This window comes from Falco rusticolus, chromosome 1 (genome assembly GCF_015220075.1).
Source record: "Falco rusticolus isolate bFalRus1 chromosome 1, bFalRus1.pri, whole genome shotgun sequence".
NCBI lineage: Eukaryota > Metazoa > Chordata > Aves > Falconiformes > Falconidae > Falco > Falco rusticolus.
In genome coordinates this window covers 24188708-24260535 of record NC_051187.1, presented here as the reverse complement: position 1 = coordinate 24260535, position 71828 = coordinate 24188708, and the positions used below count along the sequence as shown (strand labels likewise).

The following is a 71828-nucleotide window of genomic DNA, read 5'->3' as shown; positions in this document are numbered from 1 at the left end:
GACTCAGACACAGCTTTGTTGGTGCTAGTCAGCGCTTGGTTCTCACGCGTGCACATCGCTTCCCCCCACGCCATCAGATTACGATGGATCATATATTTATAGGGGCAGACTCTACCTATGCCGCTGCACCGCAGTAAGCGCTGCCAGGATGGTGCTCCTCAGCCACCCCGTAGTGGGATGAAGGTGCCACCCCAATTCCACAGCTGGCACGGGGTTGTGGTCTTGCATTAGCAAAAGGCTGGCGGCTTGCAGCCTGCACTCTGCCTTGCTCCTTCCCTGGCCCTCGGCACTGTGTCACAGGCACACAGCAGATGGCACAGAGCTGCACGGAAAACTTTGCAGGAAAACCTTCATGCCTTTTACACTGGCAGAGAGTTGTGCAGCGGTGGCTGCCTCCCGCAATGTGGAATTTGCTGTGCTGCCTTCGCACTCTCACAGCCCAGGGCAAGCAAGGGTGTGAAGCAAAGGCATCAGCCTGAGCATGAAGTGTCTCTTGGATATTCCACTTCAGTGAAAAAACCAAACCAGCTTTGTGAAAGCCCAGTGTAATGAGAATTGACTGCCCTCCATGAGAAATATCGATTAATTATTCTGCAGTGGAAAAAAAAGGCAACTGTGATGATACACATTTTCCAACTGCAGCACAAACAATTGGTTTTGAGGCACAGAGAGCCTGTGCTGAGAAACCTAACAAAATGAAGTCATCTCCAGGGTGGAGACCACAGCCAGGTTTACTGGAGTGCAGAAAAACAGCTAGAGAAGTTTTGGGCAAAGAGGTTTCCTTCTAACAGTGTTTGAGGCAAGATCATCTCCCGTGCTTTTGGCTCAAGCTCAGTTTCAGATTTTCTAGAAGAGTTTCTTGGTGGAAACGCATGCTTAAGCAGTTGCCTCGGTTCATGGCTCCTGAAGTACTCTCTGGGGAACACTTGAAAGTTTCTGCCTTGTTGCTGTGCTGGTGGCAGTGCCTGGCCATGCCACCCTGCTGCAGGCCTGCGTCACCTCCCTCATCCACCTACAGACCGCAATGGAGCCCCTGACTGTGACAGTCTGACCCACGCTAGAAGTAGAAAAATCATTGGAAAATGGTATTTCTGGGAAGTAACAAGAAAACTCAATTTTGCAGGGCTGGTCTGATAATGAGAATGGGAATCAAAAAGGCAAATGAAGGAATCAGCTGCACATCTGGTCCAACTGTGGACATGCCATGCCTCTCCTGGTAAGCCCTGGGAAATAGAATATGTTTCCTGGTGACCTGCTGTTCTCCGTGGCTTCAGAGGTAGGGCAGAACTTACAGCGGGCTCTTCTTCAACCGTGAAATCCTTCTCCTGGCATTACATCCAAAGCCTACGTTGTAACACTCAGTCCCTGCCGGGAGAGCCCCAGGCTCAGCTCCTCTCTCTGACACAGGCCCTGGGTGACCTTGGTCATGTCACTTCATCTGCCTCCACAGAAACTCCCCTTTGGGCAACTAGATGTAGTGCTTCTTCTAGGCATGCTGGGAAGAAAAACACATTATGGGTGGTAAAAAGTCAGGTAATTGGATAAAAGCCGTAACAGTGCAGAAGACAGATAGAAGATTCCCCCATGCCTTCAGGCGCCTGCTTCGTTCCCTCCAGGGACGGATTGTGTAGGATTGTGTAGGTGAATTATTGGACTAGCTGATTCTCGGCTGCATCTCGGGTCCCAAGTGCCACAGGTAGTAGCTGCTCTCTGGGAAGCACAAATTGCAAGGAACAAGCTAAATTTAATGTACACCTTTCTGTACTACACACTCACAAGGCAGGGGGGAAGCCTGCATTACTAATAATTTGCAAAAGTTCTAAGTTCATGTTATTATGGTCTACGTTTAAGCAGATTACCAGCCAGGTCTCTGCCTGCCAGCAGTGTGCCCCGGCTGCTGCCACGCTGGCAAGGTGGGGGTGGGGGTCCACGTGGTTCACTTGTGTCCAGACTCACAGTGGGACAGACACGAGGAGTGTCCCTCCGTGCCCCTCCCAGAGTTCCTCTGCTGCCAGATTTGGGGCTGGCTGTAATGGTGCAAGGAGACACCTGGCTCAGCCCTTCTGCAGCACCACGTACTACACTCCTTCAGGACCATGGGTCTTGGTCATCATCCCCTACAAGTAGCTCACAGGGCAGACCACAGCCAGATCACAGCAAAGTGATTTAAGATGTGGATTTTTATGACATTCTTATACCACCAAGAGCCTTATTGTAGACAGAATTATGTGGGAAGTGTTGGCAGAAACACAAGATCGGTGTCAGTGCCCTAACCCCCACCTCCTGCCTTAGTGATGGGACTTCTGAAGCCACCCGTCGGTTCCTCTGGTGCCTCAGGGAGAGTTTATGTGGCACTGCGTGGGTCCATCCTGGCTCCACACACTGGTTTCAGAGACACTCCAGCTTACCCCCACCGAGTGAATAATGCTGAGAAAAGCATCTTTGTACCAGTATCACTAGGTCTGAATCACAGTCACAGTATGTTCACTAGTGTTACGCATTGGGACACATGCGTGTATGTAGAACTACATTGGTAAAAGCATGTCCTTCTTTCCTCCCCCTGCCCGAGATCTGTAGCAGCATACAAAATGCAAAATCAATAAACTGTGGAGCATCTTCTTTTTATGCTTAGCAAATCTTTGAGCTGCCCACACACAGTCCAGTTATGAAGGTCACAAAAGGTCTGCTTTGTAGGTAGGCAAAACATAAGGCGCAGCCCTTGGACAACTAGCCAGAGAAATATCGTGTCATGAAGACACGTTGTTGAATCCTGGTGGCACCTTGATTAGACCAAGAGGCTAACCACAACCTTTAACTCTGTCTTTCCTCCCCAGATGTGCTCATGATGGCCAACATGGAGTTGGGAGTGAGGAAGGGATGGAGGACATGTGCCATCGCTTCCCCAGCGCTTGCTCCAGGAATGATGACCTCTCTGAGCAGCCAGTGAGTCCTGCCTGCTGGAGATCAAGGAGCTGTGACCCTAGGAAGCAAGTGGGATCTTTCTCCCACTTAGCTTCTGGCACATCAAACAAGTAATTCCAGTCAAAATAAGATCCTAACTGTACTGGCTCAGAAGGGCAGTGGTGGTCCATGAGAGCAAAGGTCCTGAACTAGTTATCCAAGATTTTCCTAGCCCGGGGAAAGAACAACAGGCAGGGCTGGATGAGAGGCTTATTTACAGCACTGTATGCCCAATATTTCCCTTTTTATAGTTTGCTGCAGTAGGGCTTTTTTTTTTTTTTTTTTGAGTGGCACATAGTGATTCTAGGCACAAACCAACCAGCAATTAATTGGATTTGTGGGCCTCACTTCCACGCACCCCTTTGAAACGTTCCCTCAGGAGATCATAAAAGACAGGGACTGAGCAAAGTAGTCAGAGGAAGGTATAATGTGGAGAGGACCCTTTTGTTAATCCTGTTCTGCCTATCTTTCATTAGCACACCTTATTATGACATCCTATAGATTTGCTGCTTCGGCTCTGCTGGTGAGAGGCAAATGATGTCTTAATGAATGATGGTGCCTCGAGCTGATAACGGACTGCCCCTCTCTCCCACTGAAAAGACATTGTGTTCGGCACAGTATGTCCAACTGCACTTAACATAATTGGATGAAACTTGTAATAGTTTGTTCACTCCAGGTGGGTACAAAAGTCACGGCAAAAAATCCCAATGATAAAATATCAATTGCTCTCTCTTGCTTAAGGATGTAATTGTGGTTAGTGGTACTTGCAGCGCAGTGCAGAGCATATAGGATGGCAGATAATGTGAGGAAGGACTCACCCTGGCATGTAAAGCACAATGCAGAGGCATCTTCAGCACAAAGCCACTAAAGCAAGGGGCCAGAGCAGGTGACAGGTGTCCAGACACCAAAACTGCTTTGCAGACTGTCTCAGCTAAGCAGCATTTACTCATCTTGTGCTCAGAGGATACTCAGCAGTCTCGTGCAGCTCGGTCCCAGTATGCACTCCTTCCTGCTGCTCTGGGACACACCTGCTGCAAGAACGATAGCCATGCCAGTGCCCGCTCCAGCCCCGCGTGCCACAGCCTCCATGGTTTATAGCACTCTCCCAAAGACATTACTTTTGCGCCCTGAATGATTACTTCATTTAGCACATACATCAGAACTAAAATACCCAATATTAGCTCATTTAAGTTCATGTTCAGTGATGGATTAATCGTTCCTGTTTTCTGGAGCAAAGCCCAGTCCATTTCGTCTAAGGACTGAGGAGAAATGTTCCCTTGTCTCTTGAAGTCTGAGACATCTGCTGTGCTTTGCATATCTGCTTGCACAAAAAAAACAGTGAACACTTAAATATATATATATTTTAAAAAAATTGCTAAAGCTATAGCTCACACCCATTTTCCCCCTGCTTTCAGAGCAGATGCAAAGAAAACATATCAGCAGTGCAGGCAGCGTAAGCCTGTGTCTCCTTTGAGGTTTCTGATGTCACATCATGTTGCAGTGGATATTGCTTTGTGATGTACTATGCTGCATCACAGGCCATACAGGAAAGTGCAGAGAGCAAAACAAGTCCTACACGGACAAATGCAGTGCTAGGAGACACCTCCATTAGCTCCGACCAGGCTGAAATGAAAGGATCCCCTATGCTAAACACCATGGCCAAAATAAATTAAAAGCAATGGGTGAGTGACCAAACCGAAACGCTCGAGGTTCCCTGTTCCCCAGAATTAACAGAGATGTTGGTGAGTCAGTGCAGTGAGTAAGTGATGGGAGGAAACATCCCTGTCTGCCATCCTTGTGGGCAGCAGACTTGTAGCAGGAACCGAGGCTGCATCTTGCCACGCATGCAGGGGGCCAAAACTGGAAGGCATTGCTGAGCCAAAACCACCTTGGCTCCAGCAGGTTTCTAACCTCGAGGACCTCTCTTCCATGGAAGCTGTGCTTGATGAAGCCCATTTTCTTCTAAAGCATGGGCAGCAGGCTGTTTCTTAAAAGTTTTTTCTTCTTCAGAAGAGCTGTGTGCTCTGGTGGCAATGAGACCTGGATTTCGGCGCCCCAGTGGCTCCTGGGGTTCACTCACGTTATTCATCCCCAGTGCTCAAGGTCTGGTCCTGGCAGCCAGGGCTGTACCCTGCCTCTCTGTGCTGGACGTGGTGCAGGAGCCACACAGCCCCGGTGTCTCCAGGGCTCTCAGGTCCTGCTGCCCTGCGCCCATAGCGAAACACGGCTGTAATTGTGATTAATTGGGTTTGTTCATCTGCCTTTTAGTGATCCGTAAAATATCAGAGGATCGTGAATGGCTGGTGAGGAAAGGGGCACACGGAAGTGGGGCGGGAGCTGAGATGTTCTCAAAGTGTCACTTTGTTATTGAGATCTCTCAGTCTTGATTGCCTCTTGGCATGAGCAGCAAACCTCTCCTCTTGTTTGGTCACAGACCAAGAATGCCGCTGTCTTTTTTGCATTGTGAAAAAAATACGGAACAAGAAAATAGTGCTGAAACATTTCAGACAATCTCCTTTATCCTGCGCTCAGCAATTACTCTTATTGTCAGCAGGAGTAAAGAAGCATGTACCATTTGAAAGTATTTAGAACCAACTGTGTGTTTTCAAAACACAGGATCTTTCAAAGGACTACTCTCTTCTCATTTGGTGACACAGGCAATTAAGTTTTTAAGAGGTTCTCTGTAGCATTAGCAGACTATATGATATTCTTGAAGGCACCTTTATAGCATCCTAAAGACAAATTGCTTGCATCTTCCTTGGAAAATAAAAGGCTAGATTCCAGTACTGGAAGCTGACCAAGTTCCACTTTGTGTGCAATCCAAGCCGGCCAGCTATGCATTGCTGCTGTTCCCCGCTCTGCCGTGCAGCCGTGGCTCTAATTCACCATGGGGAGCTGCTCCCCAAAACCAATGCCCTTACCGGGGAGGGAAGGCACAGTCCTGCCCCTCTGGCTTTGTCCTGTGTCCAGCTGCAGGGAGAGGGAGTCAGGGAACACCGGGGTCTGGATATGTCCCCTCGTTCAGCTCTAGCTAAGAGCAAGGTAGAAACCAGAGTAAAAAGAAGCAAAAGCCTATACCTGGGACTGGCCCTCAGCTGCTCTAGAAGTATATTTCTATTAGACACTGCCATCCTTCCGGGCTGTAATGTATTTCCTCATTACGGTAAACATTCACATGGCATTTGTGATCATTTCTGGAATGACATTGCACCAAGTTGGGTAATAAAATTGCCTCTGATCTCACAAAGCGCAAGGCTCAAGACAAATAAAGTCTGTAAACAGTTCTGCACTTCAGGATGTTTTATGAGCTGGACTGCCGTTTACTTAGGGCTAAACCTGAAGAAGTTCATTTCATCTCCTGGGAAAGGCACCGTGCCTGCAGGAGCCTTCGCTCCTTGGGGTGCATTGGCATGGTTACTACAAGCAAACTCCCCACTACCTTTTTCCCTTTGCTGCTTGCAAGTCCATGTCATTCATTCCACATTTCCCTCTCCCAGCAATACTTCCGTGATATTTAGAAATGTATATAAATGTCAGCAAGCCAGCAAAAGCCCACAGGACTCTGCAAGCAGCAAGTAGGTATGGAGTTCATCGGGACTGCATTACACTGAAACCCCAGTACTGCGGAAGGGGCTGACGTTCCCCTCCCAGCAGAGGCAAAACCCCAAAACTTTGCAGGTTGCCGGAGGGAAGTCCTAAGGGAAGCTGACACTGGGCAGCAGCAGATGGATTGTGAGTGATGGGCATCGCATCTCACCATTACCTCCAGCAGGGCCGATCTGATGTGTGCAGGTGATGGGCGAAGCCAAAACTATGCAGGAGATGAAGACAGACCCTTGTCTGAAGCCTCTGCACTGCTGTGGCAACTGGAGTGGGGACATTCATGTGAAGTGATGAGAACAGCATGAAGATGCTTCCTTTGCGTTGGGGCTCTGGGATGTTACTGGCCAGGCTGTGCTCCAGCTGAGGCCAAAAACCCTTTTGCTCACTCCATGAAGGCAAATGGCTTTTTGAATTTTAAAATACATCTGCCAGTTGGGGCACATTCCAGAAACAAAAGGGCAAGGCTAGCATGGCACTGAACTGCCCAGCCTGGCTGTCCCACACCCGTTCCCAGGGGCTGCTGTGCCCCGCACCTGCAGGGTGCTGGCTAATCACCCTCTGCAGGTAAGGGAGACTGAACATCTCACCACATCCGACAGTGAAGTCAAGAGACATCACCAACCTGTTCCCCAGGGTGGAGCTGCCATTGGGAAGCAGGTGGCTTAAAGGGTGGTGACAGAGTTTTCTCTTTTCCTGCTGGCTTTGGGAACGGCTTTTTGGTAGGGCGCCGTACCCAGCACCCCACTCCTGATTCCTGTTTTGAAGCGTTGCACTTGTAACACCAGCGAGAGCAAGGACAGCGCCAGCAAGACGCATCCTGCAATGCTGAATCAGAGCCACAGCATTCAGAAGTGAGTGGCCTGACCTGGCAGATTTAGCTAGGGCAGGACTGGGCTTCTGCTCGAAAGCTTGAACCTAATGCATCACTGCAGACTGAACCAGCAGTGTCATCCCCGGTGTCATACACAAGTCACGCCAGCCACAGTTAAACCCACGACCCCCAGACCAAGCAGCATCAACTTACCGGGTTGCCTTGTCCAGCTGAGTTTTGAACATCTCAAAGCCTGGAGATCCTACAGCCTCTCCGGGCCCCGTATCTGCCATTTGGCCATCTTTAGGGTGGACACTTTTTACACCGTATCTAATCAGAATTTCCCATGCTTCAATTTGTGTCTGTTGCCTCTTGTCTTGTCGCTCTACATGTCTGAGGACAGCCTGGCTCTGTCTTCTGCACACTCTCCTATTAAGAGTTATAGACAGCAATAAGAGGTCCCTTTTGCCTCCTCAGCCTCCCCATTTTTCTCAGCCCAGCCCAGTACATTGATGCCTTTTTGCAAGGGAAACCCCAGACTGGCCACGCTACCTCTGGTGTTGAAGAACACGTAGAAGCAGCCCTGGGATTTGCATCTGCAGCCCTTGAGTAGCTCCAGCTGTGCTGCACTAATTCATCACCCACTGGCGGGTGTCAGTAGCTCCTGGAATAAAGCAGAAGTCGGAGAACTTTCTCGGCTGGTTCCCCTTTGACAGATTTAAAGCATTCACTCTTCTCTCATCTGGCTATTTGTAAGGGGTTCACATGTCTATAGCCGCTCCGTTAGAGCTTGTCTTCACTGCTGGAAAGCTTCATTAGTCCAGGACAGCTAGTGCGTGTCTACTGTTCAGAGGTAAAACCAGCATGTAAGACAAGCCACGTTAGTTCTACCGTGAGGGAAACTCATTAGAGTCAGGCTCAGCTGCAGACTTAGGCTGACTTTACCTTCCCAGTGTCTTTACCTTAGGATAGCAAGCCTTTGTTACACAGGCAAAAAAAAATAAAAAAATAATATTTTTTTGCAAGAGGCTACAGAAACCTCTTACAGATTATTTTGGGACACACCAAAACAGGCAAGGCATCCTGGAGGGAGAGGGAAGATGCCCCTAGGCAGCACCAACAGGGTGAAATGCCATTAACCCACCAGCTCCCCTGTCATACCACAAACCTTTTCCTTGGGAAACCCCAGAAGGGGCCAAATCCAGCATGTGAGAGGAAAAAATCCTGTTTCTAATAAAGCTGGGACAGATCTTTGTCCGGTTTACAATCGGTTCTTGCAGCTTGTACATACCTGGGATTACGCACGTGACACGGTTGCAGCAGATGCCATCTGGGATTCTCCTACACCTTTAGTGACTTTCTTCACTTGTTTGAGCACCAAACCAGAGATGGTGGAAAGACAGGAGGTATTACTGCAAATGGCAACCATCTCTCTGGAAAGGGAAAAGAAATGGCCTTTTGCAGGCCTGAGTGAAAAATGGAAAGTTCCCAAGTCAGTCATCCTTCTGGAAACCTCTGGCCTCAAAATACACTTTGCCACTGATCTGTCCTAATTCCAGGAACAACACACTGAGCTGAGGCTTAGACCTTGGGCAAATTCGCCTTTTGGCTGAAACAGCAAAGATCTTTAGCTGGAAATGCCTGCTGATGACAGCCTGCGCGATGGCTGCATCCCAAGCACTGCTGGCATGGCCCTGGTGGAAAAAATAAAATAGATTTCATTCCCCAATGGTCATGCTGTAATGGCATGAAATTAGAAACTCTAATCAATAGCGCTTTACACAGCATGACTCTCATGTCAAAAGAGCCCGTGGTTTAAAAAAGAAGAGTCACAAATAAATATGAAAATCAAGGCTGTGAAGCATCAGTAATGAAGTATAATTCTGTCAAGTAATCCCAGCCAGTGATTCTCTTCACAAAACCTTCACTCACCAAATCCTTCCTTCTCCACACCTCTCTGAACTTCCATCTCCAAATCATTTTCCTGTGTTTATTTGCCCTTCGCAGATGAAATGTCACTGATGTGAGTGTGAGTGACGAAACGGGGAAGGGAAGGTCTGCACTGCAGCCCTTGCTCCACCTCTGGGTCTTTTTTAATACTTTCACCTCTCCCTTGCTTCATTACAGGGCTTTGGAAAAGGCACCAACCTGCATCTGTTCACCTTGCTGGCGTACGCCACGAGACCGGCGACACAACTTAAGATGTACCTCTTACATTCCTGCAAAATGTAAATCCGACACAGATTATCATCATTATAATGACATCAGAAGTCATAGTTAGCCTATTTAAATCAAGACTTAAAGGCAGCCATGGTAAGACCCTTATTTTTTGCTTGTAAAGGAGACACACTGCCAGAAGAACCACCAGAGAGGTAAAGTATTCAAAAATAATAAGCAGAGCCCAAAGGGCATGAAGAACTGACAGCTACAGGGCTCTCAGTCTGTCATACAAGTCTTTCAGGAGCTGGCAGCGTTTTGTTCAGGGACAGGGGTTGGGATTTTTCCAGCACTTGTTTCAAAACTCCTCTCGCCGTGCGCCGCTAACATTAGCACAGCTTGGCAGGTGGAGAAGTGCCCTGAAAACAGCAAATTCTTGGAGTGTAGATTTTGTTAATTAGACCTTCTTCCTGCACACAGCCCCGGCTCTCCGTGCAGCTCCTGCGGCGGAGACGCAGTGATCAACCATGTGCTGGATGTTTTCAGCAGGAGAACAGATAACAGCTGCCTGACTTCAAGACATATAAATGAAAGTCCTCCAGAAAGACCTGTCTAATCCCAAGTCAGTAGGAAAAAAAAAACTTGCATGGCCTCAAGTGAAGGTCTAAATCTTTGTGATGGGTGTCCCTGGCAGCTTCTGGGTCCTTTCCCAATTTTGCTGCTGATCCACGTTACTCTGGTCAGTTGAGTTACCTGCAGCCTCATCTTTAGCACAGAAAGGTATGGTTTTTTTCACTTGAGCTCGAGATTTCACACAAAATCTCAGTGAGGACAAAGCAGCTGAGGTTTGCACACCAATTTCCTGGCCTGGCAAGGCTTTACACTGGTCAGGGAACTGAAGAGCAGTGTCTGGTGGGTGGGCAATGCAGGCTTGGCTGCAGGCAACATGGTCCTACACCGGAGCTGCACGCCAAGACCATTTTCCCAATGTAGAGAGACGTCTTGGCGAGCCTTGCTCCCAAGGCAATGTCCTCGGCTCCCCTGACAGGAGGCTGTGTGGGAGGCAGGGCTGGCAGCAGCTCCGCCACAGCTCTGCGCAGACACCAAAGCCTGGGTGGAATCAGCAAAAACACCCCCAAGTAACAGCCCTCTCCTCCAGCCATGCTGAATACCTAAAGAGAGGGAGGTATTTTGGCAAGGCCATGCCTGCTCATGCCTCTTGCTGCTGATGTGAGCCCCCAGATTCCTCCCGAGGAAGATGCTGCTGGCCCCCAGCAGAGGCAGGTACCACGGGTCAGCCCCAGCGGAGCCGTTGCCACTGTGCTGCCGGAGCGAGCAAGCTCCGAAGAACAGTTGCCTTCACTTCAGAGCAGTCACTTACATCATGCCACATCTGAAAAGTGGGATAAAAGCCCCAAAAAAATATGTCTCTCCCTAGTCCTCAATAAAACCAGTGACTTGTGCGATACATGCAAAGCTTTAACTTCGGGAACTTCAAGTCACCAAGCATCTGTTAATCAGCAACGCGCCCGTCCCCGGGGATTGTGGAGATGTTAAAAGGTTATCCTTCTCTCCCACACATTACGCTTCCGAGCTCCATTACACACAACTGGAGGATGATTTTATGTGTGGCAAAGAATTTTTGATTCTCTGGATATTATTTTAGATGTGGAAACCCAGCTGCTGAATGCTGCTTTTCAGGTTAAACAAAACTTGCAGCCAACGCTCATTCTCATACCATTAATGAAGATAATCTTGCCCTGCCATTGACTTTTTTCCAGAAATAGCAGAAGAGGGATTTTCAAATCCTTTCAGGTTTGCAAAATGTTATCTCACTCTATTCCTTTAATCTCCTGATGCTGAAAGATGGATCTTTTTCTCTTACGGCTGGATGTACTTCTATACTTCAGCAGCAAACCATGAAAGGGAATCAGGCTTAAGGACAGGAAAAAAATAAAAAGGAGAATTTGCAGTGTTAACATTTACTCAGGTTTGCCTGAACTTCCTCGGTGTTGAATTCCAACATGACTGACCAGACTGAATGTTACGCAGAAGAGACAAACAGAACAACAGGCTTTGTGTAGAAGGAAGGGAGAGAGGGAGAGGAAGGGGCTGAGCCCTTCCCTAGGGCAGCGTTGGAGAGACGAGAAGGTGGGAGCTCGGGAGCAGCCAGGGAGAGTGGTGGCTTGGCCGGGGGGAAAGATTCTTGCAGTGCTTCAGCACCAGCACTGAGTGCCGGGATACACTTGGGGTCTCAAGTGTCAGAGTTTTAAGAATGTATTAAGGAAATATGACAGGGCTGAAGCCGACTCTTCCCTGGAGGAAGAAGATGGCCTGGTAAACCTCTTGAGGTCCCATTCATTTTCTGGTTTCTAGAAAAGCACAGAGATGAACTGCACAGCTACAGTAAAAGGCAGCACATTCCCTGAGCAATTCCTCCTCCTGAATTGCACTGAAGGCACAATTCATAGACTGCTTTTTCATTTCCATGAATCTTAATTGTTCACATAATAATCGCAGAAGTATTTAATAATACAAAGCATATGGGCCAGATGTTCAACTGGTGTAAATCAATAGCACTCGGGAAGCTTCAGTGGTGCTGTGCTGGCGTAATCATTTGAAGCTCTGGCGCTGCGTTTTTAAGGTGGCTCTCAGGATTTTAGTACCTTCTTACTGCTTCTCCTAAAACCAAGTCACAGACTTTATTGCCCTCATAGAAATAGCCACCCCTCCCAAATGCTCAGAATCTAAGATCAAAAACCCAAAGCTCAAAAGAGATTGATTTAAGGTCACTTAAAAACCACTGTTTTGGCCTCTGCTGGCCATCATCTCCAAGTTTTCTCATGGCCACGTAGTTTTCCAAGTGACCTTACCCTAACTCTAGTAGGGATAGACAGAACTATTTGGTCAGATGTCCATACAATGCCTTGTTTAGTCTCATCAGCTAGTGTGAGAGCTCTCCTTTATTTGCTTCCCACTATTAAAAAAAAAAAAAAAAAAAAAAAAAAAAAAAAAAAAAGCAGCTTTTAATTCACTTCCTCCTGGGAGCTTCTGTGATGCTCATTGATCCACTCCACAAGTACTTTGCAAACACTAATGGACCTAGTGAAACTCTCCACTAATCTCCTTCTGAAACTTGGCACCAAACTGCTCACTTCTGACGGTTTCTCCTTTTACAGTTGTTTTACTTTGCTACCTGTTTCAGAGTCACTCCAGGGCTCATTAATTGTTCATCCTTTGTCCCTTGAAAATTTTCCTTTTAATCTTTCCAGTAACACGTTGGATACTGATGTGATACAGACTTCAATTTGCGGTCTTTCACACCTGCAAAGACACCATTTGAACTGATTGTGGCGTTACCAGTTGCACATGGATACATGTAATTGAACTGAAAAGCTTTGCGGGACATGTATTCATTGGACTTCTGATCTCATTTGTTAGAGAGCCTTAGGGAACGGGCAATTTCAACTCCTCAATTTATGACAACTGGTCATAGTTACTTAAATGGAATAAAATAAATCCTGCGACATGTGTCCCTTCTGGAAACCAGGTTGACAGTTGTGCCCAGAAGAGAATTATATTACTCAGTGACAGTGTGTATTGAGTGAAAAATATATACAGCAGAAAGTCAAGGTAAAGTTTTTTGTGGAGGTTCCCAGGTTAACATTCACTCCGCTAATGTGACTCACTGGTTGAGATTCTTGCAAATTTCAATAAATTGTACAGAGACTATGCAAATACGACGGTCTGCTGTAGTTGGAAATAACCTGCCCTTGTTACCGTTGTGCTAATTATATCTAGGGCTAAGCTTTGACCTACTCCACTTCCATAACTAGGGCTAGGCTTTCACCTGGCATTAACAGCTGGATTTTCAGAAGCCCTGCAGACCAGCACGGCTGGGCTTTTGGCAGCACAGTGCATGGAGGAGGAATTTCACTGGCCACCCGACTCTGACCATCAGCCCTCAAAATGCTGGTTCTAAAGCCCAATCAGTAAATCTCTTTTCTTTTATTCCTCTTAACAAGCAACTTTTTCTTTTTACCTTGGGTAGAAATTGCAATATCTGGAAATCAGAATAACTGTGTGGAGACTCAACCAACCAGCGTTGCAGCTGAGGTCCGTGTTGCCTGTGGCTCCTTGTAGCCCCCAAGCTCAGCCTGGCACCCTGTCGTAACACTTACATGGGAAGGACTGAGGAACTTGGGACTCTGCACCCATGTGGGACACCGCAGCAAGAATGCAAACTGAGAAACCCTCTGGACTTTCTTTGTCCACTCCATGTGCCGGACTGGCCTCCAGTTAGGGTCCTTAGCGGAGCATGGACCCTCTTCCAAGACAGGTTCTGTCATGCTGCAAGAGTACAGCTTCTCACCTGTCCTTGCTACCATCTCTCTTTGAGGATTTTAAGACAGATGCACCCTATGGTCAAGCAGCTGTGCTGGAACATGAGTTTTTTCCAATACCACTATTAAAAAGAAGCAGACTAAGGTCCTCAAGCTGTTCATGAAGGTAGCTGCCAAGCCCTCACTGCCACCCGAGAAGCTCAGCAACAGAGAAGCATTTTTCTCTTAGTGACAATGTCCATCTGGGTGAGACTTGTCCCCCTGGAGTAGACTTGTGCATGAGAGTTGGTGATGGCCTCAAATACTGCTGAGACCCCTGTCCCTCACCCCCGGGGCACAGACACCTTTACTGTGCAGCCCAAACCTCTCAGAAAAGATGGCAGTCTATCTCAGCAGCTCTGAGTTGTAGCTAGAAATGGCCCAAGCTCTAAAGGGTGGGATCTCTTTTGGCCTTTTAAGGAGGTTACCTGCAAAAAAAGGTTGGTTTGCCACTCCTGCCAGTTAGTGCCTGTCCCCTGAAGGCAGCAAAGGGGCAGCTCTGCTCTGAGCCCGCACACCACTGAAGGCACTTAGTCTCCTTCCCCTCCCCTAAATCCACAAGGCTGTTCAACTACACCTGCGGAACCTGGCCTGAAACGTGGCCAGGCCCTTCTGCCTTGTTGTCCTGCCCTCTGTTTCTGCTGGTTTGTTTTTCTTGTGCAAGTGCCCCACTCCCATCTCAAGTGTTCCCTGAGAAATGTGCACAGTGACCTTCTGGAGGGCTGAGAACCCATCCTGGGGGTCAGAGAACAGTTGCCACAGAAATTAATGTGTTCCTGTGTGGCAACACCAGTGTGGATCTATAAGATTATTTTAAATCCAAGCTGCACATTTCTTAATTATCAGTATTCTTTTCCTGTGCGAGAAGAATTTGCATAATTTCCCAGCAGTAGAAAACAGCAAAATCAAAACAATAGATGAAAAGATGCACCAATTCATCACGGAATTGCACATACAGTTGCTGGCATTCTTCATTTTCCTTGCATATCCCATGCAGACCCCAAGGAAAAGCGGATCCTCAACTTCGCTTCCACAGAACCACACTAACCCGTGCTAGCTGAAGAGCTGGCCCTGCATTAGCATGTTTATTCCACAAGTTCTTCACGGAGCCCAGATCATTTTGGCAAAGAATGCCAATTCAGTCAGTGATCCTGCAAATATTTAAGCACTGCACACTGTTGCTGTTACAGGCGGTGTTATTGGCACCAGCGAGACCGCTCCCAGCAGTGCAGGGAGCCAGGGGATACAGCAGGTTTGAAGCTGAGGGCTTACAGAGCAAACACATTCACCGTTTGTTTTTTAATAACGTGGGAACGGGTGGCACAGGCAGCATGTCCCCGGTGCCCAGGCAGGGGAGAGGGGCAGGGGGCAGGTTCCCGAGTCTAACAGTAGAAAAAGTAGGCAGTGGGATTTGCACAGGGACACAACTGCCTTCACCGTGGGTTTCACCCTCCAGCAGACTTGTGCTACAGCACCCTGGGGCACACGCACGCATCCTACTGCGCCAGGGAGCTCCCAGCACAGCCCCAGGCGGGGGTGGGCAGCCTGTGCCCTCCCCAGCCACTCTGTATCCGATGGTGACTTCTGCAAATGGGAATTAGGAACCCAAACCACCAAAGTGCTTTAATTCAGCATCACTTCATTGCTGCCCATTAAACGATAATGACTTTAAATCAATTTTTATCACTTCAGACAGTCCGGCTGCCCACGTGAAAACGAAACATGTGCTTTGACCCTGTCTTGTCTACATTTGTGAGTGGTTCAAACACTTGCCATCCTCACACCACATAACTCAAAACACCCTTGCCCCAGTGAGGTACTTCGAAGGGAGACCAGTCTCATGCTGTACTGTATCACAGGAATGGCAGGTCCTTGTGGTGGACATCAGCAGGAAGACGCCACTCTGCTTTTGTGTTTTAATGGCTCCAAGATATATCGTGGAAAGCGCTGCCTGATTCCAGAAACCTGAAGGCAGTCACAAGGTGTTATCGCCAAAATAAACCAGAAAAACTGGGGTAGATTTTGAATCTGACTATCCCATGACCATAGCAATAGGCAGGGGCGTCATGGAAGCATTTTCTTACGGTAGGTAGGGATGTTTCCTCACCCCTCCATCAGCTCAGCCCAGATGTGTGTTCCTAAAGCTATGCCTTCAGGATTTACCTTTTGCTTGATTTTTACCATATGCTTCAATCCCCTGGACTTTCAGTGGATTTGCACACATTTAATTTGCAGCACAGGTTTTGTTGCCATGCTACTTAGGGATGGTAATCTGGATTTTATAATGCTGAGCTAAGCTCTGTATACTTAGAACAAGAAAAGGAGAATAGGGAAATAATTCAGCAAAGAGCAGCAAATATTTGTGAAGAACGGACACGATTGCCCGCTCACTGATATTTTTATACATCCCACCGGCATCAGAGGAGCTAACGTCAAACAAGAAGCTTGAAGCTGTAGAGGAGGTTCCACCGGTCCTCAACAGCTGGGGCCAACATGCAAGGAGGGAGCTGCAAGAAGTCGTGTGCCTTGTAAGGTCCAAAAGTGCTTGTGAAACAGATGACTACAATGTAAAGTCCTGGGTTTAAACAAGGGAAGAAAAAAAAATTAAATTCTAAGATTTCTAAGATGGCCCAATTATAGGGCAACTCCAAACCCCCAAAGTCAGATTTTCCATTTTAGAGCATCACAACGAGTGGAGTAAGCAGGGCAGGTTTCTATAACCTGCCCAAGTGAAACAAGAGTCTTGGCCAGAGGTGGAATTCCCCGTTTCTAATTCCATCATTTAACTACTGGCTCAGGCTCCATCTCCACAGATTTAAAGCCTGACACAGGCTTCTAGGCTATGCTATATAAAATCTGATTGTTACATTCAACGGGTTGTGATAAATTAAATTAACTATCAATAATAAGCTCACAGGCGACACTATCTTTTTTCAGTAAAGTATACTTCTTTAAAATATACCAGCAGCGTCAAATGTAACTAGATTTAATTTCATGCTGAAGAGTCTGTGAATATTCATTTTAAAATAGTCACCAAGAGCCTAATTTTAATTTGTGTGATGTTTCTGCTAATACCAATGCCTACTTAAAATATCCATTAAAAAGCCTTAAGAATATTAACAGGGAATTCTTACAGAAATGCACTAGAGTTTTATGTTTTGAATTAGCATTATAGGCTTTTTGGTTTAACTCTCGTTAAACAGATTTCATTATTAACAAGAATATGTGCAAATTAAAACAAGCCCATTAAAATCTAAAATTCCACGCTAAAAAAGATTAGGGACATTTGAGTTATTTTTCTTCTGAAGGAATAAATGTAATAAAAAGTGATAAGGAGTACAACCCAATACTTAGAAACACACACAACATCAACAGTGGTGAGAAGTTCTGGACGTACTTCAGAATAACTTGGTTTACACAGAGGCATCTTCCTTGGGGGTTTTGCTCCCCATCGCAAAGACATCACATTTATAAGGGCCTTGCCACAGAGCTTCCCCTGGCTCCGAGGTGCAGGCAGGGATGCAGCGGGTCAGGGAAGCAACGTACGGTCCCCACTGCCACCAGGGTGGGTTAGCTGGGCCAGAGAGCTCAGCCCAGCTAGCCAAAGGGTGGTTTGCAGCCCCCCCGCTGCCCTCTGCTCCCCTGGCTGCTGAGGGTGGCAGGGAAGGTGCCGACTTGAGCCTGAAGCCATGATCCAGCACTGGCCCTCTGAGGGGACATCCAGGGGGCTGGGCTGGGCTTCATCCTGCACGACAGGAACCAGGCGGCTCCACAGCTTCTCAGGAGCAGGCTCCCCTGGTAGGGTCCACTGCTCCAGCACTAAAATACACACACAGATACACTTCCGTGCGGAAGGTCACTCCAGGGTTTAGGGGGCACTTAAAGGACTTCACGCAGAAGTCGGGCGCTCCAAAACGCACTTCTGCTTCAGCTGCTTTTGGAGATTTTGGCTGGCAGCTGCTGTATTGATCCCCTCGGCTTCTAAATAACCCTCAGTTCAATACAGTCATCAATGAAAAGTCTGCTGTTCTAATAAATCACATGAATATTTACACTGACTTGTGTAAAATACATCTTTTGACCTATCAGTCAGGTGCTTTATATCCCTGTTCCCTGTCCAGCTACTTCTGGTCTTCTCTTTACCTGTTGCTGGGGGTCTGGGGGAGCCACTGACCCTCCCCTCAGCTCTGGCCATCCACAGTGAATTATCTGTGTGAAAACTCTCCTCTGTCAAGCTGCCAAATCTTTTGCATTAATCCTGAAAATTACAATTAATGAGTGCTAAGAGGATCTTTCCACCTTTATATATGGCTCTATTCAGTTGTAATGATCCCTGCTGCTCCATCAGCATCTGAAGCCTCTCATGGTCACAGCTTTTGGCTGTGGGGCAGGGCAAGGCACCCAGGAAAACGCGGCATGGCTGGTGGCAGTGGGCTGCTGTTTGGTTCTGCTAGGTATCCTGGGGTCAAGGATCCACTACACCAAAGATGGGAGAGACTGAGTTAGTAAGAGCCCACGGCCACTGAAGATGGGAGAGATCTGAGTCAGTAAAAGCCCATGGCCACCGAAGATGGGAGAGATCTGAGTTAATAAGAGCCCATGGCCACCGGAGCATGGGATGTCACCCCCATGAGAAAGGTCATGTCAACACTTCTGGAGTTCCAAGTAATTATCCAGATTTTCTGTGATCTGCTGTAGGTGAAAGCTGGGGCTGGTAAGGGGGTTGCTGCAGGTCTACAGCCCCACTTTGGCTGGCTGATATGACAACGTGCAACAACCTCACTGAGGCTCTGGAATTCAATTTTCCAAGCATGTTAATGCAGCTACAGAGACTTGGCTGCCTGAGGACTACCAAAAAAATTTAAATATGGTATTTTTAGTTATTAAGAACTAGAATTGGGAATCCCATTGACATGCAAAGTCATTACCCCTAAGTGTGAACTAGAGTTCTCGGTCAGGTGTGGATCAATTAACCCCCTGACGCAACAGGGAAATACTTGTTGTGATCTTTAAGATTCAAAGAGAGATCTGTCCATATTTTTAAGCACAGATATCGCCATTCTTGCATGACATTCCCATCTCCACTTGAGCTGCTGAACAGTCCCAGGAAGCGTTTCTCTTCTTCCTTTTTTTTCTTCGCTGTGACCAGCAAAAAGCTCGATGGGTGCTCAACCTTCACCGTGCAGTGAGTAACTTCCCCAGCCACCAGCAGCCACTGCCTCTCCTTGATTCACTACTCAGAAACTAAAGTATCTCCTACAATTCAATGGGCTGCTAAGTCTTGTGCTTCTACTTTCACAAACCTCTTCATTGACATTTCCTCTTCAGGACTATTTATCTGACACACTCCTTTTTTCCCCTCTGTGTGTTCACTTGACTCCAGGCTGAGTTTATACAAGGCACTTCACCGTGAATGGAGCATTTGTGCATTTCCCGTTTTTCAGTCCCAGAAATAACCCTGCAGAAATCACTAGAATTACACTGGGGAAAAAAGCAACAGATGTCACATGAGAAACAAGGTTTCTTTATTTATTTCCTTAGAGGGGAAATGTTAGATAACTAACTGCTTCCCCGAGTTAATAATTTCCACTGTCTTCAGTGGAATTATTTCCCATTTGAACTAATAATGAATTGAACTTGTAATTCCTGGGTTTAATCTATAAATTCAACTAGCAGCTCTGTGAGGTTAAGGACTTTTCCTCTCACTTTCAACGTTCTTTAAAATCAGAGGATGCAAACACAACCTGAAGATTACATCTGCTACTACAATCTACTACCCTGAGCAGACACCTGCTGGCACTATCTCTGTCAGTATAGGTGGGTACCTATAGATGGACAGGTGTCTGCGTGGGGCAGGGTTACCCGGATTAGCTCAGCACCCGGCAGTACGGAGCTGGTCAGGAGCGCACGTCCTCAGACTATGCATTCACACAATTTCAGGCACTTAATGGACTTCTAATCTCAGCTGGGGACTAGAGCTGCTGCTGTCACATAAAACTGTAACGATTTCAAGGCGAAGGGAGACATTTCACAGTAGTTATTGGTGACACTAGAAACATCAGCCACGTCCATACGCCATATCCAGGGCTGCATGCGGATGCACAACGCAGCTCTGCTACCAGGAGTTACACAGCAGTGCTGGTCCAGCACGACGTAGCTCTGCTACCAGGAGTTACACAGCAGTACTGGTCCAGCAACCTGGCACAGTGTGAGAGCTCTGGTGCCTGCACCGGTTCCTCCCGCATTCGGCTGGCTATGCCCACACGGCCATGTGTTGTGTGACACTCACAGACCTGGCTAGTCCTATTCAATCACAAATCCTGCACAGGTAATGGAGGCTTTAGTAGGAGAATTAAAACAGAGGACATTCAGTTCAACAGTGAACTGTGTTGAAGGTCTGAGCCTTATGAGCAATGCCCTCAGAGCTCCAAGCTTACCTGAAGCAGAGCGTTTTGGTGGCATTTGACACCAGTGTGTTTCCGTTAGTGGAGTCATCTACCGGGGTCACAAATGCATGCTAGGAGAGCTGAATGATTATAGAGAAAAGGCCAAGTGTGGAAATGGCAGTATTCTAAGAGGTTTGATTTGCAGAGACTTAAATACTATGTGGGAAACAGGTGGGATGGTGTGCACCTAAAAGATGTTGGATTTGGGATGGAGCAGGAAAGATGGCAGCAGTTACCTGACAAGTACAAAGACAGCAGAGCTCATCTCAAAGAAACTTTATAAAATGTATATTTTATATAAATTATAAAATGAGTCATTATAAAATGAGTTTTGTGCTACTTACTATGAAACAGTCATTCGGCCTTTCTTGGATGGAGATCACAGATGTGAGAGCAGGAGGTTGAGGAGAACACAGTGCCCACCTGAAACGGCTGGGTCCTGGGGAAGTGAGACAGAATTTGGCCAGTGGCTCCTGAATACAAGTACCACCATGGTGATGGGATCTAGTGTAACCACAAGATGGGCGATGGATTTAACACATCCTTTGATGCAAGAGGCCCTCTCAACACAGAGCATCGCTGTGCCCACTGCTCCAAAAGGAAACAGTGGTGTCTGTAAGATCACCAGCCTTCTTTACCTCCTGGCACTAGTTGTTTGGGTTGCGCGTAATTCCTCCTAGGAGAGGGAAAAATTGACTCCTTCCTGTGAGCACGCTGAAAAAGCATTTGTGGATGGAGGTGATGCTGGGATGGTAAAGCTAATAAAATCAGTGGAGAAACAGCATTTAGCAGCTGGGAGGGGAAGGAGGCATTTTTTTCAGGAACACACAAGCTCCTGCTTTGATGTTGCATTCAAGCCAAAGCAAGGGCATGTTTTAAATTCCCAGTAATTTGAGTTTCTTTTTAAGTTCCCAAGCCTGGCTGAGCTCTTAAAGACAAGAGATCTTGCTCCTGGGGTTGGCTTTCCTAGGCAATCGGAGCTCTGCTCAGAATACTATTTAAATACCAATTATTGTAATTCTCGGCAGAAATATTACAGGCATTCAGATATTTTTTTTTAACAGCCAAAGGGAGACATTTCCAGCATCTATCAAACCTCTTTTATTTTAATCCACATTAAAATCTCTTTCCAGAAGGACTGGGCAATGGAGCATAATTTATCATTATGGTTTAAAGAGTTGTCATGGCTGCCCCGTGCCAAGCCAACCTGTCTAGAGTAACCTTCTGGGGGCAGAAGGATTGGCTGGAGAGACAGAAGGGTATTGAGGTTAACAAGTAATGGCGAGTAGGTAGGCGGGAAGCAGTAGAAGCGATACTCCATGCTTTCCCGCAAGGAGCAAATTCCCCATCTCCCACATTGTGGGGAACACACCCAAATCTTCCTCTGATTTTTTCATGGAAATGAGCAAGCAGGGCCCACTTGGGACTTGGCTGGCACCCAGTGGGCAGCCACACCAGTGAAGAACTGCCGTGACGCTGGAGTATCTCCCACCTACAGTCACCCCTCCACGAGGCCCCGGCAGTCCTCCTGCTCGCCCTGACGGGCAGGAAACCCAGAGCTCTTTGGTACCTTGCCTGCTGAGACCCTGTGTCTGAAGAACTGTTCTTCAGGGGGGTGAACGGGTCTCCTGCTGCCAAAAGTCATCGTGACGTATGAAGAGACTGCTCCAAAACCATCATTTTTGTTTCCTTCAAGGGCTGCCATCAAATCAGGGCGACTGCAATGAACGTCCTGGCACAAACATTGAGTCAAGGGTCCTGCAATGAAAGTTGTACTCGTTAACAGCCAGTACTATGAAGAATCGAAAAACAGATGTTAGAGAAGAGCTGCTGTGTTATACAGAAAAAGGTGCACTTGTAGCTCACTCCTCAAGCCAGGTGACGTCATGGACGTTGGCCACAAAGTGCAGGGAAGGAGCCTGCTCTGCTCCTGGTCTGTGGAGCTGCTGCTTCCCCACCCCAGCAGGACCCCAGCTCCTGGAAGAAATGGGGCTGGTGAGCCTGAGCTTGCCATCCAGCTGCCTCCCCACCGCCCGTTCCCCCCAACGGCTTCGGCCAGACACCCAGTCTCACCCAAATCTGGCAGAGGCAGGGGGTAAATATGAAGCCCGTGCAGGTTTTGGGGGAATCAGGGTAATGGTGAGATCCCCAGAGGATCCCGCAGAAGGGAAGCAGCACGGTGATCAGTCCGGGGGGCGCCTGCTGGGTAGGGGGGGCAGGGAGCGCACACACACTGCCCACCCTTGCAGGGGCTGGCACCCCGCAAAGTCCTGCAGGGATGCACTGCCATGGGAGCGGGATGTTCATGGCATAGGGAGAGATTCGAGCTTTGCAAAGAGGAGAAGACTTTCCAGTCACAGGGGCAACTGCAATGTTGGAGGCAGGGTAGGGAACACAAACCCCTTGCTCATGTGACAACTTGTTATTTTAACACGACAAAGCAGCCAAAACTGGAGAATGCGAGTCCTGCTCCTGCCTGAAACCCCATCAGCAACTCCCCCCGCTGTCTCCCAGCACTGGGGGGACCAGTGCCGGTGCCCCCAGCCGCTTTCCCAAGATAAGCAGAATCTATAGCTCAAGTTAAGCTCAAAGCTGTCTCTTTTCCTTCCTCTTCTTTCTTCAGCTGCACCCATTGTAAACTGAGCACAGCTGTGGTTCTGGCCCTCAGACTGTATAGGAGCTATAGCAAAGTGTTTAATGTATTCTTAGCTTTTAAAATACTATTCATCAGCTGCAATCAAAGAAGGGAGCCAGCATCATGTTGCCAGCCAAATTAATCACAGCTCCCCCATTCCCCGCTCCACACACACAGTCACGTTGTGTGCATCCGTGGTGGTCTCGAGACCACAGTTTAGCAGACACTGGAAAAGGCCAAGGTGGTAAATGTAAATCCTGGCTGCTCTTAATCATGTTCGTAATGACCATGTCATCAATCACAGGCCTTCTCAAGTGCTCAGCAACCACAGCCTAAGGGTATATTTTTCAAAGAATTCAATTCAGTGAGGTCTCTCAAAAGCTGGGTCACCAGTCTTCCCGCTCGCATGGGAGGAGGGCTGCTCCTGCCTGCCTGGCACTGACAGTGCAAGTAAGCTCAGCATCTCCCTCAAAAGCCTGACTGCAATGAGTAAAGTCAATAAAATTCATGCAACTGAAAATTTCACTGACCTTTAGAAGAAAACAAACTAAAGAAAAACAAAACATGTCAATGGAACAGATTGGGAAAAGCACAGCTTTTCTGCCATTTCCCTACTCTTGGTATTTTTCACCAGGGACATGGTCAAAACACTTGAAAAATTCAGGCTTTCAAACTTCCTAAAAATGTTGGAACATTGGGAACTAATGAAAATTTTAGTGGTTACAGATTTCTCCTACAGAACTCCAAAGGACTCGAGACCTCCTGGCTACAGACACATAACACGGAGATCCTCGTGTGAAACAAGCCACACGCAAGCAGTGCACATCCCAAATTCCCAGAAACGGTACAAAACAAGCCACACACCAGTCACCAGACACCATCATCTCCCACCTCAGCGGCAATGTGTTGGGCACGGCGTTTACATCGTGCCCCATTGCAAAGCCGATTGCGAAGCCCATCCATGAAAATATTAGAGACATTCAGTGCTTCCACGGAATGCCGGTTGTGCCGTGCTATAACAATGATTACATTTCACACCCCGGACAGAACTGCATCAGACCTGTTTGATGCCACTAGAGGAGCTGAAGGAGGCTTTAACACTTTGAGGAGAGTTCAAGACAATTTTATGGAAGCACGCCTTGGGGAAATTGAAATGTCAAGCATAATTTGGCACTTGAAACATGAAGGAGAGAGGCTTTTCATTTGTTTTCATCTGCATCTTCCCCTCCTCTGAACTGTACATGCTCCATTTCCTGCTCTTCCCTATGCTTTCATTAGGCAATGCTGAAATCTGTTGGATTTGAGGAATCTCCAAGGATAAACAAGTACCTGGTATTAACCTGCTCTGTAAAAGTCAGTTTGACATGTCTCACTATTCTTCCATTCTTGTTAGGGAAACTAGTCCAAAACAAGCCTTTCCCCTGTTATCTATCTTTTCCCATCCACTCATTTGATCTTTGATGTAAGACTGGAGGATTGGTACTCACTAGTCCGATTCTTAATAGGTAAGGGGGGGGGGGGGGGGGTGTCACTTTAAAAAAAAAAAAAAAAACACAACAAAAAAACCCATTTGATCAAGGTTTCAGCCTGGGACCTGGTCTCTGGGGTTGCAGACACAATCCAGCAGCAGCAGTGCTTCAGCTGGGTCTGGGCAGGCAGCAGGAAGGCACGGGGCACTCAGAAAGACTGGGAAACAGATGATTTTGTTCATCCCCTAAAATAGAAGCGCTCTCATAGCTGTCAGCATGAAAGGTAACAACAGGAGTTGGCAAACAAGCCTCTGCTAGGTGCAGCTCCTGGGAATGCTGATAATGTGTTCTTGGGAGATAAATTTTTAATTCCCCCCGTCATCTGAGTAATTTCTGGTGAGACAGAGCACAGAGCCCCACGACACTCCAAATCCTTCCCACAAGGATTTTCCGTTAGGCAGCACTCACTTGCTGCATGGGAATTTTCTTGCACCAACTTTGCAATTTTAACTGACGTTCATTTTTAGAGAAAAGCCAAAACAACCTTTGATATTATAGAAACATGTTAATTTCTGATATCGTAGCAACTTCCTTAAAAATAGTCTCGTTGCATAGCCATCGTAAGATATAACTTTCAAGAAACACAAGAGTCACACCAATACGAAACATTCCAACTTTGCAAAGAAAAGGGTTTAATCAACTTGAAACATGGTTTGAGTTTAGAGGGTTTGGGACTGTAATTTTTCAGGAAATTTTTGTTCAAACGTTCTAATTTTTTGGCATGAGGATAAAAGTGGCTTTTAAGAATTCCCTATAGAGTAAAATAATCCATTTACTACAAGCCTTGGAAGTAACCTTAAGTGACCAATCTCATTTCCATCTTTGACAGGGAGCTGCAAGGTAAAGCACATTTAGTGCGAAATCCTGGCTGAGTTTTGCCTAAAAACAGAGGCAGTAAAATCAGCAAAATTTTTCTTTTAGCTCAACAGGACAATTTTATGAAGTATCACTTAAAAGCCCCTTCAGCGGCACTTGAGCAGCTCCTCTCACCTGGGGGTGCTTGCTCCATCAAGTGACCAGTGGTTTTGCATGGCTTCAGCGGCAGGAATGAATTATTTCAGGGCTTCCCTGTGTCACTGGATGCAGAGGCTTTACACTGATGACTGATTTATGTCAGTGAAAGTGGACTGGATTTGAAACAAAATCCATTGATTTTACATCACCACTTCACCCTAGCCCTGCCGCCAGAATTAATGCATGGCAGATGAAACTGTGGCTCCTCACTCCTCTCATGGAACCCCATCACCCCCCATACGCCGGGGCTCCCCTTCATCCCCCTGGCAGCTGCCAGAGAAATAACACTTAGGGCGGTGCACACCCAGCCAAACCCCCAAACCTGGGCTTCACTCATCACCCTGCCGCAGACAGCAACCCCCTTGGGCAGCAGCCCAGAGAAGCATCGAGCATTTGCCTAAGTCCTACGGGAACCAGCCTTTCGGGGTGTTTCTAGAAATCAGCTGCAAGCAAAACCAGCAGCAATGACAACACGGACCCCTGCACGCGTGGGAAATGTCCACGAGAGCCCGTCTGCAGGGCAGAGGTAAGTGGAAGGATCTGAGGTTCCACCACCCTGCCGTGGTTCCCTGTATGGAGGGGAAAAAACATTTTTCTCCGTGAGGCAGCAGGTTGTTTTACACCAGTTAAAAAAAAAAAAAAAAAAAGTCTTTTGGGTATCGCTGGTAGACATGGCCCTGGATGCAGTACTTCATGGCTATCTCGTGAAAGGGAAAAAAATATAACCCACTTCACTGGTTAAGGAGTGTATTCCTCCTTGTGGGTAGATAAGATATCTCTCAAGTGAATTACTCTAGTATTTATTATGTCAGATTATACCACTTCAGTTACTGGTTCAGATTATAACAAAACTGGAAAAACAACCACTTACTAGATATTAATTTTATCTTACAGGTTCTATTGTAAATGGGACACAGGACCCTATGTATATACTACAGTCCTTAAAATAGCTCCATCTAAATGCAAATGTGGACCTCTGCCTAACACAGAGCTGAAAGCCTTCCCATTAACACGCCAAGAGATAGGGGAATTAATTTAATGCTTAAAAATTCCCAGGGATAAGAGGAATTTCTTCTGTTCATATCTAGCATCATTTTCTCTTCATGACCAAAGCACCCATAATATGATCATTTTTACCTTTCTCAAACTTACTGAGAAGGCAGCACAATCTCTCTATAGAAATTGCTTTACAGGCTGCACTCTACTGACCAAAGTGCAGGTATGTGTGTGCTTGGTGAGGGACGCCGGGGAAAGACAAAAATGACTACAGTGCGGAAAGGTTGTTGGGATTTGATTACTCATCTTTGCAAAGTAATCAAAAGCAGGCAGTGCTTGACAGCATCTGCCTCTCACCAGCACCTTCTTCCCTACCTGCTCCTCTAAGCCCATCAAACACAGGGAGCTCCCTGTGTACCTCACATACTCACGCAGTGTGAGATACTGATTTCTCTTTGGATGACTTCAGCTGTTGCTCAGTGGCACGTGGAAGGTGCACGTGGAATATATGTAATCCAAATTTCCTCTGCAAGAGTATTTTCGGGGGGGGGGAGGGAAGAGTCATGCACTTACTTGCACGTGCATCTCAGTAGGAAGAAGCATCCACCTTACTACCCACACCATGAGGGTCTGGAACAGACATCTCAGAAGCCACAAGACTGGCAACCACTACATCCAGAGGTAGGAACATCATCATGCAGAAGCTGGACAAGTGAAAGAAATATTCAAGCCACTTGAACAGACTTGTACTCTGAGGTACGTCTCTTTCTCTAAATCAGTTCAGCAACCAAACACATTGCTGACAACGAGGTTGTCTTGATGTGAATGATAAATTACTGTTGTACTGACAGGGGAGCAGTAGTGAGTTACATCTCTGCAGGTTTGCTTTTGGATTGGTCTCACAAGTGACAGGTTGAACTTACCCCAAAAGCCCCTCTAGCAGGGCGCTGGGACAAGGAACCAAAGTGTTTCTGATGTGTTGTACATCACACAGCACTCCCCATTAATTTCTTGGGGCTGTTCTTATTTTCTGTCAGTAGCAACAGTTTTGTGCCCGTGCTGAACATGACTGGCCACTGAACTGCTCCAAAGGTTACAGCTTTCACAGCTGGGAACTCTGCAGGGGTGCCAGAGCTGGCTCCTCTCAGAAACATGGACATATTTTCAGAGTAATGAAGACATTTCTTAAGCTGTTTTCTCTCTGGACCTTGTATTTCAAGTGCTGAGTATTTTCAACGCAAGAATACAGTGGCTGGGTCTTTTGTGATTAATCATTTACAAGATAATGCCCTAAATGGCCTAAGAAAGAAAAAGATAACTTCTCAGGGCAAAGGGATGTGCCTCAATTTAGTGAACTCCACAGCTCCCGAGTACAGAGCCAGTGTTGCTGAGCATGGAGTTTCCTTTGGCAAAGCTAATGGGTCTGATCTGGCCTTTGCTCATCAGCAGCATATAATAGTGATTTAAAGAGACTTGTGAATTTTGGGAAACGAAAGACTCACTGCAGCTGTAAACTGATGAAGAGACCACTACAGACTGAAAAGATGGTGTAAAACTCTACGCCTAAGTCACTGTCATAAAAACATCATTTCCCCCAGACAGCTTTTGTTACTTCATGAAATACAACACTTTCCAGTTTATTCCTGTAATCTATAGAAGCTTTATGAAATATTGACATTACTGGCATTACTGATATTCCCATGGTAATTATCTTTCATAATAATTAAACAACATGGCATGGTATCTGGTGAGGGTTGCTCCTGATAACTGACCTTTTAGACCTAATTTACTTTCTTCTACAGAAACAAACATCTCCTTTCAGAGTCTAAAAATTGCCATTCTCCCAAATGTTTACTGGACTTTATATTAACAAGGACATTATGTGAAAGCAGGATTCTAGTTTCTCTGGGCCTTAAGCTTTTTTTCTTTTAACTATTTATTTAGCTCAGATTACATCAAAATATGAACTGAAACCAAAGACTGTGCTCAATTTTATACTCATTGAGGATGTTTTTCCAAATGGGAAGCTATTTGGAAATCCTCCCTGACCCCTACATTGCAAACACTTGCTTTGCAACAGAAGAATCTGGCCTCTCCCCATCCTCCTCAGTTTTGGGCCTTGTGGATTCCAGGTTTGGCTCCACTGTAGAGTAAAAAAATACAACATAAAGCCTTTCAAACAGTCGTTGCAAAGCACTCCAGCTTTACTAACAAGAGCTATTATTTATACCCAGGATCTAAGCTTGAAGGGATCTTGAAACATCAGAAGTAGTTGGTGAGAGCTTGAGACATTTTCAATGAGATGTGGGAGATAAAAAGAAGATACAGGAAAACCACAGGATAAAAGCTAAAGGAGAAAAGTGATCCCAAAATAGCTCTGTTTGGAGCGTTCTTCTGGAAGAGTTATTATACTGTTCAGTATGGCAAAACATCAAAGAGGGAATATTTCAACCAAATTACTTGTGAGCTGAATTTCTCATCTTCTTCCAGATCATCACAACTTGCTGGTTTTCTTAACGGGGCCCTGTGGTCAAACATGGAAGCATAGGGCTCAACAGGAGAGGGCTGTCTTGTGCCTCCAGCCTTGGCAACATGGGGACGGAAGCAGAACCATTAATTACACAGCTGCCCTTCCCCAGAAATCCTGCTATTCCACTCATAGCCACATATCAGCATGTCCTGTAGCATTTTCAACTCTGGCATTTTGCTCTGCAAGGGGCTTCCCTCTCCTTCCCATTTGCACACGCACACGGGCCCCAGCCCGGCAGGGAGTTTGTGCAAGAACCTACCTCCAGCCCCCTCCCCGAGCCGCACCGATACCTGCGGGACTGTCAATGCTCCTTCTGCTGTGGACCTTGGCTGGCTCCAGGCCTTGATGAGGAACCAGCCAAAGTACCATAAATTTCCTCTATTGCCAAAGATCAGTGGTGTTTTATTTATCTCAAGAAGTTCTAGTTGTGGCTTTAAGCATGTGATGTGATGTGTTGAGCTAAGCAAGAGATTTCAGATTTGAGCCCAGGACATTTTCCAAAGTGGACTTACAGAGCTCTCTGCCAGGGCAAACCCTGCCTCTGCATTCGTGTTTCCTCCTTGTGCCCCCCACTGCCTCTTGCTCTTGCCTACCCCTGCATTCATAGAGCAAGTCCTTGAGATTAACCACAATATGATTACATTTTAATTGAGGCCAGCTTAGTGTGGGGACATCCTTTTAACTCAGGAGGCCTCAATTCCACAGAACCATAATGAACTAATAATGAATGTGCTAAAGTCATTAAATCAAAATTCATAAAAGGGTGAATATTGCTTTCTTTTATAATAAAGCAATTAAAATCCCATACACTATAATAGATACTACTAAGGTGCACTAAGTGTTCTTTAAGGAGGTTAGTGTTTAATGCCACCACACATGAATTTGGGGATCTTTTCAAAATAGGACTGCTACACTATTAATAGATGATCAGAACTCTTTTCATGTCTTCTTTGGTTCAGCATTATTGCCTGCTTTAAGAAATACCAGCATGATTTCATTAGTAGGTTTTGTAGAATAGTTAGTTACAGGAAAACATGACTTGCAGTATAAGTAAGCAACGTTCGAGCAGTGAAGCATGGTACCATTACAGACATGCTGCTTTCCCATTTATGTTCTTCCACTGCTCCTTTCACGTGACATTCCCCTTCGCATCTCTCCTGTTCTGTTCGGGGTGTGTGTGTGTGTGTGTGTGTGTGTAACTTAACAGCCCCAATTCACAGCAGCAGAGAAAGCGTGCGATGGGTACGGCTGGCTTGTCGCAAGACAGGCCCGGCTAGAGAAGGAGTACTCCAGAAAAACCCATGTCCTGATTTATGATCACCTGCTTCTTTATGTGGTCTTTGCTCCAAGGAAGGCACAAATGAGAAGCCCTGGGCTGTCACAAATGCAGGCCTCACTGCCACAGGTATTGGAAAGCCAGTGGTTATGTATGTGGACTCAGAGAAGGAAAAGGTCAATTACCAGGTTTTTAGCTGCAGGTTCACCACGATGGTCTGGACACACCTTGTGGTTTACCTGGCCCTAAGGTGCTGCTCGGAGGTGGCTGATGGTGTGTGCTGGGAGAGGGCTGCTGTGCAGAAGCACACAAGTGGTGGCCCTGCCTGAGCCACCGCAACCAGGTGCCCACCGCGCCTGAAGTGGGGCAGGCTCAGAGCACTGTGCTCAGTCCCCCCTCCCCCTCCCCTTGGCCCTGGCATGAAACACCCCCCAGCTCCCAGCTCCACTACTCTGCTCCTGCTCAGCCCCGGCGGAGCAGCCACTACCAAAGACAGACCCCTGGGAGAGCTGCCCTCCCTGGTACCTGCACACCACAGACCCCTGCTGCCCAAAGCTCATCCCCCCAGGAGAGCCCCTTCCCTGAAGGGCTACAACCCACCCGTGCAACGGCTGAGAAGAAAGAAGAGGCACAAAGCCACTGGGGTCAGACAACCCCATCAGCAGCAAGCCAGAGCCACCACCAGCCCCCTGCTAGTGCCTGCTGTGCCAGACCTGGCTGCCTCCTGGCCTCCGTCCGGGAAAACAGTCATTATTGTGCGCCCAAAGGCCGGGATCTAAGCAGAAGACAGTTTATTGTTACTCACAAATTCACACAAGCAGCAAATGTTCTTCCTTTTAACAACACAGTCATGGAAACCTGAGACTTTGAAGACTGCGGAGGAAGAGAGACGATGGAAAGCACGTCCCAGGGCAGGTGGGCACGTGCGCCTGTATGAAAGAGAAGAACAGACTGGCAGAAAAAGAATTATTAAATAGTACATGGTGGAGTAGGGGATTATCTGGAGAACATGATATAAGAACAGACAGATTAAAGGAACACTAAATCTTTATTACAAAGTCCTTCATATCATATGCAATAATACACGCCATAGCTGCTACTGAATAATACAGGCAACAGCCAGTTGCTGAGATTGCTCTGTGAGTTGGATAAAATAGAATTAGAGGCTTTTATCCACTGGAGACCACGTGCTGTTATACATAATAATCAAAATCATTCTGAAAAGGGAGAGAAATAGCTTAGTGATTATTGTAACAACGTGAGACAAAACACACGATGCCCAGGTCACGGCAGGTCTGTGTCACTCGCAGCAGGGTGGGCAGGCGCCGGACGGTCACAGCCCTGCTTCCCCCTGCACGCTGCTGCTAGCTGAAGGGATGAGCCCAAAGGGATCCAAGGACTCCAGCCCTAAAAGGACAAAAATTGGGGGCTCCCGGTGACTCCACAGGCCAGTTCGTTGTACGCTGGCTTTAGGGTGAGGTACAGCATGTTTAAGCACAGCTGAAATTATTCTGGTTCTGTATTTCTGTACATGGGTCTGTCCTGGTTTCGGCTGGGATGGAGTTAATTTTCCTCTGGTAGCTGGTGCAGCGTTGTGTTCTGGATCTGGTGGAGAACAGCGCTGACAGCACACTGATGGGTTTGGTTGTCGCTGGGTCATACTTTTACTAAGTCCAGGACTTCTCAGTTTCTCAGGCCCTGACAGCGAGAAGGCTAGAGGGACATGGGGAATTGGGAGGGGACACAGCTGGGACAGCTAACATGAACTAGCCAAAGGGCTACCCCATGCCACTGAACATCACCCTCACTATATAAACCGGGGGGAGTTAGCTGGCTGATGGTGGTGAGCAACCGTATTCTGCATCACTTGGGGGTTTTGTCCCTTCCCTTTGGATTTTATTCCTCCCCCTTTTTTATCTCCTTTTCATTATTGTTCTTTATTTTATTTCAGCTATTAAACTGTTCTTACCTCAACCCTCGAGTTTTACCTTTTTTCCCCATTGGAAGCAGGGGAGTGAGCCAGCGGCTGCATGGTGCCTAGTGGCCGGCTGGGGTTAAACCACAACAGGGTTGCTGCACAAGTGCACTAGCACACTGTTTAGACAGTCTGACCCTAGACTTAGCAAGGAACAAAACATGTTATTGCAACCCAACTGTTTGTCTCACGAGCCCATTTCTTCTGTTCCACATACACCAGACCCTTTCAGCAGGCAGAGAGGATGTGATCTTGGGTTCCCTGGGTAGGTTAAAAATGAATTTACTTAAATGGAAAATCTCCTCGCTGTGGCAAATTAGCCCTTGACATCGACTCATATCTAACATGTTATACACAGGCAGGAAAAGAAAGGATTGTCAGAACAGAAGTAACCTGTCACCGTGCAGCTGCTTTGCATCTTCTTTCCGGAGCTGAGCCCCTCATACCGGTTTCACAGCATGGCCAGGAACTCCCAAAATGAGATTTCCATTTGGTTGTGCAATGATCACCAAGACCAAAGAGGTCCCTTTCAGCTGTGGGGGAAGGGAGAAAAGGGCTTGGGAAGCAAACTTTTTCAGGACTGGGACCTTTTAACCAGATACAGTGATTTTTTCAGAATTACTGCACATTAGTGGGTACTATCATGGAGGCAACTGGGATGGCGGTAAGACAGACACCACCACAGCCTGTGTGTAGCAGCAGCACACTACTACTGCCGATACCCCGGGAGCAGCCCCCCCATCACAGGACGGCACCATGCAACAGTGCAAGCAGCCGCACCGACTGACGCGGGCTGAGCCGGACCCCTGGCACACTGCGTGCAGGCTGCAGGCACTGCCTGCCAATATAACCCATAATAGTTAAAAAGGCCAGGTTCTCCGCTGGCTCAATTCCATAGATAAGAGTCTGGTTTATTGGCATTCAGCAGAGTAAACCTTCCCCTCTCACGGGGCTATTCCCCTATTTACTTTCGGAGGTTTTGCACAGGTGGTTCCCACTGGCACGGCAGAATTTCCCAGCGCAATCCAGCACGAAGCGAGGAGCGTGGGTCCCCAGGAGTATTGTGTTTCTTCGCTCCTCACACATAGCGAGGAGAGCATAGCTGATTCACCGCAGGAAACCCAGGTGCTGAATTCATCTAACAAACTGCTTAAAACTCTAAACAGATGTTTCTGTGTCTTTCCTGCTCCTTGAGCAGTCTGTGTGGAAGCACCAGCAGATTTACAATAAGGCAGATGCGTGAACCATGCGTGCTTTAATATCAAGGCCTGAGTCATTGGAAAATGGTTTATGACTACTGTGCGCGCATATAATTTGAGCAATGTGCCATAGGGATATCAGATCAACGTTGTCCGTAATGGAAACGTAGATCGACTGGGCTAGAGTCAGAGTGGAGGCAGCAAAATTCACACTGAAACTGAAAATTATACCTGTCTTGGTATGTTCCCTGCTCCTGCAATGACTCATGAAAATGCAGATTGGGTATTTAGGTTGGATCTCACCCAGTGCCCGGAGAGGTGTACAAACAACGCATTGATTTCACTGGGTATTTTATCAGGGTCCTTAACTTTCCAAAGATTATGGAAGGATCATAGATAGACAGTAAATACACTGAGAGCTATTAAAGCCTGGAAAAGCTAATTCTCACTTACACTACCCTTTTTTTTATACTCCCAGAGTGGTGAAAATAAGCCTCAGCATCCACAATTTCTGACTGCAGCATTACCGAGCCCCACAGTCCCCAACAGTCCTGAAACTGGCTTGAAGAGCAGACGTGATTTAAATAAACATTCCCAGAATTACTGCATTTTTGTGGTGTTTCCTGACCCTTTAGGATTTACTATTTGCAACTTCTTCATGCAAACTACTACTTTTGCAGGGAGAAGTGAAATCTGATATTCCGATGTGCTCAGATAACTTCAGGACTGAGCTTTAATGAGAAATACCAGTATCAGACTTCTAGGTTAGAGAAGGTGAATCCCACCTGAGATGACAACTGTCCCAACAGCTACACCGTGGCAGTGGGATAGGACGTGCAGGTCCCAGGTGGCCCCGTGACCTGGCCTTAGCACGCCTTTCTTGCCTTCCTTGTTCATGAAGCTGGGCCTCCTGAACTGTTATGATTATTCAAATGTTTCAACAGTGGTTCTTAAGGCAACTAGGACACATTCAAAGTAAGATAAATCAGCCAAGCACAAGCCCACAGCTCTAAGGTGGATTTAGAGATGCGTACATTTAAAATTTGGATTCCTCCCCCCCAAGTCTGTCCACGGATCAAGACGTGAGATGACGATGAGCCTTTGCAATATCATCCTGACGTTGTAAACAACTGGTTTCGAGGAAATTGCAGGTGGAGGTTAAAGTCCCAAAGCCTCAAAGCTTCTGAAGGTGAGGAGCACCTGAACATATGGTCTTCTAGGTCGCTGTGTCCCAAATTACTGCCTCTGCTGGAAGATACCATATTGACCACAAGCACCAATGAATCCTCAAGGAGCGTTTCACAAGCACCAAGCACACTGATGCCCAAGAATCACTCTTTTAATACACACAAGACAGACTTATTTTCTCAGGTAATGTGTGATAATAGCCAGTTATTAATCCTTTCAACCGTAAATTGGATTTTCTAGGTACTACAAGACATCGCTGACAGGGAAGTCACTGAAGACACTAGAGATTGCAGGAGAAATGCTGCTGTCACAGCAGTGCAGGGCGATGCTGTCCCTCTCATGGGAACATGATTTCACCTCTCCATGTGAGCTGCAGAGAATTCTACCAACAAGTCATCTCAGGCTTATCATTTCAAAGACTTTCTTCCATCACATATCCCAGAACATTTATAAAGTTATGGAGAGATTCATAGCAAGGAATGGAGACCTCTGCTTCAGTTCAGTGTTTATTTATACCCACTTATTTCACATGTTGCATTTCTTGATGAAATGTGTTCCATTATTTCTGAAATATTAAACATGAAAAGCAGAGCTATAATGTATGAATTATACAGTGTTGCAAAAGCTGTCATCATGTCCAGTATTTTTGGCATTTCAATGTGTAAATATTATACGAAGGAGCTTTTAAACTAATGGATAATTGCCTGCAGTGCACACTTAACCTTTGTCCACTTCAGCTGACTTGGTAGTGCTACCTACGTACATCAAACATCAATTCGTTCAAATTGACAACACAGGAAAGGCGTGTGGCCAGATTCCTGCTCTCCTGCAAAGCTCAGCTCTACAGGATTTGAACAGTGATGCAAAGGAGAACCCATGCCACTTACACTAATTGGGCTGGATCCTCAGTTAGCCCATTCTACTTATGCCAGGGGAGGTATCCTGAGTTTAGGTTGACGGTTAATCAGACACCATGAAAAGGCAGTTATTGGACCCAGGCAGATACCAATTAACTGCCAGTAAACAATCTCACCTGAGGTAACACACTTCTACTCCATCAAACACAAAGCTTCCTGGGAAAACAAACAAACAAACAAACTATATTTCATAAAGACAGTGCACATCCTCCTCCACGTGTAGAAAAGCCATGCTGACCTCTTCCCTCCAGGGAAAGAAAAAAACCTCCCTTAAACTTTCAGAGGAAGGCAAGATGGTAGGCTGCTAGAAATAGCCATTTGCTCCACTCCAACTCTTACACCTGTGCCCCATGAGAAGAGAGACACCGAAGTTCATCTTTGGCTTAGTAGTACCCAAGTGCACAGCACGGCCAAGCAGGAGACCAGGTCACGCTGACTCTGCTAACTCTTTACAGGGAGGAGCAAGACCTTCCTTTGCTCTGTATTCTCCGTTTGACTTTTGCCATGTCACATAGTCCCTGACTTCTTACAGGAAAGATGATTTCAGTGATTATCAAATGCCTGAATTCCCTTGTTCACACTTTTACTCCTGACCTGGAGGCTACTCCCACCTCCTTACCAGGACAGCAGAGATGATGCCACCCCTCAACCTTGCTGCAGCATCACACAAGCGGCTTCACTGGAGACTAATGCTCAAGGGCTCAAGTATCACAATAACAGGACCAAACGCTAAACAGAAAAAGTGGTTTATCTCAGACAGGGAGAAGAGTAAGCCTATATAACTCTTAGAGAATGGTCCTGGGAGCAGCTCCTTAAAGGGCTAGCAGGTGGTTCACATAGGAATTGGGAGGGCAGCTGCACTGTCTGGTTTGCTAAAGTAGAGATCGCTCAACAACTCCATCGTACAGCTTGGCATACACTAGGGTCAAATTCATCTCACTGCTCGTAGTTATTGAAGTGCAAGTGAGACGCTTTGGCTCCCTTCACAGTCAGCACAGCCCAGGGAAGCCTCACAGGGCAGTTCAACTCACCTTACAGCCACAGAGTAACCTGAACCCTGGAGGGGCTTGTTTTTCTCCATCAATTATAAAGGGACATTAAATGGCCCCTTGCAGTAGATAAGTCATCACAGACATCCTCTGGCTGCGCAGGCAGCTCTGCACAGGCCTCGAGCCTTGGTCTGCAGCCTGTCTAGAGATCCCCCCAAAGTGCCATGCAGACACAATGGAGAAAACGGGAGCTGAGACAAAACAAATACATCTGTCCAGTATCAGTACAGCGGTGTTCAGAAGCCTTTCTGCAGATAGAGGCTTTCAGTAATGAGAAGCAACCGCAGATAAATGACAGCCAGAAGAGCTCTCCTGCTGCCTGAGTGGTTTATGGATGGTAGCTGGCATCTGCAGGAAGACAAAAAGCTCATGCTCTGCCTCTCTCCTCAAAGATCTTACGGCTTCCTCCCGACCTCATTTAGCTCAGGTTGGTTCATCTGGGGCAGCATTTGAGAGGCTGATGAAGGTGGTGGACAAGCCCAGAACCGGCCCCGTGCCAAGGGGTGTAGCATGGCACACCAGGCAGCACACTTGCCATTACATCTGGAGGTACTGTGCCTGTCCAAACCCTTCCTTGCAGAATCACTTGTGCATCTTCTCTGCTTTAGTATTCAGCAGGGAGCGGTTTTCTTCATTTAAAAGGCAGGGTACCACGCTGCTGCTGAAGTGCATTCGTGACGCAGCAGAGTTCACCTTTCTTCCGTGCCGGCTCTTGCAAGAGGAGCACAGTGTCTTCCTTGGCACGTTCAGCAGGGCCATGCTCGCTGAGCACGCAGCTCCCCCAGGCCAGGCAGCGCAGCGAGCTGCCAGGAGCGCACTTACAGACTAGGAGACACCAAGCATGCACCCTCAGCTCCACACACCGCTGGTTGAGATCTACATTCCCGGTGTTATCTTTGCACTCTCATGAAGTGCAATTACCTCCTCATTTTGCAGCTCTTTGTGGCTGTTTAATCTCTCCCATTTTGTTTCTGACATCTCCAATAATCCAACCCTGACACTCCTTATAGATACGGCAATTACAATACAGAGCAGCTCTCGACAGGATGAGTTGTATTTTTGCTTCCTTTCTGTAACACTCAAGCCACCAAACATGGCTACGCGAAATGGCAAAAGAAACCATCACTGACGATTTATATGGGTCCCCAGCAGATAGTGATAGCGCTATATATCTGTCTTAGCCAATTAAATGTCTGGAAGCTACCCAGCATAGGCCAGCCGAGGTAGAATTTACATGTGTTTCTGTTTTCAGTAATAACTCAGCTGCTATTTTCCCTTTCCTTATGTTTAGGTCAGAGACTTTGCTGTTACCACTCTCCTGCCTTCCCACACCACGTCACACACTCCGCAACTGGGGGGACTCGTCCTCAGGTTTTGACATGCCCACGATGGTGGGAGGCACAGTGCAGGACATCAGAAGCAGAACAGTTCCCAGACCAGCCTTGACAATCGGGCTTTTTTCTTCAACCGTCACAGAAATGGGCCAAGGAATTAGCAGTATCTTCTGACTGATCCTGAAGATAATTGATGAGCTTGCAGCAAACATCTCCACACAATGCAAGGCAACATCAGATATTTTTCGTTACTCTTCCAGTTCCCTGTACATGCTGGGATGTGTCACATTCCCTTTTTTTCTTGGCCAAGAAACTACAACTTCCAGCTGCTTCAGCAGAATCTAAAGGGACCAGTGACTGGCTATAAAAACTGAATGGGCCTCATGGTAACCCCGACAGCTGATGTATTAAGGCTTTGCATCTTCCTTATGCCGCCTGCAGCAAAAACAGCCCAGCAAGTACCTACACAGATTCAAATATAATAGGTTTCCTGATCTTGGTGTCACTTAATCCCTAGCTAAGGTGAGATCTCAGAAATAATTGAATCCTTCCAGAACAGGTTGGATTTGTAAGAGGGCTAAAGGAATTCAGGCATTCTACTGCCACTGAGTGTGTTTACACCTTACTTATATAGACATTAATCCCACGCTTTGGGACTTCTAGCTACCTGCAGGAATCAGGAGGGATTATTTTCCCCTGCTGATGGCCAACTTGCCTTTTCAGCTGCCTCCTCATTTTCTGGCTCTCCTCCAAAGTGGTCATTTTAAACTCAAAAATACCCTCAAACCTGGAGTAAGTAGTCATTCCTACCTAGTGTGTAGGATTTGTAGCAAGACAAATCTCAGCCTTCAGCACTCCCAGTCCCTGCAGAGCATCATGCTGGAGTTGGTCCTGGCCAAAGGGACTCTGTAGGAGAAGATATCACACCTTCTCCATGAAGGAGCTCCATGCACCAGCCCGTCCCCTCAGCACCAGGGAGCTGCAGGCACCTTTTATGGACACCTTTTGGAGGGGTTCAAGGAGGGATTTTCTCCTGCAGCTCAGAAGAGGTGTGGGGATGGGTGGCTAATGAGGAGCCGGGAGCAGAGGCAGAGCCTAACATCTGTTTCTCAGCCAAGCAGTCATGCTCTCTTCAGGTGACCTTGAGCATGTGCCATCAGCAGCACACTTGGAAAATCCACTCTGCAGTGAGGATAATTAAACCGACCCGCCTCACAGGTGTTGGGGAGGCTTCTCCTCCATGGTGATTTGTGACTGTCATAGCACAGCGTACGTGCAGTGAGGGAGTAGGATTTGTGTAAGAAAAACTCAGCTGAGATTTAGCACCTCCAGGGCCCCATCCCAGCGAGGGATAAAGGACCGTGCCTGCCTTTGGGAATATCTAATCCAAGATGACAGGGCTACTAATGAACAGAAAAAAGAAACCGATTACCCTACCTGTATCTTAACAGAAGGTATCAGTAACATTAGGGTGATCATTTTTTCTTTTGTAGCAGTGTACTCGATTCTATTCCTTAAAATCAGGTTAAGTATTATTTTTTAGGGAGCTAATGAGTAGATACTTGTGGCATATACTGAAGATGCAAAGAACATACAGAGCTAGTGGGTGTTAAGGAAACCTCACAAGACCATATTAATCTTCAGAGGGACATATGCATACTAGGTGTGTTTGTTGCCAATATTACGACTGGACTAGTTATACCAGTGTGAAGTTTGCTTTCCTCTCACCCCCATTATAGTTCAACAAAATAATCCCTTTATTGATGATATAATGTGCATCCCTGTGCTAACAAATTATTTGCTGTGTGCAATTGATTTCTGCTGCTGTAATCACTACACACAAATATCTTCTGTATCATTGCTCTGTAGAAAAATATGCTTTCCAGCAAGATTATATAGAGTAATAGTGTGATTACTCAGCTTCTATAAAGTTATCTATCTGCTTAACCTCTGTGCAGCCTTTACAGAAGGTTTATACAGACATGCTTCAGAAATGTATCCACCTACACTTTGTAAAAAACCTTGTTAAACCACCTTCCATCTCAGCCTGAGGATGAACTTCCAACTACTTCACAGAGAGGGCTGTGTCTAAGAGTAATTGCTTAATTTAGGAGATCCAGCCAGCTTCTCTTTTTAATGATATTACTCTTCCAAAGTGAATTTCACACAGCTAAAAGTCTTGAAGCAGCAGCAGCTCTGTGGACTAGACTCCTCACCCGAATACAAGCCTGGTAAAAGGAGCAACATAGGTTCCCTCTGTGGCTGAAATCTGAGCTCAGCTGAAGGTAATTTGCCCCCTACACCAACTCAGATCTCGAGTGTTATACTGGGAGGATGGACAAGGTGTACAAGTTAACGACTCACTGCGTCTGCAGTCTGCTGCCCACTAGGACCATGCCATCGTTCCCAAGTGCACTGCACAGCCCTTTCAGATGCTTTTGTCCCACTGACCCACAAGAGTGGGTACTCCCAGCCTGCTGGTCAATATTTGGTCCAAGGGGAGAATTCCAGGGAAGAAGCAGCCCCTGGGTTTGCAGTGATGGCAAACAGCCACTGGCAGCATCCCTTGTGCAGTGCCCAAGCTCACCTGCTTTGCCTGCTCCACAGCAGTTCTAGATAAAGAGAGGTTTGTGGGGAGGAAGCATTTCTCACCAGCTCCCATGCACAGAGGCAGATGCCATCGATGTCCCAACCACGCTGGAAGCCCAGCTCCCAGGCCCGCTCGTAACAGCTCCTGCGTGATGTTTCTATAGATCTCAGTGGATCGGCACCTCAACTGGCAGCATCAGCACAGACAGAATAGTTTACTACAGCTGAGGTTCCAGCCCCTGTTGTTTATCCTGCTCTATAAAACTGTCTTGTAAAGGTTATTTGCCCTGCTTGTGTTTGTCACGAGGCCACTTTGCTCTGGTGTTTTCAGATGTGACTGATAAGCACTCCTGCCTGAAATGTTTCAGATCCACAGCCCCCAGACATTCCCAGGTAGAACAGTTACACACCAGTCAAAAGCAAATGCCTTTCAATCACAAGAAGAGAAATGTTTCTGCTGCATCATGCACAATTACATGCTCAACTGTTACGAATAACTCTAAAACTCCTGCTCCAAGACTATTACCACCGTATGTGCCGCTTGCTCAGCCTGCTCTCTTCTTAGAAAGGGAAGTGCATGAGAACCAGTTTTGCCCTTTCCTGCTGCAGAAACAGCCATTATTTAAATCAGCCACAGCCAGAAGGATGATTTGGGCCCTGTATGAATGTAAAATACAAACCATCAATTCACCTCTGAGGTATCAAACTGAATCTGAGCCAGGATCACGCAGTCCCAGCAAGCCCCACCATTCAAAATACACTTAGAAATCTATAGAACACAAAATGCCTACTCATCACAATTTCCTGTCTCAGGAAAATCTCCTCTTTTCCTCAACCAAAGCTGTCTGCCACTGGTACCTCTACAGCTAATGGTGCCTGGGATGCCCTGCTGTGATACCCAACCAGCCTCTCAGGAAAGGAGTCACCAAGTGATCAGCCTCCCCCCTGTGCAAGGCAGCCCAGACAAGAAAGAGCTCATTTAATTCTGGTTTGCTGGGGCTTGGTGCTGAGCTGTGAGCAATGCCTGCACACATCAGTTGGTTGACCCTGCTCCTATCTGCCAGTGTGACCATGGGTGCAATTGGTCCAGAGTCAGCGAGCCAGGCAAAACTAGTAAAAGAACCCCATCTATCTGCAGGATTTTAGGTTAACTCGGCTCAATGTGAGTCGATTGAGAGGGGAGGGATGGCACCAGCACTGCACCGGCAGATCGGAGGAGGTGGTGACAGCCATCAAGGGGAGCGCTGAGTGGGAGGAAAGGGGCCCAGCTCTTCACACCTCATGTTCTGGCTCCAGCATCACCAGCCACGTGAACACAACCATGAACACAGCCACTTGGGTCAGATGGAGCAAAGCCCACAAGCACATGTTTCAGCTCGTCCGACCTCACCACAGGCACTCCAGCATGTGCTTACCCCCAATCTAACCACTAAGCCCTCAGGACCATCATACAACAAGAACTGAACACACACACACATCCTTCCTCATCAGCTGTGCCAACAGGAATAAGAGCAATCCACACAGGGAGAAAAAAAAAAATGTAGCATTTTCCTTTTCTATACATGCGGCTGAGGAGCTGGTGAAATTAACTACTTTAGAAAAATGGTGTCTTCAGTAAGGAATTTTAGTTTCACTTTTAATTGTAAGATGTTCAACGATGCATTTAGGACAGTGGTATGTACCTTGTGAGTGATACACAAATGTTCACATACTCTGTTTGATACAGGAAGCCATCAATAATTGCTGAGCCTGCGAGTACGATTTGTCTCTTGAAAGAACTAAAAGACCTCAAGAGCACTAAGGAAAATAAAACTCAACTGGGAAAGACAGTAACCTGACAGTTTTTCCATCCAAAGATGTCTCTCAGACTCTTAATTGCTCAGATTGCTTCTGATTACATCAGGTAGTACCAGGAAGTAGGTTACTCTGCAGAAAGAGGTGACAAAATAAGCAGAATTCCAACTACAGTATCTTTGATCTAGACTCCGGTTCACCAAGACTCTCATTTCTGACAAAAATAGAAAAATTTGCATCATCACATGGCAACACCACCAGCAATGTGACTGCTTCATCCACACTGGTCCCTGCCTCAGGCCCTGGCTGCTCCTCTTGGGCACTACAGTGATGACCAAACTGGAAAGAGATTTCAAAGACTGGAAAACTACTGTACAAAATTTAGCAAAAATATCCTTGTTAAAACAGGTGGATCTGCAGGGTTGCTCAGTCCTCTGAGGGATGGGTGGAGAACACAAGAACATGAGATAAAAACATCATACACTACATCCTGAGAAAGAACATGGCCTTCATACAACTTCAGATTAAAAAATCAGCCAGCAAGGCTGGGATATATTTAGGAAAAAGGTAGGTGCTTACCTGAGACAAGCACAGCCAGCCAGCTTACCACCTCCCTGCCAGCGGTACAGTCAGGCATGAGGGTGCGATGGGTGAAGGTCAGGTTTGTGATACGGGCATGCCTCTTTTTGCTGTTTGTTCTGGCAGAGATGATTATTCACCATGGGAATACAGCTGTTGGTAAATATTCCTGGAAAGAAATCACAAAGAAATAGAGAGAAGGCATCTGGCTTTCCTTTTGCAGCCAGAGAAATTATATCCAGGATGGAAAATGGTGCCATGAACTCCCAGTGGAAGAGCACCTCGACTCAGCATCGCGGCTGTGAGAGCTGTGCCGGGTGCCAGGGTGTACCTGCTTTTTCAGGACATGAGCATCTCAGGGACTGAAATGGGCCCAAAAGTCACAAAAGCCAGAGGCACCGGCAACGTGCACAGCCTGCCTGGCGTTACCGCAGGCAACACTCTGTTTGACTACTTTCTGAACACAAACCATAAGCTGAAGGGCTTCAGTAAGTGGGTGCCCTCCTTAGGGCATGTTTGAGAAAGCTGTTTTTCACAAAGCACCTTGGGAAATGGAAAGAACTCACTTAATGTGTTTTTCTTTCCCTTTTTCCCTTCTCTGTCCTTTTCTTTTCCCCCTCCTAAGTTGCTGCATTTTCTAAGTCAAAGGCATGGAACACTCACCGTTTCAGGGCCAAGCGTGTCTCCCCAGCACTCCAGTGCAGCAGGCTGGGGATGGCATTTATAGACACTTAGCTGACATATCTTGCATGATTAACAATTAAGAAGGTCTGTTTTCTAGTTCAAATAAAAGTTCAAGTACGTTGTCAACTCCTTTTTGGTTTAATTCCATACCAGTCTACAGAATCCCTCAAATGAAAAGCAGCCTCACACTGCTGCCTCCCTGGCACACAGACCTCACCCTGCACCTCTTCCAATGACTACATCTCACAAAAAAAGAGATTTATTCCTTCCCTTCCCACCCCAGAGGCAAGGTAGGACACACCCGGATGAGCCACCCCAGAGACAGACAGAAAAAGCAAGTTGAACGAACACCAAAACCACCAAGAGGCCAGGAAGGTTTAGTAAATACCAGCCTTGGGTTTGGTGCTGCCACATTTAAATCCCTTTCGGCATTCAGGTTTGCACGGACTTTCTGAGGAAGTACCACTGGAAAGTGGTTTATGAACAGCAGAAAGTCACAGGGTCAGATAAAAACCATCCACAGGCGCACATGGAGGGGAAGGGGGGCTGCCGGGATAAAGGAGGAAATTAAAACTGTGGAATACGAAATTATATCCAGTGTCCTACACAATTCTAGGGTTGCTGAGTTAAAGGCAATGAATAAATAAGAGAAATCCAAAACCAAGCAAATCTCTAGGATGAGACAAAATTCATTCCAGGGTGTTAGAGCAGATTTGAGGAAGGAAATGTGTGTGCCAACAGCAATTACTATGGAGAACTCGCTGAGCACAAGTCTAGAAGACTGGAAAATTGGAAAATAACAAACCAAATGTGGTATCAATATGCAAAAAATGAGAGCAAGCCTGGCTCAGGAAATTACAGGGCTATCAGCTTAATATTCATTACATATAGGAAAATGCAAGGTCCCCATTGTATACAAGAGTGTAATTAAATCAAGGGGTTCTGCTGAAATCAACTGCTTGTGATGTTTATGAATTAGCAGCAGATTCCACATGCAGCCACAGCCTGAGCATTCAGCCCGGGGCCTGGTATTATTTGTTACAATCTATAAACCAGCCCTGGTGAGAAGTTTGCTCCTAGACAGTATAAGTTTAAAATCTCTTGTTCAGAGGTTTGGGGTTTTTTGCCTTTTTTTTTTTTTTTTTTTTTTTTTTGCTTTGCATGTGATTCAGTGCTGAAGAGGATTAGCACAAACAGGCCATCTGAGGACAGTGTCTGGGGGAAAATGTTATGGGCTGATTTACGGATTAGTGCTTATTTGTTTGCTGTTTAGAGCAACGGCAGTGAAGTATACCTCTTATTCCTCCTGCTTCTGCCCCTCTTCCTCTGCCGCAGCAACATCTGCAGCTATCCACTTATTTCTTCCCAGTGCTGGGATGCAGGGCCAGACGTTTGTTACGTTTCAAAGGGGTCATTGCTTGATGCCCACAGAAACACCATCCTCCTCTTCTGCCACACACCCACTGCACCGGGTTTTTATTTGCAAAGACACGGCCCAGCTCTGCGCAGCAGGGAGGGCAACGTTCACCATCCCAGCCTTGTCTGCTGAACCAGCAACGCTCTGGCGGTCCCGTCCGAGGTCAGAGCCGTGTGGATTTATATCAAGACCTCTATTGCTGGGCAAATGTCTTCAGTAAACTTTGAATCAGGATCCCAAGTCCTGGGAAATACCAAGGATGCAGCTCAGCATTCAGATGAACTAAATGTGTTCGGTCAGGCCAGACGTCCCAAGTGATGTACATTAATCCTCACCTGCTTCTCCTCTGCAAGGAACATGCAGAAACGTTAATAAATATTTCAAAAGCTCCTACAGTGCACCTAGCTTTTAGAAATGCATTCCACAATACTTTATTACCTTTAATAACCTGCAAGAAAAATTACAAATGAACACAAAGAGCCTATTTTAAGTGTGCAGTTGCAAATACCAAACAGGATTTTGAAACATAGCAAGCAGTGCCAGAGAGAAAACACGAGTCTCTTCACTTTCATCACAAGTTTCTTACATCAAGAAAACATATGGAGAACTTACGCAGAACCTTACTGTGTTTTTTAACTCAAAGTGAGATTTTTGAAGAAATATCCCCTTTGAATCTCTGTACTTACAGCATCAACACTGGCTAAAAAAAAGCTTGCCACTCGTTTATAATGAGTTAAAATGAAAACCCCCACAACAGCCCAAACCTGGAAGGGATTTAAAATATAGATCCTGACTTCAAGATCCATTCTTATGTTTAATTCTGTCCCTAACTTTTCCCAAAAAACCTAGCAATATGGGGAAAAAAAAGAAATTTAATGGATACAACAGTTAACCCTACACTTGCTGGCTTTCTTTTGGCGAGAGGACTTGGGATTTTTTAAACCTTTCAGTCCTTTTTCTTTTTAACTCAGCTTTTAAAGAAAAAAGTCCCCTCCAACCTGATGCTGCCTCAGGAATGGCAGAAACGTTCCCTTTTCCCCAGGCACATTTTGAACCCCACAGCTGATTTCAGAGACGCCTGACCGAAGAATGAAAGCCCCAAAGAAGTGTTCGTGTGTATAGATACATTTACGAATTTCATGAAAACAAGCAGCTGGGTAGGCAAGATGCCTGGACATAGCAAAAACCAAGTCCGTGAGGGAAAGGCTACTGATTGCTCAGGACCCAGAGGGTACCCAATGTCAAGTCTCCTCAGTCCCCCACTCAGAACCGCACAGTATTTACACATATGAGTTTGCATCCCCTCCACTCACAGTATTTACACATATGAGTTTGCATCCCCTCCACTCACAGTATTTACACATATGGGTTTGCCTCCCCTCCACTCACAGTATTTACACATATGGGTTTACATCCCCTCCACTCGCACAGAGGTGTGGAGCTGGTAACCCAACAGGCTCCAAAGCGGGAGGCAAAGGGCTCAGGTAAGAGCTTTAGATTAAACACGTTCGGGTGGGAGGCAGGAGATCGTGCTTTTCCAACCAAAGGTCTGGGATCCAAGATAAATCTGTTTGTCCTGCTCACCTTCATCTATATTAATAGCTCAGACTTCAACTGTGGGGGGCTGCCAGTCATTCGGGGGCTTGTATGGGTTTTGCTGATTGCCAGGTCGTTAATGAGTCTCTGGCAGGAGAGGCAGAATAAGAACTGAGCCGCCATCTCCCACGGGCGCACACGGAACAGGAACCGAGCAAAAGCAATGGCAGCATGTCCTGGCCACACAGGTCAGCACGACAGGCTCCAAGTGCAGCAGAAAAGCCCACAAGTGAAGAAAGGACCACTGCTGGTGGTCACTTCCAGCTACCACGGGGCCTTTGAGGGGCTCAGTCCTGCCCCAACCCCAACTCCCCTCTTCCCTGCAAAGACCGAGGCTGAGGCACTGGGAGCAGGTTTGGCAGCAGCTTGGGTAGTGCTGGTGGAATACGGTTTAGTTAAGACTCACCTCATAAGGGGAAAATTAAAATCCTTGAGGCCACAAATTAAAAATTGTGACTTGGTAGAACAACAATTTATAAATAGAAAGACCTATTTCTGGCAAAAATCCTGTGGACCGAGTACTGAATCACGAGGAAAAATGCTGTTTTCCTGTTACCCGCAGGAAGGTGTTACTTCTCTAGCACTTTTTCTTTGGCACTAGTGATCAGCATAACCCTGTGGGTGCTCCACAGCCCCTCGCTGTTGCATCTCCTTCCTGTTCCAATAAAACACAGCAAGGGAAAGGGCAAAATTCATCACTCGCCATTCCTGTTACAGCACAGTAGCTGCACGCTGTCCTTCACTTCCAGATTATACAATCACGGACAGGAAGGTGGGAGTGCACCTAAAATGCTTTGCTAAAAATACCAGCGCCACCCGAGATGTCTTTGAATCAGCGACTTTCCCAACAAATTCATTACGAAGATCAAAAAGCAGCTCCCAGCCCAAGCAGACTTTGGCAGAGCCCCACACAGAGGTGGGAACCTCAGGGTCCACAGCCTGGGGACAAAAAGGGGGAGTGAATGCCGTAAAGGCAGCCTGGGCATCACTCACGTGCCATCTGAACAGCTTGGGTGGGATCTGTCTGCAGAAAGTCTTGGCTTCAGCTAGCAGAGAATCAGCTCCAATATCAGTACCACAGTGCCACGATGCATTAAAGCAGCCAAAAATCATCACAAAATAAAGTTCTCAGCATGGTTAGGGCCCAGATTTGCAGGGCGCAGAGCCCTTTCCCTAATGACTCCGTACCCACTAAGTAAAGCACACAAGCAAGAATGGGTGCTCTCTCTCACTTTGGAATGAAAGCCAAGTTCCCAAGTGGTTGCAACATGGATGGATCTTTCTGGAGCAACTCCTGCTGGATTCTCCTGCTGTTCGTTATCTCTGACGACATGGAAGAAGCATGGCCGTGGTAGACCTGCACTGTGGCCTTCCCAAGCACTGGTGGGACCAGCCCTGGGATGACTCACAGAGCAACTGGGAACCAGAAGAAACTTCAGAGGAAGGAGAGAAGGGCTGCAGTGCAATTCCGAACGGACAGGGAGAGGCAGGCTGCGACAGACTATGTGGCTGGTCTCAATCCCGAAGGTCTCTGGGCACCCTCTTCTAGCTGTGACCTTGGGCTGTCCCCAGGAGCCATCAAACCACTGTCCAGGGTCACCACCCGCCCCAGTGACCAGCTAAGCCGCACAGTTCTCCTAATTCCCTGCAGAAATCAGTGCAATGAGACACAACGTGGCCCTACAAAATGCCCCAGTTGAGCTTAGGGCTGTTCAGGGAAGGCAGTGTTCTTTTATTACCAAATTAACTTCTTTTTTAAAAAAACATCCATTTCACTTTCCACATCAAAGATCATAATCTCCATGTAAAAGAGAGGGTTGATGAAAAAAGAGGTACTTAGAAAACACATTTTAAAATTTAAAATGCTACTAGCACTGATTCTTCTTCCTTGTAAAGAACTCTGGCTTTTTGTCTTATAAAGTACTCCAAGATCTCATTTGCAAACTACCACTACTAGCTACTCTGGTTTTTTGCTGGCTGCTCACTTACTCTTTGGGGATTTCATATTCTTCTAAATTTTGTAAATGGCCACTAAAGTGGAGATGAACATTATAAAATACATTTCAATCACCCTCACAATTTAGACTAATTCATTGGCAACTGTACAAAATGCTATTTACAAGGTACTTCCATCAGCTAGTATCTGGCATTAAGTATTTTGAATCAATCTACCATCATTTTCATCTCTTATTTTTCATACAAGGGAAATTATTGATCGAAGCTTTTCAGCCTCATTTAATATACTGGAATAGGCTTTAAATTTTCCCATGTAAACCTCAGTGGAGATTAGCAACTCTGTCTTGCTTAATGCAACACAAATCAGTCTCCCTGATGAGACCACAATATTGTACATGACATCATGACCACTTTACTTGTTGATGGGCCCTGAGACAGGCACCTGCTAGAAACTCCTCGGGGACTAGCGTTTGAGCTTAGTTTGACTTACTAGGCGAAGTTGGTGGCTTAAAGGGAAAAATGGTGCCTTCACCTCTCAGAGGCCATGGCAATACTGCAGAGTAATACCTGGGATGGATTGGCAGGGAGGCAGAATTTTCCATCGCTCCTATCAAGTTCGCATTCAGTTTTTGAATCGCATTCAATTTTGCATTCAGTTGCTATTGTGATGGGTGTGTTCAAAACACGAGATTAGATTTGTGTATGCTGAGGACAGAGAGCTTGGCTGAATTTTGATGAACTTGTTCTTGAATAAATAAGCAAAACATCACTGAATAAGATACTCAGCCAGCTTCAATACATAGGGTAGCGAAACAGCCAGCTAGACAAACAGGATGTATCACACTGGAACGAGCACTGATGATTTTGTAATGACTCCGGCAGCTTTCAGCATATTAGCTACTACTGTAAAAAACAACCTGCAAATGTCTCGGTCCAGTTTACAGTAAAAACCAAGTTATGCTCTTGTAACCAAAGTAGCAGTCAGTGAGTAACACAGCACAGCATGCACCCCTCTCCCTTATCAAAATCAGCCTAGAGCTAATCGGCAAGCAAGCGCTGGCACCGAGTGCGTGGGGTGCACCTTGCAAGGGTGATGCTCCCCCAGGCTGCCACGGCCAAACTTTGCTCTGGAGATCCTATCAGGTAAGGACATCAGGATGGATTGGGTGGGAATACAAAAGCATTTTCTTGGGAGGAAACACAAGACTGGAAATGCTATTACAAGCAATGCTTGTGATATAGTGAAAAAAAACCCTAAAACTGCTGCAGACAGAAGCTGCATAGACAACAGAAAGAAGGAAGGGCAGGAGCTCAGCACTTGGCACTTGGAGAAGGGACAGTTGGTACAGTTGGTAGATGAGGTCAACAAGAATGTAAATAAGGAGCCTTCTGATGAGGACAGGCTAACTGCTAAAAGAACACAAACTGGGGTAAAATAACTGTGGTAGTAATAGATCAGCGACCTCCTACTCAAATGGCCCCCACCCCAAAGATCCCCACCCGGGGATCATGCTGATATAGATTAAAACCAGCCCAGTGGGCATGTATTAGCTTGACATGTTTAGAGTGGACAATAAGGACTAATAGTTAGCAAGCAGATGTTTTAAGATAACGGAAACTAAATAATAAAGACTGCTAATGAGTGCAAAGATAAACAGGGACTTCAGGTACCAGGAAGATGAAAAGGACATCTTGAAGAGGTGCCAGAGGGAGGAGATTCTGAATGTTCAGAAACCTTATGTATGTAAATGACTTTGTGTAACAAATATCAGGCCGCTTGTTGAAACGGTGTGCAAGTTAGGAGGAGCGACCCCCCCTCACACCCAGCGCCTCAATAAACATACCTGCTTTGTAACTCCTCCAGTTGTACAGTTCGATTCCGCACGTCACCCAACACAAGATACAAGAGCTTAAGGTTGCTGTGGCATCCACGATGCTGCATTCGCTGCAAAACAAGAGAGAATAAATGTGCTCAAGGGCTGAACTTCCAGCGGTCCATTTCATGGACTAATTTGTGTGCAGGCTGATACTTTCAGTACATTTCTCTACTAACAGAGAATAATCATAGGATAAGTAGAGCAAGGTAAGTACATATGCTGCCATTGTTTTCTTGCAGCATAATAGCATCACCAATGAAGCCTGAATGCAGCCCAATTAGCATACAATAATTAGAATCACTGCTGCTTTTTCATTTACTTTTGCACACTAGATGAGGTGTTGGTTGCAGTATGCAGGGCTGCAAACCCATAGATAATGCTGATTGCGCAAGGCATGTCTCCTGTTCTCCCATCAAAAGAAAGGAGGGAGACATTAAACTGCCTTAAGCTGCTGAAATTGCCATTTTGGCCTGACTCAGGAAAGTCGCCAGCTTATCCCAGGAATATCTCAGCGCAGGCTGTGCTCCCGAGGGATAGGCACACCTGTAATACAGGTCGCCTTTAAATGGGGGTTTTAATGAAAAATCTGATTTTCCGTAAGACACTGCCTTTTAGCCTGTAACTTTTAACACCTTGCTGACTGCTGCTTAAGAGCTTAGACAAGCCTTAGGAAGCTGGCTGAAGAAACCCTACGCAATTGTCCTGGTTTGTTATGCGGCTGCCCTTGGGAAGAGCAGATGGTGGATGTTTGGAGAGGGCTCCTTCAGCAGCCAGTAACCCGGCATTTGTTGAAGTGTGGCTCGACCGTGCACTATTTATAACCCATCTACCACTGAAGAGTCTCTTAATGCTTGTTCAGACTTAAATGGCTAACTTTTATAGCCCATTTATGGCCCATTTCAACAAAGCAGTTAAACATGTTCCAGGACTAGTATCTATATGTAAATAAAGGAAGTTGTACTTGGCTGGCACCCAGCTCCCCATCCCCACCTTCCCCCGCGGGCAAGCTGGCCTGCACAGCCCCGAGCCCTACAGCCACTCAGCCAGGCTTGGGGCACCAGGGCTGGGGACCAGCACCCGTGTGAAGAGCTCTGCGTACACAGCACCCCCTTTCCCTGCCAAATCCGTGCTGCACCCCCTGAACCTCACGGGCAGCAGCACAGCCTCGCTGGCCGGGGAGATGCCCTTACCTGCTACTCCCAGGACTTGCAGCACATCCCCTACCTCACACCAAGGGTCACACTAGCCAAACAGAGTTTAGTTAGGATCTATACCAAGGCTGGAAAGTCAGAGAACTGGTATGGAGTGGATTAAAAACCAGCAGATTTTTTATTTATTTTGTTCATACACCCCACAGGAGAAGGTATCACATGAGCCAGGGTGGAGGACATGGTACTTCCTAAGACTGGAAATGATGATACAGCAAGAAAGGGCACATAAGGAGAAGTATTGTGTAAGGTGTAGGTTTTACAAGCTTTATAAAGACTCTCTTAGCACTTGTTAGTGGCAGAAACCTCCCCGTGTGCCAACCAGTCTGAAATGGGAAGGATAGAAAAGTGCCTTCCATTTAAAGAAATGGGCTGTGAACATGCTGTCAATGTCTCTGATTCTTTTTATTGATTTACAGCGTGTATGCCATAAATCATTCTACCTTTTACTGAGCCTATAACTATGCATCACTCTGTCAGGGAAACTCCTCAAATTTTAAGGGGGACATACGTACAAGGAAACAGACTTCTCTTTCATTGACTCGCCTAGATGAGCTGCAATGGCCAAGGCTAGATTTAACACACACGGTAGGGTGGATACATATAGACAAAACACTTAATTTGAACAGCTGCCCATATCTGCCGCTCTTTATCTCTTGCAGGATTAATCTTTGGCTACAAGGGCACAGATGCAAGCCATACTTTCATTGGCAAGAACTACACAGGGGTTTGCTTCTGTTGCAAAACAGATTTCATGTGCACACAACGCCCGAAACAGGGCAGCCCAGCTGCAGAAGTGCCTTGGTTAGGACCGAGCTAAGATGAACTGGTGTGGCTGGGGAGCGGATCTGCCCCTTGCAGCCACACTCCCCTCTGCCAGAATCTTAAAATAATAAAAATGTATTGATTGTGTTTTACAATAGATTTCAGGAGGAAAGCCTATGTTTAATGAATTTATAGACAGATTTCCAGCTGGCTTCAGTTTAAACAAGGATTCCACCTACTTTTTCCAGCTCTCAAGAAGAAGCCCTACAGAATCAGATAGCTCAGGCTTTGATCACCCACAGCATTCAGCAGTTACATTCCTGCTACAAAAATCTTACCTGAAGGCCAAGACTCAGCGAAAGACTCCTCCAAAATCCAACTGCTTTCTGCAGAACTCCCCTAGGTTCACTCCTAGCAAAGCCATGAAGTCCTCCTCTGCAACAGGAGCAGCACTGAGCCATAAGGATTTCGGGGTGCTGCACAAAACTGGGATCAGCATGAACTTCACCCATAAAGGGAGCTTGCAGGGCACCATCTATAGGCACTAACTCTTCCTCCTTTGGTAGGTCCTGTCATGCCTGGGTTGTTTTATGTTTTAAATAACCTTGCTGATCTGCCTCATAAGGCATTTCATTCTTTGTATGCTAATTTAAGCCCAAAGGCAAAAATGCATTCTTCTTCAGCAAAAGATGTATACACCTCCTTGAATCCAGTCCAGTATTGTGAGTCTGGCACAGGTGTAAAATTAAGGGTGTGATTTAGTGCTTTGCTGAGGAAGGACTGCTTGCTGCATGAGCACGGGACTTGCTGGATGGGGACCTCGCTGCTTTAAGGTTTTCTGATTAAACATCCCCACCGGATCACACTGCAGGAGGCTCCGAAGAGCAGTTCTCTGCCAGAGTGAAGCAACTGGGATAACTCAGCTCTTTTGCTTGCTCAGGTCTGATCACTGAAGGGGCAGAAATTAATTTCCTATAAACACAGGCATATTTTTTGCACTACCTTGCAAATGTCGTTGTAAAGAAGCCATTACAGGAGCTCATCTTTATGATGCGTGACGTTGGCTTGTCCCAACGGGGCATATTTTATGAGGCATTTACATAAACATATACAAATCAAAATGGCCAGCTGTGCTCTTCCTGAACCTGCAATGTATAGATACTTCAGCTAATTCCAGGTCTACATAACCAGCCACCCCGAAGTGGGATCAGGTCAGGTGTCTGGAATGCACAACCTGAAGCGAGATCTGGTATGCATCCCCAATCCCAAAACTGTGAGACTTTGCGTAGCTGCTCAGCACACAGCTAGGCACGCCGAGGCACTCAGAAATAACCAAACTATCAGACTCCCTGCGATGCCTGTCTACTGTTCGTCAGGACCCCACCACAGTTCCTCTAAAAGATGTTAGTTAAAACAGTTGGCCCAGGACTTATCTGAAAGACTTAAGAGTCTTTCTTGTTACAAGTATACTTTTGGCATCGCTTGATAGAAACTCAATAGTCAGAAAGTGTTATTGCCACGTCAGGATGAGAAACAGTGTAGGGATGAGACTGACAACATGCTTTCTCTCGGAAGACCTGGATGGTGCAAGACTTCATTTTTTAGAACTCAGTGCCTAAAACACTCCTTTGTTTGTTAAACTCGCAAACATTTATTCAGCTTGATCACCCTGGCAAGGGCAGGGAAGGAGCCAGAGGCAGAACCTGAGTCCCTGGTTTCTGCCCTGTCGTTTCCCCCATTCACCTTCTCAACTTCCATCTCCCTCCCAATCCCTTCTCTTTATCACAGTTGGCATCAGCCAGCTGGCCGACTCTTTTTCACTTACAACTGCTATTTTCTTTCAAAACATCAATCTTGGGCAGCTGATGTCAGTTCAAACACACAGACATGCCTTTGCCAAGATTCAGTCTTCAGCGGAAACATGTGCCTGCCCATCAGGTGGTTGCAAGTACCCAGATCGCTTCTACACCGTGTCCTCAAGCCAAGGTTGCTCCCGGATGGCAGCGTGTCTGTCTTTTCTGTTCCTCTGCTGATGTCCGTGGGAAGCCAGGCTTCTGGTAGGGGAAAGGGAAAAGTGCTGATTCAGCTAAACGCTGGAGCCATGGGAAGGTGTCTCAGAAGGCTGGTTGTCAAGCCAGGCTTAGCAGCTGATTTAGCTCAATTAAGTTCTCTGCCTCCTGTTTATTTCTTTAAATGACAGAGGGCCCCTTTGTACTTCCCGGTCAGGCTTGTTAAGCTTATGTCTGGCAATGATTCGTATTGATTTGACAGGCTTCCTCATGCTCACAGATCTACTCTGACCATTGAGAGTTGTTTAATTATAACAAAGAGATGAAGAATTTCTGGGAACCTAAAAGATTCATCTCAAAGGATCCAAATAGGAATTAACGCAGAAAAACCAGAGCAGTTCTGCAAAGTTACACCACAACTTCTTAACAGAGAAACCAGTTACTGTAAAAAGTAGTAGATCCTACAGAAAACAGCCTTTCACTAGATGATCTTGTAGAGATGCTCTTTCCCACCCCAAAGCAATGAAACACGCATGGGAGCTGGATGCCCCATACGTTGACCTTCCCAGGGAGGGGACCCTCTGCAAGTGAGATAACAGCCTGGCTCTGCACACCCCTCCTCTCCCCCACGGGAAAGGCACACACCGCTCACACAGCACCGCGGGGCATTCACCCAGGTTTGGGAACTACATGGACTGACTGAGGAGGACAAGGAGGCTGGTGTGTCCCTTCCGCAGCATGTGGCATGTTCAAGCCCCTTCTCTCTTCCCCCAGCTATACCATCGCTACACTCATCCTATTTGATCCCTGTTAATACATACAAAATCTCAGACCAGCTGCTCCCTGAGCATTCAGGAAATGACAGCTCAAGTCTATTCAAGAAATTAAATTCAATGAACGGGGAGAGAAAAAACACATCGCTTTGAAAGCATGGCCTGATTTCCTCTCCTTTTCCATCAAACGGAGTTCTCCAAACTCTTCTACTATTTCACCAGTTTTCGAAATAAGGTCACCTCCTTGAATAAGCTGTGTTTGATTTCAGTAGGCTCTGCAGCCTGATCAATACAACTGTCCCTCCTCACCACCTCTCCTGGTCTGTTCTCATTTGCTTGAAACTGCATCTGAACTGCACCTGTTTCTTCTTCATCTGCAAGACCTGTATCTATCAGAGAGGACCACTGCTTCCCTGCAGCTGCTGCTCCCGAGGAAGCTTAGGCAGCTCAGACTAGCCTTGTCCTCTGTAGTAAGACCGTTAACTGGTTATCTGGCCTTTTGATTACTGGTTTAAAGAACAGTAATTGGCTCCCTAGCAGGTCTTAGTATCCCAAAGGTGTAGAAGAGTGGGCTGAGGCTGAAAAGAACTTGCTGCACCATGGGTTGGAGTTGCTCTCACCCTCCTCCAGAGGCTTTCAGATCCCAGACTCTCAGTTCTCAGTGAGGCAGGACTAGCCAGGTCTGCTCTGGGACCAGATCCGGCCAGCAAGGAACACAAGATGGGATGGGACAACAGATATCTGGAGGAAGATTGCCAACTCTGGCATTTACAAGTGAAAGGGGAGATTCCTGATCTGTAACCGCCACGTATTATTCACGCAGCCCTACAGCTGGATGCTTCCCCATGCGGAAACCACCCAGAACACCCACACCCCACTTGCCTCCCTTTTACGCGGTATTTTAGGGTTGAACATGCTTTGTGCAATGTCTGGTGTGAGGTGAAGTTGGAGAAAGATTTAGGTAGCAGCTTCTCTGGATTTCTAGGACTGAAACACTCCAGTGCTTCCCTGCTGATGAAGTCTTTCCTCTTGCCCTCCAAGTTGGCTCTGACTGATCCGTGCAGGCAGGCTCAGATATACACAAACGTCAAGCCACTAAGCTTGATTACACTTTATAAATGCCACAGCGGCAGAAAGGGAAGCCTCTCCCTCTTCACGAGCCTTTAACCGGATATGAGTCAAACTGGAAAGCGGCACTGGTTTAAAATGATTCCGTAACACCTAACAACTGGGTTAATTTGAAGTTGGGAATCTGAAAGCTTTCCCATCAGTTTGCTGCTACAAAATAAACCCAGCCCACCTTTTTAACAGCTGAGCAATCCGAACACAGCATCAGTTCAAAAAGCACTCAATGGTAGTCTCATCCATCATTTTCTGTCCCTTTATTTATTTATTTTTCCTAAACTGGTGGATATTGATTACCCAGTCTACAGACTTGCATAGATCAATATCTGTTTTCAGAAGAATATTGTGCAAAGCTAAAGAAATTAGTTTATTTTGTAATGGGGAAGAAACAGGGTGTCAATCAGACCTTTGGACTTTCCTGTCAAGGCAGTGCAGTGCTCCACACTAAAGTACAAAAATATGAGACAGCAGAAATTGGCCAGGCTGGGAGGAAAAGGGACCTATGTTTTATAGGAAAGGAGGCAGCAAGGGAAGAGAAATGGAAGCATCAAGCAGAAACGCTGCCCATCCTGAGATCCTCCTGAAAACCTGCCACTCCTTTGTGCTTTCCCTGCCACATCTTTTCCTTTCCTGTAGCTCAGCAAACATGGCCCTTGGATTCGCAGTTATGAGCAATTTGTGGTTTCACCTGGAGCAGTGAGGAGGGTTATGCTTTCTTTAGTCATATGCACAGCAGGTAATTAGACGCCACCTACGTACTGCTGCAGGGCAATCAAAACCCAGCAGAACTTAAGGCTGAAATGTTCACATCTACCTAATTGCTAATAAAAATTAACAAGAAATGGAAGCTGACATCCCACAGATACCTTAAATTTCAAACTTAACACCAAAACCACAGGTTATCACAGTTCAATAGCATTATAAGAAGATCTAAATGTCACTGCCAAGACCTGGCCCCAGTTGTGTGAGGTTGTTCACCAGCACACGTGAAGAGACAGGACTTTCTCTGAAAAGTCTGACCATCTAAAGAATAGATTTAGGTTAGATATTAGCAAGAAATTATGCACTGTGAGGGTGGTGAGGCGCTGGCCCAGGCTGCCCAGAGCAGCTGTGGGTGCCCCATCCCTGGCAGTGCCCAAGGCCAGGCTGGACGGGGCTGGGAGCAGCCTGGGCTGGTGGGCGATGTCCCTGCCCACGGTGGGGGGTTGGAACTTGACAATTTTTAAAGTCCCTTCCAACCCAAATCATTCTATGATCTACACTAACAAAGGTGGTGGTGTCATGATAATCTCCGTAATAACCAAGCAGAGTTCATATAAAGAAACAATACTTTATAACTGACTAAGCAAGCCTTGTAAGAGAAGAGATCTACCCTCAAAGTTTAGTCCACAAACAAGGACATCTTCCTGAAGAATTTACTTGCTCCTACCAGCCTTCTCCACAAGCAAGTTGTTTGTTGAATTTCTATCTTGGTATCACGTAGCCTGGGAGCAATTAGCCCCAGGAGACACGAGTTTTGCTTCTTTCATAAGCCCTTTCAGAGGAAAACCTTGCCAGGATCAGTGTTTGCAGTTAGAGTAGCAAAAGTCGCTGGACAGCTCACCTCTTTTCCTTGGAACTTGGTGAAGTCACCAAGGGAAAAAACCTACAAAAACTCTACCTGGAATTTGATACCGTAAAATGAATACCTCCAGCTGGCACAGGTGCTCACAGGAAATGATGCTTCTGCTGAGAAATTCTTTGGGTCCCCCTAGGTACAGCTACTTTTTTCTTTAATTTGCATCTCCTGTCCAGACTAGGCTTTAGCTAGCGTCCGTGCCACGCTGGCACAGCATTTCTATTACTCTTAAACTGTATGCCCCCTATGGGGTACAGCCAGTGCAACTGCTCTGTACTGCTCTCCAATTAAACTGCATACCGAGAACATGTTGACATTGTTAAGGTTAATGACCTAATGATGAGCACCAGGAAACAGGTTTGCAATAAAATGGTCTGTACTGATTGCTTCCATGATGAATGCGAACAATATGTTGGACTGGGAACAATATGTTAAACAATATGTTGTGGTTTATCAATGTCACGGCGCAGCGCTGCCGCAGTGGCTGCTGTCTGGTGATCCTCAGGAGGGTCACTTTGAAACAAACATGAGAAACCGTCGGTTCTCACGGCGGAGGAATGGGTAGTACCAGCCATAAGGAAGGAAGGAGCAGAGCCTGATTCTGCCCAGCTCAGGATCATCAGGAACTGTGGGCTGGAGCTGGCATGGAAACACAGATTTGTTACACCTGCCACTAGAAATGAACCACCTTCCAAAAGGCTAAGTTAAAATAACACAAGGACTAAAGTTTAATGTAAGACAGATCTGCTGCCCCTGAGAACCAGGCACATTGATACAGAGGAATGGCTCAGCTGTTATGTGAATAGATATAAAAAATTCAAGAGCTGAAAAACAGACCTTCTAAAGTAGTATTTTCTTTCTTCATGGAAAAGTTCAATTTCTTGGGGGAAAAAAAATAATAATAAAAAAAAATCCTTCATCCTAAAAAATCTTGCTTGGAAAAGTAACAGCAGGGCCTTGGTGCAGGTGATGCAGAACATCAAAGGGCTACTTGGTACATCTCCAGGGCACAGCCGCAGAAGAGCCGGGGGACGAGTCAGCTGCTGCCACCCCTGTTGTGCAAATGCCTGCCCACCACCACCAAACCCCACGGGAGCAGCACCCACAACACAAACTCCCCAAACTCCAGTTAATTAGAACGACATTAGCATCGAGCGACACAGAAACCAGGGCACACAGCTGAGCAGCGTAACTCTCCAGCACCAAGCCGAGAGCAGAGGAGAGCACTGTGCTAACTTGGGGTGACACGCTCACGAAAGCCGGGTGTCAGGCAAGAAACAAACCTCCTGCACAGCCCCGGCAGCGAGCCCGGACCTGCAGCCTTCAGAAAGGGAGAAACACCGAAGGGAAACGACGCTCAGCTTAGCAAAAAGATGGCACTTCCCATCCGTACGTGTGAACTTATTTTTCAAATGAAGGGGAATAAAGGTAAACACACCATTAATATCGTACTAGCCAGAAGTTAGCCCCCAACTTTACAGCCTCAGCGTGTACAGCCCCTACCTAGGAAGGGCACAACACACACCCCCACCCCCCCCAAAACCCACTCCCTCCCAAGCCCCATCCACTGTGGCAAGACAAACCTGAACCCCCTTTCGGCTCTTCTCCTCCACCCCCCCACCCCCCCAGGTGAAGCATAGTTACAACGTGGATGATTTCACTGGGTGAAAGGAGAATTCCAGCCTAGCTGTACTTGGGAGAGCTCCTTAAGCACGTCGAGCTCGGGGGCAGCCCCCAAAGGTTGTCTTCTAGCAGATGTCAGTAGTGAAAGATGGCAACCAGGTCTCCTCCTTGCTAGGAGTAGGTGGCGATTTTAGCAGAAGGATGTATCTACATCTGGAAGTAATCTGTGACCCCTTTGGCGAAAGACGTCGATTCAATAGTTTGCTCAGGCACAGATAACCTCACCAGAGAAGAGAAGCAAGACTGATAGAGACTGGCCAGGCTGAACCATGGGCTCCGGGAAGATGGACAAGGTTTTAGACACCTCAGCCCCGGATTAGGGGAGGGAAGGGCTTCTCCAGGGGGAATTCAGAGCACATTTGAAGAATGTGACCTTAAATCCCTGTTGACTATAAATAGACACTAACTCCTTAATTGAATTAAGTATGTAATATTTGGCAGTGCGACTACCTCCCCTCCTCCACACATGCTCTTCGTGTCAAGGGCTTGCGTGAATTTATTTGCAGCTCTTGTCTTCTTAAGAAAGGAGAAATATTAGAGCGTTGGACTGGGAGTCAAGAGCCTGTGTTTCTGCCCCTAGGTCTGAGTTAAGAAAAATCATTTAGCTCAGTGATCCAGGAAAACGAATGCCCTACATTTTGGCAATAAAGCTGGATAACAGTTTCAGATTTTCAGCTAATAGATCTTGGGCTCCTTGGTCACTTAGGAGCTTTGAATATGTTATTCTACATCTACGAGTGAGATGGATTTTATACACTGCTGTCTTCAATGCACTTGAGGCCTTCCTATGAAAAGTTCCCCATTAACACCTTTTATTTAGGGTCTTCTCTGGAAGTCAAGCTTTCCCTGGAACTCCAGCTTCTATGTCAGGTACAGAGGGGTCGACTGCAGCTCTGTGCTCTTTAACAGATACGGGCTCACCAGCATTAAGCACGTATCTTTTTTCACCTTAGTATCAGAGGGGTAAATTTTTCATAACATCTGACTTACAAAGTAAAGGAAAAATTGCATTCAGTGTAGAGAAAATGTACTCTTTGTCAATACCAATCAACTTTTAGAGCAAATAATTTAATTATAAATGAAAGAAAACAACAAAACTCAAGGAAAGCTAGTACTTCCCAGATGCAAGAACATGTCAATTTGTTTCTAACTGATTTTGACTGGTGATATATCCTACATGATCTCCAAAAGTCATTCAAGTATTTATAATGATGTTAGTTGAAACAAAGGCTTGGAAAGACTTTGGCTTTATGGAATAAATTTCAAAACCATATGCAGGGATTTAGCAGTGTGACTCCCATTAGTAGGTTCCTGGAGGCTAAAATCCTTGAGAACTGACCTCTGCCAACTTGAAGCCCTCTGTGCCATCACATTAAAAAGTTGCAATGCTAACACATTAATGCTAAAACACTCTGATGAGAATGAATAAGCTTAAAAAATACCAAGCCAGAAATCACCTTGTTTCTATTGCTCTGGAAATAGAAGGCCAGCTAACAAAAGCTCAGATTCTGCATAATTCTTGAAAAAAACTGCATCCAGTTTGAGCTCCTATCTGTCCTGAGGTCCACAGGCTTTCATCCTTTAGAGGTCTTTTAATTTCCAGCAATCTTGGAAATTCTGAGGGTTCAAACAGAGCAAATGGCGGGGGGGGGGGGGGGGGGGGCGACGACACACGGGACGGGACACCTTGTCTTGGAAACTTGGTATGGAGCACCTGGGGGCTGCTGGTACTTCTGACCTCATGCAAACCTCTTCATCTCCCCACAGCCTCTTTTAGAAAAGGTGACGTGCTGGAAAATAAGTGCCAGCCACCCCGTGCCTTACCCGTATCTAACATCAGAGACGAGGGTATGTTGGAAAACGCGTTAACATGCTGTAGCTTACATAGTTTCAAACAGGCTGAGGCATTTTTTAAAGTATGTGTTAGATGATCTCGGGAAAGGAAAACAAATAGTTGACCAGCTCTGGTTAGCATGACTGCAAATACGATTTCCCTTGCCTATGGCAGGAATGAAAGTTTCAGATAGATGTGCTTTTAAAACTAGAAAGGTTTTAGAAACCATGACCCCTGTCTGTTAATTACTGTCCCCAGCTGCAGCCCCTGCCCAGGGGCAGGTCCATCTCCCAGCACCAGCGGAGCCTAACTGGCCTCAGTTTGCTTCAAAGTGGGTGAAGGGCTGTGACTCCCGAGCGGGGACGGGATGGCTGCAAGTCTCCTGCCCTCACAGCAGCGTCTGCCCGCAGGCTCTGTCAGCCTCCCAAAACACTGCAGTTTGCTGCTCCCTATATCAAATTGATCTGGCACTGATTTAGGAAAGGAAACCTTAACGATGTCCTGCAAAAAGCCCTGCTCACTAAGGAGCAAGCACCAAATGCCATTCTCGAGGTCGCCTACCACTGGCATCTCAACAACGGGCATCCTGCCCGAGTTACCTGCTCAGAAGCCCTCCCCAGTCAATGGGTGATTCATCCCATCAGTCATGTATTTTGGGAGCAGATGAGTCACGCTCTGAGCCTGCCAAGCCTTCTCAAGGGAGCTGGGATGCCTGATTTTGAGAAGAGTTGAATTATGTAGGCTAGAGCTGAACTCCGGTTACCATAGTTATTATTTCATCCTCAAATCAAAAATGCAATTGTTGGGTCTGTTGTGGGGCCCTTCCCTGAGCAATACTAATAGAAAGAATCCCATCAAAATCAGCAAACGCCAGTAAAACTCATCAGCAAACAACAGCAAAAATCCCATACGTCAGGTGGGATTGGGCCCTGGTTCAGACTGGGATCCTTTCATAAAGATCACTAGTTACCCCACCAACACGTGCTTATCTACTGCTCTGCACTTTGGAAGGAAAGGGAACGGCACCGGTTCACTTCCTCCGTGCTGAGCTATTTGCCTTGCTAATGAAGACGGTGCATATTCACTTTTGATCTGCCGAGAAATGAGAAGTGAAAAATTAAAGCTGATTTCCACCACTAATATTGTCACTGAACATCACTGCACTGTCTCCTGGCTGTGATCTATATGCAGGCTACTGCCGCTGGGAGCTGATGCCACTGAAAAACATGTCAGGCTGCTTGGCCCCAATGGATGCCTCAAGTTATGAGCTCCCTGACACAGCACTGCCCCATCCTGGCTTGGTGCAAAGCTTGCCGAGTCCCGATAACAGAGGAACAAAGCCAGCATGTTCACACCAACACCTTCAATGTCTGGTTTAAAACCAGATCCCAGTCATAGGCATATATTAGGAAAAACCTGGCATACGGAGCATCCCTTCCTTTCAGTCAGGAAATCATTCCCTCTTGACCACGGTTGGTTTGGGTCTGTGATGTGGATGTGCAGTGCACGAAGGGGGTTTTGTCACTCCATTGCCTCCCCAGATGTCAGATGGCCACAAGCTGGTGGAGTCTCTTGTGGCTCAGCCTGAGGATGGGGAGACATTCAAGGGATGAAATGTCTGCTCACATAGACCGTGGACTGGATACGTAGGCGCTTCAAAATAAAATCCATCTCCCTTTAATGCAGCAAGTATCTTGTTCTTCTTTCCCAAATTTCAGAATAATGTCAACTAAAGCAGCAGAAATTGCTGTCATTCTCTGGAACAAAAGAGATCAAACCCTGTCCCACTGAAGCTCCTGGCTAAAAACTCGAAAAGCAGGCTCTGACCCCAAACACCTTGGGGGCTGATATAAAAGAAGTTAGCAGAAAAGCTTCTACGGCAGCATGACCAGAGCCTACACCGGGATCCTTGATCTGTACAAACAAAAGAGAAATTGTGGATAAAAGGGGCTAAAGCCACAGAAGGACCCAGCGTTTAACAGGGCTGCCTCTTCTTTTGTGTTGCTGAAATGGCACTGGAGGACAAGCACAAAGTCCACATGGTCACTGGGCGCTGGAAACAGGTTTGCTGAAGTCTGGGCTTTGGCATTTGTCACCTCTTTTGTACAGACCCTCCCCTCAGCCCTGTGCCCTGGAAGACACAAAATTGTCCCACACAGCCCCGAAGCTGCCCAGCATCGCCCCCCCCCCCCCGCCCCCGCCCCGTGCACGCAGCATCATTTCATTCATGTCAAACTCCTTTTTATTGACTAGATCTGTAATGTGTGAAGGTCATTGCCTCACTTCACACGTCTCAGCAGTGCTGTATTTCCACATTTAGCCACTTCAGTTTGTCAATATTAACATCTGTTACTATTTAACACCTGCCACTGCTCTAACGCACGCGGGTTTTAGCACACAGACACACGATCCAGCCTGGCACGCTGCTCCGCGCAGCGAGAGGAGGAGGGATGAGCTGCCTGCTCCAATTCATCTGTTCACCCGGGTGCCCAAAGGCTGGCTCCCTCTTCCTCCCCAAGGAGAAAGGAAAACCCAAGCAGCAGCTCGGTTGCCGCAGGGACAGAGGAGGATCAGAGCAGGATCGGTGCTGGAAGCTGTTGTTTGCTCTAAAGAAGTTGTAAGCAGCAGCTCTAGCCATGTTCCTGCCATTTAGCCAGCAGATCAATTGTTTGCATTGCAGTGGTGGGGAAAAAAAAAACAACTAACCCACAACTCCAAGCTGTGAACTTTCTGTCAAGGTTACCCATAGCCAGCATTTGGCCTCCCTGGGGTCCTTGTTATTATGAAAAAATAACAGTGTGTGAATGTTAGCAGCTCCAAATACTTGTGCAGCTCACAATTCGTGTATTTTTCACCTAACTCTTTACCAAATACATAATGTGGCCGTGACAGCCGAGTCATTGCTAGAGATGGGCTGATGCTGGAAAATCCCTTTCCGCACGAGAACCTTCCCAGAGTACAGTTCTGTTAAACTCAAAAGTTTTTATACCACCTTTTTACGTTGCTCCACCCTCACTGTGTACCACTGCAGGCCGCAGTTTTGCATAAAATCCTGCTCTCCAGCATTTCCTATTGCCCAGCATCAGCTCCCCAAGCTCCCTGGCCCAGGAGCTGGATGCTACAGCACATCACGTGGCTGCGCAGTGGCTCTCTGAAGCCCCCATCCCACCACGTCCTGAACCAGAGCGTCCCACTCCAGCTTCGTCAACACGGGATGTATCAGGCTTTGGACTCAGGCTAATGCTGGCCACTGAATGGGGCTCTCGATAGCCAAAGAGCAACTCCAAGCATTATTTTGACATTGCTTACATGGCACAGCAAAGCACAAGGCCTCTTGTATTAGCACAAGACAACTGGGAGTGTCAGATAAAGTAAGAACCGACTCCAAAGCAAACCCAGATGTTACAATTTCTCTCTAATTGGCTTTCATTTCCACGTGCCTTTGCATTTCCTGGTTGTGACTGGGAGCAGAAATACCCAGAGATAAGCCTGCTCCTGGAGAAGTGCCTGAGAAACACCCACATCCAAGGGAAGGGACAGCTAAACCGAGATCTTTTTCAACAGCTCCTTCAAGGCTCATCTGCCACTGCCCATCGCTGTCTGCAGTCATGGCAGCATCTCCAGTAGCCAGGACAAACCCACATAAATCAGAGCAAACAATACCGAACAGATGCAGCCGTTTACTGAACGCCTCTGTGACCATTGGGACAAATTCAATCTTTCTGCTGCTCGGCTGCTTCTGCTGATGAGGGCTCTTCATTTCTACATTCCCTTGAACTAGATAGGATTTCATTTTCTCATGAGTAATGTGTCTCATGAAAGCAATGTCCAACTGGGACATAATTACAAAGCCTCAAAACATTATTTTTGTAGAAAAATCCCAGTAGAATAAAATTTGTATACTACTATTTAATTAATAGTGTGGACAATTGCTTGCAGATTCTCCAAGCCATGGCAACCAGCCAAGCTCAATGTCTTTACAAGAGGTTTCAAGTATCAGAGTTTTCCACCCCCAAAACCCCCTCACTCCTCTGATAAAACAAATATAATTACTGCTGATTTACTTTACTTGTTCAGGTAAAAATCCAACATTTCCTTATAATTTCAAATCGCTGTCTTGAATTTCCATTTTTGTTTAATATCTGTTTGTTTAAAACAATTTTTATGTCTATTCAGCTGTGCCTGTCTTGTGGGAATTTTACAGACTACTGAGTCCATGCAGACAATGTCCACTGCAAACAGGAATGACGGGTCACCATGTGAAGCCATTACAGTGTTCCTGGTCCTCAGCTCCTAAAGGGGATGGGAAAGAGACAGAAAAAAAAAAGAAAAATAAGAAATAAAAAGAAAAGACAGGGAAAGAAAATGAGGAGAGGGAAAGGGAGAGGGAAAAGCAAGGGGGAAAGGCAAGGGCGAAAGGGAAAAGGAAAGGAGAAGGAAAAGGGAAAAGGAAAGACGAAGGGGAAGGGAAAAGGGAAGGGGAAAGGGAAATATCCCTTCCCCCCACCCTCAGACTGCAGGAAAATGGCAAATCTCCATCTCTGTACAGTGATGGAAGCTGTGGCACAGCTACCCACAGCTAGCAGGGGCAATGTGAAGCAGCTGAATTTGGTAACTCGGGAAGCTGATCTTGAAGGAACCAGAAATCTAAGCGATCCTAAATGCTTTCTATTTCTGTCTTTCTCCCAGTGTCTCTTATCAAATTAGGGCCTTTCATATACAATGTTCCCCCTGCTTTCTACAGGAGCACCGAGATTCTTTCATATATGAGCTTGTCATACACTTCCTTTTATTCTTCACTAAGGGGCTGGAGGATATCGGAGGGTATCAGCTGCAGCATAACCCCGGGCACGTATTAGGGAGCACTCAACGGTCCTGTGGTGTCATCAGGGAAGTTCACACATGGAGGTCTCAGGGCCTCAGGGGAAGGAGTGATGCCTTGATTCAAAAACACAAATCTAAATGGCTGAAGCATAAAATGTTGTGAGCAAGAAGCAGTATTACAGACTGTAATGAGAAGCAGGCTAGAAATCTCTAAAGACCAGGTAAGATTCCCCGAGAGCTAGTCATATGGTGCTGCAAGGTGATGGTTAGAGCCCTGAAAAACTGAAGATGTAACAGGGAGGTTTCCAACAAATAATGCATAATACGAAGATGAAAGATTAAAGCTGTTGGTACAGTGAAGTTCAGCAGTGGAGGGGAAAAAAAGGAAAAAAGAAAAAGAGCATTTAGATAGATAGACAGATTTTCACTGGACTAGGATCATATGAAATAAAATCTGACTTTCAGCATCTTCCTCTGCTTCAGTCCTTGCTGGTAAACACAAAAGAAGAAATGTTTGGAAGATACTCTCCAGAAACAGGAAAACATACACTACTACACAAATGTGGCAATATCCAGATCTACCTCTGTCAGATCTTCTAGGGCTTAACAATTCCTCTACACAGATTTCCTCCAACTGGCCAGTCACCAATTCATACATACCCAGTGGTCCTTGACTATCCAATACCCTCAAAAGGATGAGCAGCAGCAGATTTTAGGCAGATGCCTCTCACTCACCCACCAGAAAACAAGAATTATTATGTGGAAAATGAACTCCACTAAGCTTTCAGGCCTGCAAATTGCTTCACTTGGATCTTACCTTAGAAGCAAACTCAACGCTCAGCAGCGTTAGCCAGTTCCAGGCCACTGGGTATCTGTCTTGTAATCAAAGTTTTCACCTCTCATCTGATACAGCTTTCTTCAGACATTATTTACAAACTAGAGAGAGCACCTAAATATAAATGTTGCCCAAACCAACAATTAAAAGAAGAAAAATCTTTAGAAATAAATATTACAGTTGATGGCAAACTTGTCCTGACAGTAACCCCAGCATCTTCCAGTTGTCTTCAGAAAATGGGAGATGAAAAAGGGCGAGACTTTGCCAGCATGTGGGCTGGTGGCGTCACCTTCCAGCCGATATTACCAGGCTGTGAGGACTGACAAGGCCTTCCCAGGGTGGAGAACCCACTTCTGAAACCATGATACACTCTGACCTTCAGAGCACCTCAGAAAGAAATACTCTCCATGAGGCAGAAGCAAATGCAGATCACAGGTACAATAAATTTCGTAATGGTGTGGTCTGGCTAACCCAATTCCAGCCCCAGTGGAAGGCTGATGAGGGCAAAGCCACCCAAACATTTACTCTCACTGCAGCTGTGATGCCTTCGTGGGAGGTAAAAGCAGATATTGTTTCCCTGGAAGGGAAATATTTGTTACTGTGGACAATGGCCTCTCCAGATATACTGACTTGGCTTGGAGGCCATATTTACAAGACATAGTGTTCCTCGAGTCCTTATTTCAGATAATTGCTCTCTATTTACCTCTGAAATATTCCCAGAAGACTTTGATTTCCAATGCAGTTCTAATAGTTCATGTTACTCCCAGAACATTGCAGAGGCGCACTGCTCACTGCAGATTTTAAAAGAGTTTTGCAAAAAATCAGCAGAGCCATAAGTAATACTCTTGGCACAAACATTTGCTTCTCGACTGTCTCCAGCAGAATTACAAACAGGAGGATGACTAAGAACATATCTGTGTGTGGCACAGATAGACGCACCTAATCCCACCAGAAGAAATACAAAAGGTGTGCACGAGAAAAGAAATATTCATCAGCACAAAAACATCGCTACCTGAGACAGGAGCTGGGGCTCATGATAGTCACAAAAATGCCTGGATTTTGCAGGGCTCTGGGGTCTGGCAGAGGGCCATATTCTGCCAGGGGTGGAGCAGAAAGGTGACTTTATAGGGACTCATCCCAAATAACAAGACTCATCTTTAGTATTCCCGACACACAAGAAGTAAATCAGGGTCTCCTGAGTAGGAGTTAAAAATAAGGAAACAAGCTTTCCTCATCTGTTTTTTTTTATAGAAGGGGGAAGGGAAGATGTGGAGTGACTACAGAATTACTTGTCCTTCCCAAGCACCACATGTAGTGTGCTGACAGTGGTGATCTTGGCAAAGGGAGCAAACTGGGGAAGATCATGAATGGGAATTTCATGGAATGAGAATTTTTTGGCTTTAGCTCTCCATGTGATGCTCCCACTCAGTTTTCTGTGAGCAAAGGAATTCATTTGCACGTCAAAGAGGGAGACTAGTCATACTTCTACCCGGAGAAACATGTCAGTCCAAAATGGGCATATGATATCCTAACGTAAACCTTTCAAAATGCCTAGTGATTTCAAACTGGTGACAAATTCCAGGGGTAAAAAAAGCTGTCTTTAAAGGATGCTCACTGTGGTCATCTAAAAATCAAACCACATCAAAGTGTAAGCATGACGATAAGTCACAGGTAAAAATAAGGCCCTTGGTTTTGCTCATCAAATAGCCACATTGTATGAAATGAGACTTCACCTATTCTACCGATACACACACAGAAATATAACAGTGATCAAAACTTGTAATGAGCAGAATTTGCACTGGCTTTGCCAAAAGCATGTAATGAATTAGTAATCCCCAGCAGAAATTAGAACACTCATATTACCCGATAGATGAAAGAACGGCTGAAAGTTGTGGCAAAATGCTTTCCTACTTCAAAATGCTCTGCAGTATGGGAAAAAAAAAGGGAGAAAATGAATATGAACAAATTTTCAAGAGCAGTGTGCTCCCCTTTGATCAGCTCTGCTAGGTAGTAAATACTATATGCACAAGTACATAGCCACTAATTGAATCAGCTGTATGCTTTAATAATTGGAATTGACTGCAGAGGCTTTCAGTGGGTATTTTCCCAGGACCCCTCTCCTCAGCGTATCCGTTACATTTCTTGTCTTATTTGCTCACATTTCAATTTTAAATCCCGCCATTTGTAACATGACAGCAGCGCTTTCATGAGGCTGCCGGGGCCCAGAGAAGGCTGTCAGAGCTAACATGCTGATCCTAGGAAAGGGAGCCTGATTAAAAACCTCATTGTGTCAGCCAGGCAATCAGATGTTCATTATCCTATGACACACGACTACTGAAATGGAACATTCACATATTTTAAACTTGAGAGATTTGTACTTTAATATAATTATTTTTGAAAGATTCTTCATCAGAAAGGTTAATAAGAGCAATATAGGTTAATAACAGCACTAAGGCAGCTGACATAATCAGATAATTGACCTTATTGATATGTTAAGTGCCCTATGCTTCACCTTGGGATGTGTGACTGCTCTCCACAGTCAATTATCTTATAATGATGCCTGCTTCTTAAGGTCTTATTGCTTGAATATTGGACTTCATCCAAGGTTTTTGGTGTACCCCCCCTTTCTCCTGCAAACCCCCTCCTGTAGGATTTCTGCCCCATTTTCAGCTAGGACTGTGCTAACATGTAACAGGCACTTTTCATAAATAGGCTGATGCAGAGTATCATCGATTGCCTATAAACTCAATTGGTTTCCTTCAACAAAACTGGGGTGGATTCCCGTTGTCTCCCTTCAGCGGGGAGCAGCCCTCTGCTCCACACAGCCTCTCGGGAGCAGGGGATGCCCGGAGCATGGCACTGCCGATGCTCCTGCCCCTGTGACGGTCCTGCCCCGCTGGCTCAGCACACGCTGCTGCCCACCAGGCCGGGGAGATACAGCTCTTGAGCCTGACATGAAGGGATGCTACGTGGTGTATGAAGCCTTGCTCGCTCCCTGTTCATGGGATTTCTCCCATGAACAGGGCTGCTTGCTCAGGCTGACTTAGCAGATCCACAGTGATCCCTTTGCTCCGCACGTGTCACCAAGAATAAGAAAAAAAGCTGTAATGGTATGAAAAGGAACGGCAATTTCCCGCCCCCCCCCCCCGTTTTTTCCTCCAGGTAGGTGTTGTGGCCCTACTCAAACCTGCCTCTCATTCCCAGCCTGACTGCATGTATGCTCACTCCAAACTGTGCTGAATTTTCCAACTATAGCACATACCCGTAGGAGTTATTAGAGTTATTAGGGACCCACCAGATTTCTGTGCTGCAGGAGAGAGGTATGGTGTTACCTGGCTTAACCCCCTCAACACTTCGCTAGAAGCAGCGTTCAGGATGCTGCTGTTGTTGATACCTGCCCTGTACTTGTGGAAAAGGACAGGCAGCCACGGTGGGGTCCCAAAGAGCTTTTGATGACCTGTCAGGGCATGGGCTGGCCTCGCTGCACACAAACGGGCAACGTCCTGCAGATGTAACACACCCTGCGCCACCCCTGCCATGACAGGGTGGTTTCTCTTCCTCCTGATAACCCAGGGAGAGCAAAGGAATTGCTGAGAAGCTGTCAGTGGCTAAAGGGCTCCATGGCCATCAGAAGGGGTCGGCACAGAGATGCTCCCGGCTCTCCCAGGCAGGCTGCCCCTGCCCAGTCCCCAGCTTCGGGAGTCTTCCCTTGAGCTGATTCTGCTCGTGTCCATGCCAATGGTGCTCTTACCCCAAGGGTGGCAACATGAATTCGTAACATGCCAGAGAGTTAAAAAGTTTTGCCTACCTTTGGGTTTCTTCTTCTTTTTACTTGAAACAACCTGTGCTTCGGGGGGAAGTGGACAGGGTTTTGGAAGAGAAACAGAAAGGCCTGAACTTTGAGCTACAGGTGCCAGGAGTTTGAAAAGCATCTGTGATCCCGGCCACAGCCTCGTGTCTCCCGTTCCCCCTCTCTACCTGCCGTCTGAGCTCCCTCCCAGGTGCCTCAACCATTTCATTTGCTCAGCACTGAATCCTCTTGTCACCTAATGGGCTTAAAATTGGGATAATATTCAGCTAAAAGGTATTAGTGAATTTTGTGAGAGGCTGGGTATGAATCGGCACTTCTGAGCACACACCAGACCGGGGCCAGCAAAGAGAGCTTTACCCTGCCACCACTGCGAAAATGAGGGTTGTAGGGGAAGCCATTATTTCCGAGGCATTTTCTAGTCCTTCCCCAGCACGTCTTTGAAGCGCTCTGTGGTATTTTAACCTCTAACTGATGTAAATGGCAGGCCAGCCTAATGCCGTCCTGCAGCTTAACAAATGTGACGGCAAAATGTAATGGCAGGCTGCTATTTAGTAACCTTTCAGGCAGGACCCTCCAGCAGCAATGTGCTGTGCTCCAGGCTTCTCACAGACACGAGAAATGAAAGATTACTCTGTGCTATTTATTAGTAAACCTGTTCTCTGCAGTTTTACCTGATGGGACTGCTCTGATCATCATAATTCAACAAATAAAATTTAATCTGTGTGTGTTGCTATCAGTTAATATCTTAACAGGGATATCTTTGCAACAGTCTTAGCCCAGTAGTCCAATTAAGTTGCACAGGCAGGGTATCTTCCATAATCTCAGGCACTTTGAAAGCTTTGGGGATGT

General features: G+C 46.5%; 3 long non-coding RNA genes across 5 annotated transcripts in view; all 3 read right to left on the bottom strand.

The window, feature by feature from the left end:
• The window catches only part of LOC119142481, a 10731-nt gene extending 2736 nt beyond the window's left edge, over window positions 1-7995 (bottom strand). The window contains exons 1-3 of the long non-coding RNA XR_005102294.1: window positions 7928-7995; window positions 7589-7804; window positions 1-1495 (exon numbers count right to left, since the gene is read on the bottom strand). The exon at window positions 1-1495 is cut by the window's left edge and continues 2736 nt beyond it. This is a non-coding gene — a long non-coding RNA (uncharacterized LOC119142481). The remainder of the gene's footprint in view (window positions 1496-7588; window positions 7805-7927) is intronic.
• Window positions 7996-15239: 7244 nt separating this feature from the next.
• LOC119154090 lies at window positions 15240-29324 on the bottom strand. Its single transcript, XR_005106330.1, has 6 exons — window positions 28995-29324; window positions 27108-27238; window positions 21931-22118; window positions 20705-20799; window positions 19218-19395; window positions 15240-16489 (listed from the first exon to the last, which is right to left on the bottom strand). It is a non-coding gene; the product is annotated as an uncharacterized LOC119154090 (long non-coding RNA).
• Window positions 29325-31160: 1836 nt separating this feature from the next.
• LOC119142552 lies at window positions 31161-59431 on the bottom strand. Of its 3 annotated transcripts, none has more exons than XR_005102357.1 (6): window positions 59276-59431; window positions 54293-54521; window positions 50462-50562; window positions 44943-45411; window positions 42965-43133; window positions 31161-32848 (listed from the first exon to the last, which is right to left on the bottom strand). It is a non-coding gene; the product is annotated as an uncharacterized LOC119142552 (long non-coding RNA). The 3 variants fall into 3 exon arrangements; XR_005102369.1 differs by lacking the exon at window positions 59276-59431 and having other exon boundaries at window positions 44943-45308; window positions 45401-45411; window positions 54293-54757; XR_005102349.1 differs by lacking the exon at window positions 59276-59431 and having other exon boundaries at window positions 54293-54757.
• Between the last annotated feature and the right edge of the window lie 12397 nt (window positions 59432-71828).